The sequence below is a fragment of the Strigops habroptila genome, chromosome 5 (assembly GCF_004027225.2).
Source record: "Strigops habroptila isolate Jane chromosome 5, bStrHab1.2.pri, whole genome shotgun sequence".
NCBI classification, from domain to species: domain Eukaryota; kingdom Metazoa; phylum Chordata; class Aves; order Psittaciformes; family Psittacidae; genus Strigops; species Strigops habroptila.
In genome coordinates, this window is record NC_044281.2 from 76302084 (window position 1) to 76374172 (window position 72089).

General features: G+C 40.7%; 1 protein-coding gene across 2 annotated transcripts; it reads right to left on the bottom strand.

Moving 5' to 3' along the window:
- Positions 1-4258: 4258 nt before the first annotated feature.
- Positions 4259-56484, bottom strand: CACUL1 (CDK2 associated cullin domain 1). Of its 2 annotated transcripts, XM_030486581.1 has the most exons (9): positions 56024-56484; positions 48546-48672; positions 44001-44103; positions 33244-33339; positions 25627-25729; positions 14441-14530; positions 11398-11536; positions 7824-7867; positions 4259-7262 (listed from the first exon to the last, which is right to left on the bottom strand). In XM_030486581.1, the coding sequence occupies exons 1-9, from the start codon at positions 56319-56321 to the stop codon at positions 7222-7224; spliced, it is 1041 nt and encodes a 346-aa protein (XP_030342441.1). In that variant the 5' UTR covers positions 56322-56484; the 3' UTR covers positions 4259-7221. The 2 variants fall into 2 exon arrangements, with proteins under 2 accessions (XP_030342441.1, XP_030342442.1); XM_030486582.1 differs by lacking the exon at positions 33244-33339 and having other exon boundaries at positions 56024-56451.
- Positions 56485-72089: the final 15605 nt, after the last annotated feature.

The window sequence follows — 72089 nt, forward strand, 5'->3', positions numbered from 1 at the left end:
AGTAGCTGTGTTGGCAAGCAGACAAGACGACCTGACAACTTCCAAACTTGCTTTCTTGTCCTGTATCAGCAAATCATGAAGTGGACGATGACCATTAGTCTGAGTTGAGAGAATTTGCAGAAAAGGAGTTGCAGAAGCTCTTTACTAAATAAAATAAATATTATCATGATAAAAGTCTTTGTTTCCTTTTACCCAAGGAAATCACCTGGACAATTCCCAATTCATCAGCAGGATCAGAGCGTGACATCACAAATTCCCATTTGAACTCATCACCCATGATGTCAGCATTTGGACACTTGAGTCCATCCAGCAACACTCATGTGCTAAACGGAAAGCTATAAAACATAAGTGATGATGGCTTGTTTCAGCAGTTTATAGCATTGATACATGGCTTCAAATGACAAGAAATGTATCTGAGTTACAGTAGGGCAGATCATTCAACAAGCACGTGGTGAGTGAGATCCTTTGATACAGATTTCCATGGGGTGTTCAGTGAGCTCGCTCATCGAAAGCTCTTCACAAAGCTACCAGGAGATACCAGAGAAGCTTTTCCACATGTATAAATTGTCACTGGAAACCTACACAGCAGGAACTGACAGCGCTCACAGCAGAGAGAGGTCACCAGCAGAAGACCACAGCGCTGGGGTCATACTGATTGCTGTGTTCATAAAAAGCTAAGAACAGTGAAACACAGTTCATGGGCCATCATCCAAGGAGGGAAGAGGAGGATTGACTACAAAGAGCTACAGGACTTCATTTCACCAAGCAATGGGGCGAGAGAGCCAGATTACAAATGTTTACATTGACTGACAAAATGATGCATTGGGAAAACACAATCCTAATATTGCTTTCACAAGGAGGAGTTACTATTACCCACAAATGACATTTTGGGATTACAACACAGCTCTAAGAAGTGCTAGCTTGATATACAGCGGTTATTAAGAAAAGGCAAATTCAACACTGGGAATTATTAGCAAAGAAAGAATAAAACATTATGCCAAAACATAAATGAGGTGAAGGATTTGGTGTGCAGTTTTCCAATTCACGACATCCCTGGAGGGAAATGTAAAACAGAAGTATGCATGGAGAATTGCATTTTACTCTATGGGTAAAATCTCTCTCTCTCTCCTGCGTATCTGTACTCAGTAACTACAACATTCTCTGAAGTAGAAGATTGGAGCCATAACTGGAAAGCATATTATCTCTTGAGCACACATTCAGAAGTTGTAACTGAGGGAACAAATAGGATAATGAGATTATTTTGATTTCAAGCAGATAATCACCAGGTACGACGCATCTCTGTAATTTAAGGAAAAAAGTTCTATAGCTCGGATGAAATTCTGCCTACGATTCATTCCAACAGACTAAAACATCAAAACTGCATTCCTCGCACAACTCAGGCTATCCAAGCAAATGGGAACAGCAGGTGCCTGCTCAGTCAAGACTCAGTACCAAAGTCATTAAGAAAAGGAACTGAACAGGCCTGTTTTCCTTCTGCTCTTGCACAGGTAGGACAGGTCCTGTCTGGCAAGTTCTGCTTCCAGCTCCTTTGATGAGATGGTTCAAGTACCAGCAGGCTATGGCTGGTAACAGAGACCCAAAAATGGAAATCTTCAAAAGTATATCCATTTAGCGCTGTGTGGTTCTTGCTGCAGAAACATTTTGCTTCACGTGGCCCATACAGGGAATTTAAGTTAGGGAATTTAAGTTAGGCACCTTAACAAATAGGCAATTTTAAGACTTCATATCTTGACCTGTTTCACATGTGAGTTGTGTGTCATTGCTCAGCCATTCCTGCCATGGGAACAGGTTTCTATGAAGATAAGACATGAATTTATAGCCCACCAGCTAACCAACCCTACAGAATCGGCAGTGACTGCTGGGGTGTATGCTCACAGAGAAATTCACTTCAGCATGAACCTAACAAGATGGATCACCTCACCTCTTGGGCAGTACATTCAGACCTCTGCACATCTTGTACTTTGAACAGGGGCTCTTATCCCGACGATGCACCTCATCCACAGGGTAGCATCTACCAGCCATCCTAAAATACTCGTTTATGGATTGTCCTCTGTACAAAGTCATTCAATTTGCTGATAGATGGCAAATGGTGCTCACAAATAAATTACCTGCTGCCCTTTAATAGAAACCGGTGATGATCCAGGTCATCTAAGAAAAAATGTTACGGTTTCTGAAGGAATGATTAGTTGAAAAACAATACTAAAGACACAGTAGGTGTTATTACTAAATCCATTCTCTTGTCATCATTAGGGGAGTCAACTTTCCTGTTCTATGCTAATCAGATCAGTTTGCAGAAGCTCAGAAAGAGGAACATGAACCAGGTGTATCTGGAGCATCCCAGGGACAGAGAGAGACAGCCAGGAGGGATTTCTGAGTACTCATTGCCTGTGAAATTTTGGAATCCCCTTAAACCAGACATTCAAGTTAGGTCAAGATACATGGATTTAATCCTTCCATTCCTTCTGGCAAAGTACAAAGCACTTTGTCAAGGAGCTTTCAACTGAGGCCAAATCAGCAAGTTTGTCTTGCTCTGCTAATGCAGTAACGCTGATGATCTGTGCCTCCTGACACAAGGTAAGGCTTCCCCTCACACGTGATTCTGCTCCCCATTCAATGCCAGTGTATTTCAGTGCTGATAAAGATGAAATTTAGATTCTTGAACCTTGTTTTCTTAACAGGCTCTATGGGTATAAAAACATCTCACCAATTTATCACACCAACTTATGCCATAGTAAGTAATGTCCTCTGGGACAAAATAACTTCCTCTGACCTGTAATTACTAGAATGACACCTGCCAGAGTAAGTCCACTCCTGACTGACGCCTTCTGTGATTACCAGTACCTGCAGTTTGCAAGCTCACTGAAAAAAACATTGCTTACCCTAGATTAAATCCAGAATTAAAGTCTCGCCATGGTGTAAGCATAGTGCACTCATTATGACTGGCTGTCTTGCAACATGTTGTGGAGATCAGCAGGCAAAAATCAGACACATGTGACCCATATTGCTTTTCCTTGGAGGAAAGCTCCCTCTCCTCTACCAGCCATAGAATACTTCCCAAGAAAGCTCCAGAAGGAAAGATCAGACTCTACCTGCAAATTCTCCTCTATCTTACCTAGAAATAAAAGACTGAATAGGACCGAGACCTCAATTTCCTTTCAGAAGTCATAATAGTTATGGACCGAGATCAGACTCTGTGCTGAGGATGTGGATGACACGAGGCACATGTATCTGTTACCACAGACCCCCAGGAGAAAGAAAGATGGCCAGGCTTTGTGTGTGCCCCTATATTTTCCCTGCCCAGTGACAATGTTGGGAGCACAGTTTGCAGCTCAGTATTACACCACGCAAACACCTCCACAATGATGTGGAGATCTTTAATGTGCATTTAAAGGGTTCTAGTGGAGGTGCTCTAAGTGAAGGAAATTCAGAGCAGGAAAGCAAACACCACTGATGCAAGCAAATACTATCATTAAAAAACTTATTTAGAGCATTCAGCTTTGTACGCAAGTTTAAATGAGTTGTCAACAGAAGACATGCTTCAAAAAAGGAATTTTCAACTAGAGTGGCATCAGCACAGAGTCTATCCCCACATCATCACAGTCCCAGCAGACCAGAAAGGGCAGGACATTAACACAAGCAATGATCATTCCTCCCTAGCTGGACCTTTTGGTTGTGGTCAATTGATCCTAAGGGTCTGCAATGTGAGTTCAATTAAGTACCCTCTGGCCACCTGGTGCATGTCAAGGCATCAAAAAAAGTCATCTTTGTTTTCTCTCTGCTAGAGGTGGGTTGAAGACTGCAGTCAAATTCAAGCAGTTGGTTTTTATTCTGTAGATCTACAGAACAGTCCTTTCCCTAGGGTCATAGTGTACATGAAAAGCATTTCCCAGTCACTGAGAACATGGCCTTTGCAGGTTCTTTTCTTTTTTTAAACCTGTAGAAAGTAAACCATCATGTCAGGGAAAAATCAAAAGTGATGGATGTGGCTGATCATATTTCTATCAAACAATAGGAATCAAACACTTTTCCTTCAAAGTATTCATCCATAAACACTTCCTCAACAACTGCACAAAGGGACCAAGGAGATCCAACTGTGGAAGAGTTGAGTACTTATCTAGTTAGGACCCCCCCCCTTCATCATTTGTATCAAAGACCATCTTGACCAAATATTGACAATTGCCTACCATTACAGTAGGATGAATTCAAATATTTTGACTTCTCAAATCAAGAAATGAAATTAATCTAAAAATATTTTAATGTAGCAAGTTTGGCTATAGAACCAGTGCAACATGAAGACGACACCCATTGTATAACCAACTTTACTGCTTAATCTTAACAGAGTAAGCTACAGATGCAATGGATTTACCACAAGTTATTTGGTTAAATACTGCTGTTAGGATCATGCTGTTGGTAATTGTGGTTTTACAGTACCAATGCTCAAGTTGGCTGAGTTAATTTTACTGTAAGTAAAAGTTTACAGAGAAACAAAATGATTTAGTATCGTACGCTGTATTCTGTTCCACGCTCAGTCACAATGAGAACGTCTTCAACAGATAAAACAGTATTTCAGCATTATGTTAATAATGCCAAAACATACAGGATTTTTAATGCCAAATTTACAACATAATACAATGCTTAATAAACAGATTTCTCAGGTATGGTGGCCAAGTGAGAATGCTACACAGGACTGAGGAGTATCCGAGCACTACTCATGGCACACAAAGTGAGCTATGCCAACAGGAATGCTTTACCTTTACTGTTCAAGAAGTGCGTGTCCCAAACATAACACAACGTAAAATGAATGTTGAACCCTTGCCTCAGACATGAAGCAAAAGCACGTTATTTACAAACTTGAACCAGTAAAACCACTTTAAGAACAGAAAAAGACTGTGATCATTTGACAAAGACAACAGAGCTTGATTACTGTATTATATGAGCTAGAATGGTAATGAAGTTGTAAACAAACTTTAACCAAATCAGGTTAATGCATCTATTCTTTACTCAAGAATATCATGATTTCAGTAAACAGTGATTATTTTAAAGCTAAGGAGGCTATCAGAGCTTTTATTTTTGTTTAAAGCCAAAACTGATAGAAAATCTGGAAGCTGGCAAATCATTTTCGTTCCCTAAGAGCCTTTATTAATTTCTCCACTGCGTATTTCAGCAAATTTTCAAAACCCCTGTTTGTATCTAATTCTGCTTCAACTTAAGTAGCTGGTAGGAAGGTTGAAGCACTACCAACACTTGAAAAATCCCTACTGAGTGGTTTGATTTTCCACTACTGAGGATGAAATTAGATTGCTGGCATTGTTCTACATAGAAAACAAAACACCGAACATTCATTTTTAATTTTAAAAGAAAAGCTTCCTCAAAATTAAACAGTCCTTGCAAATACACAAAGAAACATACAGGTAAATCAGATTTGAATCTGTCAACCACAGCAGTGTCCTTCTCATTCTTCCTCCCCGCCACCCTCCACACTAGCGGCATAGCCAAAGTGGCTGGATGTGAACCTGATAGAATTAAATTCATTTACATGAAGCCTGGATACAAACCAAAAACAAAAAGAAACTTTGTCCCTGCCGCACCTATTTTTTGTCTTTTTCCTGCATTTTATAATGAACTCAGGCAAGCAGAGAGGGGGTTGTGTTGGGTGTCTGTGTGTTGTTTTTAAACAGGCGTAAGAGTTGTGCAAGACAAAACTGAACAAAGTTTTGTTTCACTTCAGAAAGATTTTATATTACCAACTCATTTCTCTTCAGAACTAAAGGTATTGAAAATAAATCCATAGTAATAACAAAAAAAAACCAACCCCAAACAACAACAAACCCTGTAGTCAAACTGCTTTTTCAAGTATATGTCTTCCCTCATGAAAGAATTGCATTAGCCATACCACTGATTAAAACCCATATCACAATCATTAGGATACAGACCATTGGTCCAGATCTCCTGGAATTGGGCTCAGCTGGATCTCCAGCAGAGTCTACACAAGGCTGGAAGCAGGAGGCTGCATTACACCACTCCTCAACTCCCTGATTCTGACTACACCCACCATCACACCCCCTTCACATCCCCAAAACAGGAGAAGTGGCATGGGAGCCACAAAGTGATCTTTGACAGGTACCATTGTTTGCAGATCGACCAGATGCACATCTGGTTTGTGCTGACAAAGATGCACATTGCAGATCTACTAGAGTGGAGAATTTTGTCCACAATGTCTCTACATAGCACAGCATAAAACATATCTTGGTATTTCATTCAATCTGGAATTCACATCTCGATCTATTGCAATTATGGAAGCCAATGAAAAGTCAATGAGAGGGGTTCTACAAGAGTTGGTCCCAGCATTAAACACAAATATATATTAAAAATAAAAGGGAACAAACTTTCAAGTCGCTATTAGTGATGGTGACAGGTTCAACTTTTCTCCCTTCCTCATTAAATACACCTCCCATTAATGCAAGAGAAAAGTGCAACTTTGCAGCATGTTTGTTCACATCAAGTTTTGACTCAAGAGCACATTTTGCAGTAACAAAATATGGCCTCTAAAGTTGCAAAGTGCACAAGCTGAAGGCACAGAGTACAAACACACAGGAAAATAGATTTCAAAATACAAAGTAACAAAAAAAAAAAGAAAAGAAAAGAAAAATCTGGAATTTTAAACTCCCTGACAGAAGATACATTTACATGGGACCAACTCTTAAACGGTGACCATTTTTAAACTAACAAACAAATACTGCAAAATAATGAAACTTTATTCTTATTAAGTAAAAGCTCCAGAAAATACCTTGAAGTTTAAAAACTAATACACTGACGTGTTAACTAGTTTTAAGAATGTCCTTAATATTAAGAAAAGAGTGCAAAAAAGATTCTTCCATTCTAATGCTTTTGGAAGCTGCTGATTTCGCTGCCCGTTTCCACTTTGAAAGGATCGTTTTTCAAGGTGCATTCCTCACAGAAAAATCACACAACATGAACTTGTCGATAGGCTAGACCAAGGAAACATGTCTTTCAAAGTCATCCCAATTGTAGCAGCAACTGACATTTTATTATATAAAGAAGAAAGTCCAAAACTCTTCTTTGAGGCATAGTTCGTGTCAGAGCTCGAGTATCAGCAGTTGCCAAAGGAGGCTCCGGATACCACCTGTGCTCCTCCAGTGTCTGTTCTGGCTAGGAATAGAAGCTGATCCAGTATATTCACTATCTGTACCCCCTGGAGCTTGCACAAGTTGATGAGCCATCTGAAATTATATAAACAGTTCAAGAAATTCTCTTGTATTAAAACTTCCACCTTCATGTCCTTTACCCCCCTTCTTCCAACAGCCCAAAACCCAGCACTGACTGTAAAACATCGACAGTGTAAACAGAAGCTGATATAACACATAAACATCCATTCATTCATTTCAGGTTGTAACAGCAGTTCACCATAAAACTGTATGACATTTTATGGTAGGAAATAAAGCAAACGGCTGAAGGCACAGGAGGAAACTTAGTGGAAAGAATGCAATAAAATCAACTGAAGGTAACTACAAATATTAATCCTCAGTCTCCAAGGCTATTTAATGACAATCAGGACCTTGCACTTCAATCCCAACCTGGAATGTACAGGACTTGATTCTCCCCTGGACAAGTATTTAGTCAGCACAAAAGATGGGACTTGCACTACACCCAGATAGCTACATGTGGAGATGCAGCCTCTGACACCTCACCACCCCTGAGAAGCCAGAAGTCCCCCACTACCTGTATGCCCAACCTGTCAGAGACTGCAGCACACTGGAGGGCAGGGTTAGATGTGTACTTACTGTAAGTTAACTCTTCTCCAGCTCTCTTGCGTGACTGGTCACCTCTAGGAAAGAAGGGGAAGAAAGGTATTTTCATGATAACATGAACTAATTGAAGATGTTCCTGCTTGTAGTGGGGGTGGGGGGTTGGATTAGACCTTTAAAGGTTCCTACCAACACAAAGCATTCTATGATTTTTAAAAAGGGAAATCAGTATGAAATACCTCAGCACAACCATCAAGTTTTACAGGCTTCAGAAACAAAATGCAAACATAGCAGCAATAACACATGACGTCAGGATTCTCAATTTACTAGAACACAAGCATAAGCTATATTTTTTGGATTTAATTAGCTCATCCTTCTGTTAAAGTATGTTTGATTCTATAGGATAATTTTGTACAAAATTAAGATGAAGAAAATTGCTCCTATGTAGTGTGCTCTTAAGTCATGCATAAAATTGTTTTCCTTACTTCAAACTCCTCAACTGAACTTTATAGAGCTATGTGAAAAACTCTGCATCTATCACTATAAAAAGGTAAGATGCTCCTGAAAACCCACAGACTCTTAAGATGCTCTGCCCAGTATATAAACTGGGGGGGAGTTACCTGGAAGGCCCAGATCGCTGCTTGGGTCGGGCTGGGTATCGGTCGGCGGGTGGTGAGCAATTGTATCCTCTCCCCTTGTTATTTCCCTTATCATTATTATTGGTGGCAGCAGTAGTGGGTTTGTATTATACCTTAGTTACTGGACTGTTCTTATCTCAACCCGTGGGAGTTACATTCTTCCGATTCTCCTCCCCATCCCTCCGGGAGCGGGGGGAGGAAGAAGGGAGGGGAGTGAGTGAGCGGCTGCGTGGTTCTGAGTTACCGGCTGGGCTTAAACCACGACACCATCTATTTGGAAAACATGGTTTATTTCCTTCTATTCTTATGCACACGAACTCTTAAAAGCTGGAAAATACCTATCACCCTTGTGATGACAGATATGCTATTGATACTGCTAAAGAAGAGAGATTCTAACATGTTTTCATCACAGTGGTTGTAATTTCACATTTACATGCTGGAAGTTGGTAGAAATTGTTGGGTTTTTTCCAATATGAAATGTTCTTTCCTGAAGCCACTCTTAAGGTGATTGACCTGCTGTGCATGCTTTGATTAAGGTCCTTCACAAGAGAAATACTGCCAAGCACCTGGCCTATTCTACAACAATAGTATTTCATAGTGTTTATAACCTATTTCAACTAGAACCTGACATGCCATTAATGTTGCAGAAGAGACCTCACTGTGCTGTGTTCCTCAAGGCTATTCCTTTATAGGGAAATGCAGCAGAGACATCACCATTTTTTGGTGCAATTAGAGAAGAACAGATGATATTTCATACTACTCCAGAAGAGAACAGACTTGGCACACTACTTGCTAAAAGAGAAAACAACCATTTTTATGTATAAATATATTCATCTATATGTGTAGGAATATAACCTCAGAACAATACTGAGTTGTAAATAAATATAACCTGTGTTAGGAAGAAGAAATTATTTCAAGATGTAATATGCAAGGCAAAATATTTCAAATGCCACTGCAAAATGCCATGTAGCAAATACATTACCTGTACTTCAGTTTTCTTTTATCTGTATTCTTCTAATGATGACAGACTCTAACATTTAACATAACCTCCACGTTTATCATACTGCACTGACCCCCTGACAGTACAACCATATAAATATGCTGTGCAAAACACATTCATCAGAGACTAAATGCCATCAATCAGTTACTCCACTGTTTAGTTTGCATTTTTATTTAATAAAATGGAAGTGGTTATGTAGAAACAGCAGTTGCACAAAAGCATGGGCTAGGGTGGGCCAGTTTCCTAAACCTACAAAGCATAACAAAACTCTTCCCACCTTCAACACTCAGAAGATCCCATACTGCAGCAAGCCTAAAGGAAGAGAACTTTCAGAAATTATACTTTGCCAACAATATGTGACACTGAAACCTTAACTAATACTTGGTTTGTCCTTGTATGACTATCCTCAAGCCCTAATCTCTTCTCTGTCCCCACTTACCACACAGGACAGAACTAGCATCCTATGGATTTGCAATAGTTCCAGTGCTAGAATTATTTTTCTGCCTAAACCAGGAGTTTCTAAAGTATATTCAGAGGATCCCCCCAAGTCTCTAACAAGAGAGCACCACAGAGGCATCTAGCCTTTGCAGTGGTCAGTATTCTTCCTACTACCTTTCCTAGCCTTTTGTACAGCATCATCCTCACAGCACCAGCCAAAGAACTTCACAGCCAAGCTGACAAACCTGTCTTATTTTCAGGTACCTAGGGAAAAATGTTTTTGAGATTGACTGGTTTTGTGGATATGGACTGTTACTACTTGAAACTTCACTTTTAATTCTCTATGAAGTGTGAAACTGGTGAAATGCAGTTGTAAGCAGAACATTATATGCCACCTACAGAATTAGTAATATTGAAAGTTAGACAAAACTAAAATGTTCCTTTTTTTGTTCTGTTCTGTGCATTGCATTCTTTTGTCAGCATTATAGGCCAACTCTGTTTCCAAGTCTCAAACTTCTACGTCTTGTGCCAAATGCACTGCTTTTCTCAGCCCAAGCTCTTGTTGGCTTTGTTTTCAGTGTCTTAACTCATGTGTACCTGCCAAAAAATCTTTTCCTCCACAGAAAGCCTTACAAGGAGTGAGCCTACAGTATCATTTGCATTTGGGTCAGCAGTAGAGTTTTGAAGCTCAATAATTTATCAGGCTTTTAAGAGGGAGATTACCTTTGAGGAAAACTACACGAGAGTATGAAATCCAGGAATACATCTAATACTAAATATACCCACATCCAGTGGGTGTTCAAGCTACAGGACCAGATTCTCAGCGTTGCACAGGTAACAGGAAAGATGAAATATTCTCTTCACGCAGAAATGATCCTCTTGGGAACAGAGCACGATGGTTTCCCCAGCCTGATCTCAGATTGCCAGACTATTGTGAAAGTGGTACACTGCTCTGTGCTTCTGCCTAGGCAGTTAAATAGAAGAGCACAAAGCAACAGGCACTGCCCAGAGTGAACAATACAGGTTAAGAACATTTTCTGCTGTCTCTTTTGCTGCTTGTTCTTTCCCCCCCCAATTCAATACTTACAAGAGAAATGACTATTTAAAATAAACGCTTTAACTATATAAATAGCTCTGTAAGTGGAATAAGGAGAAAGTCATCAACTGACATTTTCAGAAGCATCAAGAAAAGAAGTCAGTTTACAGAAAATAAACAGCTAAAATAAAGGCTGAACAAGAGCACGATCACGCATTAGAAACAATCAAAACACAGGGAATTGTGTTTTCAATTTGTGAACTATAAGCAATCTGTTTCGTGAAAATATTTCAAGACTTCTAATCATCTACTTTTTGGTAACAGCTGCAGGATTGGCAGTGCTCAAAAAGTGTGGAAAACAAGGCTGCATTTCAGATACTGAGTTGTGAAGGTTATTTATTAACTCTTTAATCATTTCTTCAATATTTTTAAGTGTATCTATTTTTACCATTTCAGCACAGTCCAGCACAATTACTACTGCAAACTAATAATTATTACCTAGTAAAACCATTCTGCATAAGCTCTCTCTGAAGTTTCTGGTCTTGAGCAGCATATTCCTGAAGTTCAGACTCCACAGCAGGTGGCAGAATATTTGGGATGAATTTAGAAAATAAAGCTGGTGCCATCTGTACCCATTCTGTAAGAAGAGAGGAAGCAACAAAACATGTGGAAGAGATCTTTTGTGAAAATTTTACTCTTGGACAAATGTAACTTTGCTCTATTTTAAACACGATTTAGTATCTTGGATTTAAACAAAGAAATAAAACCCACCCAAAAAACTCCAAACCATCCCCAAACTCCACAGAAACCGAGCCTTAAAGCAGAACAAACAATCAGACTTAAAATCAGATGTTTACATGTAGATACAGGAATTACTATGTGTCACCAACCTCATCATCAAATTGAAATTCAGTTCTTGATGCATTTCACAGGTCCTGCTGAGTCTCTGCACTCACCTTGATACAAGTTTGATTATCAGCTCACCTTGATAATCAGCTCACCTTGATAATCAGCTCACCTTGATAATCAGCTCACTTGTAACACTTTAGTCTGGGAAGTGTATTCACAAAGCTTACACCTGTCTTCCCTGAGCCTTACTTCTAGAAATCACACTAACATCACCATATAACCCTGCTTCTCCATCCCCCATTTCAAATGAATTAATGCAATTCTCTGCCCGATCTTCCAAGGCTTAGATGAACACTTTTCTAATGTTCATTATGTAATTTTAACCTCTACTAGTTCAGCTTCAGGATAGAAATGTGATTTAATTTCACTACACTGAACATTGCCTTACAAGAGCAAGATAGTTTACCTTAAAGTTGCTTCAAGGCTGATTATATGAAACACAGAATGAGTCAAGGATAAAAATTAGGTTTCTAGCAACTGTTCTGAGAAAAATGAATACTTCTTGAGTATTTCTGCAGCCAGGCTTCCCAGAGATTACAGCCGTTACCTTAAACTCCATCTTTACTTGGAAAAAAGGAATGCTTTTGAATACATTCACTAAGGCACATGACAAGTTTTTACCCAATTCCCACATGTTTACTTTGTCAATGCCAAGCTTCAGTCTTCATTCTAACTGGCAAACTCACTAAATAATCATTATTAGTGTACAGGAGGTTTAAACAAAAACCAATGCACTAAACCCCCTCATCAGAATCGTTTAGGTTGGAAAAGACCTTTAAGATCACCAAGTCCAACCATTAATCCAGAACTGCCAAGTCCACCACTAAACCATGTCCTTAAGTGCCACGTCTACACATCTTTTAAACACCTCCAGAGATGGTGACTCAACCACTTCCCCAGGCAGCCTGTTCCAATGCTCGACACCCCTTTCGGCAAAGAAATTTTTCCTAATACCCAATCATTGGGTTCAGCCACCCAGAGTTTTACCCAGCAAAAACTACACCCATCCAAACCATGAGCAGCCAGTTTCTCCAGGAGAATGCTGTGGGAAACAGTGTCAAAGGCTTTACTGAAGTCTAGGTAGACAACATCCACAGCCTTTCCCCCATCCAGTAAGCGGGTCACCTTGTCACAGAAGGAGATCAGGTTAGTCAAGCAGGACCCGCCTTTCATAAACTCATGCTGACTGGGCCTGATTGCTGGTTGTCCTGTATATGCTGTGTGATGGTACTTGAGATCATCTGCTCCATGACCTTCCCCAGCACACAGGTCAGGCGGTTAGGCCTGTACCTCCCCAGATAAAAAAACAAAAGCAAAACCAAACCAACAAACCCCCCAAATTCTACAGACATGAAACAGCATTCTTCAGCTTATGAAATACAGGAAAAAGGTATCATGTAGAATGTGTTACCTACTAAAGACCTACTGCTACTGAATAATACAGCCAAGCTAATAAACTGACTTGGAATTCACAACATGAAATACTGTGGTAGGATATTTTATGCCACTGCTAGATCATTATAGGTGAGGTGAAAAGAGTATTTCAGACTAAATCCAAGTGGGCCAACTAGCAGCCTAAGCATGCCCAGACTCCAGTGTTTTCTATTGCAGCCACCACGTGCTGGAGCTAGAATTAGAAGATAGTCTTTTCTGGCAACATTTGAAATCTAACAGCTGTCAAGTACTTTCTGCCTGAAGAGAAAATCAGAGAAGAGAAAGCCCATCACCAGCCACATCAGCATTACTTCTCCTTTTGCTTTCTGCACTGCCTGAGCAGACACTTCCCAGTGCTGCTCTACTCCCACAGCAAATCCCACTAGCCATGTTTTCTGCTGTACTTCTCCAATTATCTGCTCACCAGACCAACAATACATCCAATGGAGCAAGTCCCACAGAATAAGTAGAAAACCACGGCCTCAGAGAAACTGTTGCTCTGATTGTTTCAGAATTCATCCTCGAAAACCAGCACCACTAAAGAACAACTTTTTACATTGAGAAGTCTACCCTGTGCTCTTCTGGTTGGAATGAGGCTGAGAAGTTTGAGAAGCAAGTAATTAGAGCAAATATATATCTGTTTAAATAATAGCTTAAAAGTCAATAACTTGAGTCTTCCTACCAGCTGTGGAAAGCAGGTATCACAAACTGTAGGAAAAATTTTTATATTCAAATATATTACAGACATGAGACAACTATTCAAAACCTGAGTAGGCCCATGGTACCAACTCAAACCAATATCTGTTATGTTATGAAGTAGATAACACAACAGTGATCATCTGAAATGGAAAACTGGGAAATCACAGGTCCATCACCTACAATATTAAGGGCAGTATAAGAAAACCACACTGAGCTGCTTTCAAAAGGATTATACTTTTATACTTATGCATACACCCCTCCTTTATTTGGTACCAAACAGTTCAAAAAATGAAATCAGTATTCTCTTAAAAATGATGGTACAATATTAATTTTGCTGTAAAAACAATCCTTGCTTACTGAAAGTGCTTTATCCATGCAGTTTGTAAATGAAGGGTCCACCCCATTCATACAAGCACTAGAGCTTTTCGTAAAGCTTTCCCGTCCTCATTTCTCTATCGACCAAAAGTACAACAGACTTGTGGAAGCATTTCTTTTTTACCTGGTCGTAGTGTATACAGGCCTTTCACAATATTTGCCATGGTTGAAGGAGTTATTTGAAACGGCGTTGACTGAGCTTCCAAAAGTAAAGCTGAAATAAAATTAAGAGAATTAGCAGTTATTCTAATCAAGAAATAGAGGTTCTTACACAGAAGTTTTTGAATCAAAGAAAAACAGTAGTTGTGTTGGTTTTGCTCTCTTATGTTCTCACAAAGGAATCGGGTACATAACTGACAACTTAATTCTCAAAAGTAATAAAACATCACCTTTCATAGAAGTAGTCTGCTCAAATTATGTATGATGAAAATGGGAAATAACTTATTTTTCATCCATTTTCAGACAGGCAGCAGGAGTTGTGAGAGAAAACCAAGCAAGTGATGGCTCTAAGTATTCAGATGCAGAACTGAAGTAAACAATTTATTTTTAGAAGCACTCTCATACTGAGTGTGCCAAACACCTGGAGATTCACAAATCGTTGCTTCACAGTACTTAGAATCTTGTACAGAGAACTAAGGATGATTGGAAGTCTATAAACAAAGTACAAGTAGTGTAAAAATATATGTAAAAAATAAGAAAAGTGATTCTTTTAAACACAAGTGAACATTTTTATTTCATTCCTGGTATCTTCTGTAGTAAACATTGCAATTATTGCATTTTCCTCTCATGGGAAAACCTGGCAATAGCACAGTTACTGTTTATATTACAATATACAGGCCTTTACCCTGCCTTGTAGTTATTTAAGGTTTATATTTATATCTGAATTATAGAAACACCAAGGAGAAAATAAATAAGTAAGGTTTAAACCAACTGCTGCCTCTCAGTTTTTATTCCTCTACAAAGGAGTTAAGCAATATATACACCTTTCTGTACGCATTACATAGAGGAGAAATTACTCTTACACTCTACCTAAAGGGCTTACATCGTACAGACTCTGCTTTTTAAGCTTCAGAGCATCTCCAGATCTAGCTTCAGCATCTGCCACTATAGTATTTGCCATGAAATGAAAAATCTTCAGTAGCATGTTCTTTTCTTTCTGACACTGTTTAAGTGGCTCATGTAATAGGGAGATTAAAAAACAAAGTATTTTTTCTAACCTCCAAGTAATCAGAGTTGTTATATTTAACTGTTGCAGATGAATTTATTTTATAAAGAACCATCTTACAAGCACTTGCTCATTTCAGCTGAAGCCTTGAGGGGGTAAGAGCCTCTGATTTGTTTTGTAATGACTTATTCACAGCCTATTTCCTAAAGATTTTTTCAAAGAGCCTCTTGGCAACCAAGAAAGTTGCAAATCATAAAATTAAAAAGGGTATAATGCTTTATAAGGAAGACAGGCGACAGTAACAGACAATCCAAACAACGTGTGTGTATATATATATTTAATTACACTGTAGCTACTTCAGCCTAAGCTTTACCAACAGATTTGCAGTGTCCAGAGAATTGTAAATTTGTTCTTCAGATATAGACATCAAATTATATTCCTAAAATATGTATAACCAATTATTTAAAACAAAATAAGCCTAGGAATCAACACTGACATACAAAGCACAAAGTCCAGAGACAGAAGTCACTTGAACATTTGGTAAGAAAATTAAAGTAACATAGCTTTTTGAATTTAATCCTCATAAACAGAAAATTGTGCTCTCACTAGTGTCCAAGTTACGACTAGCAAAAGCAATTAAAAAGTATTTCAGAAGTTATTTTATGTAACTGTGTATGCAAAGGACATACTGTGAGAGAAAAATAATGCTATTCAGAGTTTTCTTCCCTTCCAGCTAATAGAACACCCCACCAGTGGTCCCTTAACACAATCAAGGTATTGACAAATTATTTCTACAAGCAATAGTTTAAAAGGATAGTCCACAACTTCAGTATAGTTCACTATTACAAACATGCAATATTACTTGTCACTTTGGGTAAGGTAAAATTCACCCATGAAGCTCATTTCAACTGTGATCCTTTGAGGTAATGTAAACAGATGTATTTGCAATATAAAGCACCTACAATAAGCAGACACTTGTTTCTGTCCCAGATTATTGATCCCATTACAAAGGGATTTCATGATTAAAATCATTGGAAGGATTCACTTGGAGATCACCACATGCTACAATGCAAATTTTAAATCACTCCCTGACTACAGCCAAATACAAGCATGATGGCATTATATTCAACAACAATGTAACAAAGTAATGGTCTATATTTCCTGTTTCTCAATAAAGAAAATTGAAAGAATATACTAATCATTAAACCGTAATCCAGCCTACACATTTTCCAAAAGCGAGATATCAATACCTGACACAAATAGCACTTCTGTAGGATATGTCTTTTCAGAATGATTTCTATAAGAACGAAAAGGCTCCTCTCTTTGGATAGATCCAAAAATCTCAATTCAGGTTTATAGACAAAGATGTAAATAGACAGAAGATGTAAAACTTCACCTTCAATTTTGCAATGAAACCTACCTAAAGATTCATTCCTGGATTGCTTCTTAAGAGAGGGTCACTTAAAATAGAAACGACTGTGCCAGACATGCTGAAGCTATCTCCGTTGTTATTCTACCATCTCACAAAAGACCTAAAAATATTATGGCTTTGGCTCTTGCTTTATTGGAATAATTAAGACAAGACAGAAGTTGCACAGACTCCTTCTACCTACTCCCAAGAGCTCCAATAAAACTAAGCCTCAGATGACTGATACCAGTACCGACGCTATGATACTATCTGACCACCTCCCCAGTGTTTGTGAACTAATACTGCATTTTACAGACTAAGTAACCAATATGCAAAGAAGTCAATTAACCTGAAAATAGTCTTGAAAACAACTCATGGCAGAATCAAAGAAAAGCGTGGGTTCCCAAGCCGAAATGTTTTAATTCAGAAAGATACAAGAGGCTTTGAAATATTGTTGAACCAAGGTAAGACAACACCCAGACCAACCTCAGGAATTTTCTGAGTTACGGTGGATGAACTACATTGGAGTAAGTGAGGTATGAACCTGCAGCACTTCAGCTACTCTGCAGTAACTGAGTTACCCCATTATTACACAGTGACACTGGAGAAGCTTATCCCTCAACGAAGCTTTAAGCTATCTCCTAATTACAGTGGGGTATGTGGGGCAAGATCTGGGACCTCAATAATTCCAGAAGTAGCAGATGATATCTCAAGTTCAAAATCACTAGTTCGTAACTCAAAGTTCACTTGCAAAAACTAAGAGTTATCCATCCTAAAGATCCTTTTCTTTCCTTCAGTGTTCCTTTAAACCAGGTTTACTTTGCTTGGCAGAAGACTGAAACTTTTGCATGTTAGCACACAAGATTTTTTCCTCCCTTTCCAGTAATCCAATAGAACTTCAACGTAAGATATTTTAACAAATCATACATAAGTAGTATGGCTTAGGCAGATGTATTCAAAGTTGTAATTATTCAAGGACGCACTTAAACATAAAGTGTATTCCCATTAAAAGCAACTCCAACAGCTCCCACAACTAAGGCGTTAGTCAGCTGCTGCGCTCCAGTCAACTGAAGCAGAACTGATTGCTTAATGAAGCTGCAAAGCAGAACGAATGTATTCTGCAGATCTTTATCCCATTGTATGAACTGTGCTCTTTAGTACTTATTTCTAGTATGCAATATTTACATTATTTTGCAGAACAATAACATTTCCACACAACCTGAACCCTTACACAACTGTATGTGAGCCACACCTGAGCCTTCCAGGTTGGTTGGGTTTGTTCTAGGCTTTTTTTTGGGGGGGCTGGGCTTTTTTTGGGGTATGTCATTCTTTGGAGTTTGGGGTTTGTTGGCTTTTTTTTTTTTAACCTGCTGCCTACTTTATTATTAAATGGACTGATCATTTTCATTACTTTAACTGAGATACAATTTGTACGTGTTAACTTCAACAGCCTTTTACATGAAAGCTAAGCTTCCCTCTGGCTTAACCCTCACATTTGCACTAACATCAAACTGCTCATGATTCTGTATTTTTATTTTCCTTTAAACAGAACTAAAACCAGATTTTTAGCAACTTAAGTTCTTCAAAAGTTTGTAATGAATTAAAATGTGGATTAGAAAAAAAGACTTAAAATGTTGTATTTATTACTAAGCATTTGCCAGTAGGAATTTCATAGAGCCACAGCTTACGTTTAAAATATTCATTGCATAGCTCAAAAGCTTTATTAAGTATCAAATGAAAATGCTACAAAATAAAAATTCCAAAGTTTTAATCACATGGAATATCCTGTGTCATTAGAAGAATAAATATGAAAAACAAAGCTATAAATGTAGAAATATATACTTTTGGATTTCTCTAATTGGAAAATAAGGTGATATTTTTCTGTTTGCAATTTTATGTTAAGGCTTATTGAAATGGGAATATTATTTCTATTTCTTTACCAAGGAACCAGATTAAAAATGACATTCATTACTTCAGACTGTATTTTCCAATGAGAAAATTCCCTTACTTTGAAGGTGCTGCAACTTAATTAACATGAAACACAGGAAAATAAGAAATGCAACTTCAACTTTTTAAAATAGCCTAGTACTTTGATGAAAAGTTTAGTTTAGTGGTAAAATTTGTGTGTAGATTAAGTGTTATTTAAAGAATTTAAGCATATTCTGTTATACTTGGTAACAATACATACCGTTTCCAACACGGCTACAATACAATTACTTAGCCCTTAGCTGACAAATTACAACTAGCACTTCAATATTAGTGATACCACCCTGGTCAGCTTGTTATTCTTGATTATTCCATCAGGTCTGCAGAGCACAGAGGGTTTAAGAAAGATTAATAGCTACACAAGGTATATCCCACATAGCCCTTGAGAGTGTGTGTGGGACCTGCTGAGGTCTAAGAATAGACTGACATTAACATGACAATTCAGCGTTTCAAAGAAAGAGAAATGGTCGATGCAGCACCCCAGCAGAGACCCCATATGTTGGAAAAGAATTGGAACATGCTGCAGTTGATTTTCACTATCAGTTATCTGTGTCTACCAATATTTGGAAAGAAGACAGGAAGGAAGGAGAGGAAGGAAAACATGTTTTAGGGTTAAAATTGGGAACTTGAAGTGGAGGCGGTAACATTAACCTATTTGCCTACACAGAATCAGCCAGAAATTAAACACTGAACAAATTCACAGTCCTGTAGATGCATAAAAATCTTTTAAATGTAATTTTAACAAAGAACTCTACAATAAATGCATCCCTTCTCTGCATCTAAAAAAGGACAAAACCCTCTTTTTTCCCCTTCCCAACATTTAATGTCTAAAGTTGGTATTTCAATAGCTTTATAACTGTGAAAAGGAGTAAAATAGCTTTTTGTTGTAGAGAAATTCTAACAGAAGTCACCCCAGTTTAGTCTGGTACAAATACACTGCAATGAATCAGGATTTCCTAGTGCTCTGCTACCTTGCTTCATTTTTAAGGCCCTCAGGAAGCAATCTTCTAATATCATTTTACGTATCCAGACACATAAGCTGATTCTAAAGACAGAGAGCAAGGCTCTCTACTGGCAAGTAATTCTGCCTTTTAAAATTATTTTATTATTTTAAAAGAAATCTACAATTTTATTCTTCTGTATCATTCTTAAAAAGCACGAAACAGCTTTATGAAGGTGGCAGAGTTAAGATTATGCAGATTTTTCTTCTCGTACTGATTTTGCACACTTGAAGGAAGAAAAGCAGGCAAAGCAGTGTCTAGGGGCTGAGTAACACCCAATGTATTACACAAGGAAAGAGCGCCAGCAATCAAATGGAACTTTTTATTAACAACATACTGCTTTTGCCATCACAGCAGTCACCCTGTGTCTCAAAGAAAAAAAAGAATAGTGATTTCAAATGCTTAAGGGCAGATTCTCTATTAATGCTTCAGTTCAGATTAGAAATGTGCTTTTGAAGCAAATTCACTGATCATCCCCATTTACAGCTCCTTGGTTCGTATGACAGAGCTGCCTTGGAGCACATTAACTTCATTCCTTTTGGGCAAGATTAAACCAGATGTGCTCAAACTCCTAACTGGCATTCTGTCCACAGGACCAGACATTAGCAAGTGTGAAATAAAACTCTCTCAAACGCATGTAAAGGTGAACACTGGGTCCTCAACAACACATAGGTGTTTCTTACTCTATTCCCTTTATACCACACCACTTATTAACGTGGATGTAGCCTAAACCATGCAAGGAAACCTTCAGCTCTTCCCACAGGACAAATACCTTCCATGATATAAACCCATGGTCATCAAACTTCTGCTGCGCCAAACCTATAATGATGCTCTACGCATTTTTGTCAATACCAAGACACTGGGCTACACTGACATTGGATCCAATTCAGTAAAGCCATTCAAGAACAAGTTAATTTATGAAGCTACTGCTATTTCCTTATGAAACATAAGCATTAGATCTGATAAGGTAAGAAGAAGAACAAAGAACAACTTCTTGAATGTAAAACCAGAAAAACAGCATACAGAAAGGTTAATGGCAAATGCTTTCTGTAAGCAGCTGAAAAATAATGAATGTTTTCTCTCTTGGCAGAGGATTTTCTCTGCAGTTTGTGCATCAGGACAATAACAGGTTGCTTCTCGTACATGGATTATTTGAGACAGCTGTCAAAATAGAGGGGAGGAAAAAGAAATGCCAGCTCAAGCAAGGAAGAAGTCAATCCAATCCATCTTTTTCTTGTCTATCTCTGCCAAAAGGTGAGGCATGGCAAGTGAATAAAAAACCCAACACATCAAAATAAACCCTGTGTTCTCTGTTGTAGCTGTACAACCAGGCCATGAACCTGGCATCAATCACAGCCTTTTGCATTGCTGCTCGTCTCCTGAGGTAGCCACAGGAGCTAGATAATGAATTTATTAACAAACGGCATTATGTCATAGCAGTACAAAGCCAAAGAGATGAGGGTCCTTCGCTGACATCAATTCTAGAGGTCAACACAGCAAAACACATCATCTAAATACGTAGCTCTCCTGCTTACCCACTGCACAAGCAACAGGAAACATGCTCCCTGCTACATTTATCAACTCTAACAGCTATAACTAGATTCGTTCTCTATAATTTTGTATTAGATTTGTATCTGCTGCAACCAAAAAGGACAGCTGGACAATTTCATCTGTAGAAAGCTGTTAGCAGCCTTTTCCAGCTTTCAAGTTAACTTTTCTAGTCCTTTTCAGAAAGCACTGACACAGTGGAAATTCCTCTCCCAACGTCTGTCTTAAGTAAGAATCCTTATAGAAAAGTTTTTCTCAGTAAGCTATTAGAAACTGCTCATGTAATGAAACAGGCTGTGAGTCCTCCCTCTCCTCCAGGCTTTTTACAATGAAATTTTTCTTGGAAAACCATGAGAATTGGTATTTTGGGTGCATATAAATGATACATTTTTACACTGGGTTTTATAGCTCCTAACTCACACAAGCACTAACATGGAAAACTACATTCAGCAGTCACCTACATGCTATTGAGAATCTACAGACAGATAATCAATCACTCTGTACGCTCAGGTTTCAGTAGCTAATTCTGTACTTATCTTAATATACATCATAAACAAAGATCTGAGACATCCAGAAGCCGAAATCTAGTGTTTTGATTCTCAATGATCGTTCTGTCTACACTTCCTATTTTCAAGCCCATGCTCTAGTTCTGAATCAGTAAATTTCAGGGAATTGCATCATTCACAGGCCATGTTCTCACCATGGATCCTGATAACAATTTTAAGAGTCGTGAAGTCTTGGTCCCTCTTTATAGCATAGCATTTTCACCATGGCCCAAAAGGTTTCCTTTCCTCTGGGGAAAAAGGACGTGTTTTATGATCTGTTCCTGACACAGCAGATCAACAATGGGAACACAGGAAACACAGGTAACACAGGTCTAACCTACCAGAAGAGACAGCGGCTGCATAAGAAAAAATCCCACATATCTCTGGATTTTCCTGCTTATAAATCATCTCATGCAGGACTCAAGCAGGAACAAAGACAACATTCACCACCACCCCTTCCCTAGTGACTGGGGATATTATCTGCACCTTCCCCCCTTCCACTTCTGAATCTTCTTGTAAATAAGATGCTATATCTTTGCTTGTTACAGTCAGTTAAGTAGTTCTGCACACAGCAACTTCTCCCAAGCCATTTAGTACAACAGCCTTATCTGCAACAGCCAGCTTTGGCTTTGTAAGGAACATAATCAGGTTATATTCACTTAGTTCAAAAGTATCCACTTTAATTTGAAGAGCATTGACTCAATATGTGTGAATGTAAAAGTGTTTCACAAACACAACTGTGTTCATGGATCTGTGTATTTTTTTAATGTATTGACTTTAACTGTTCATAAGTGCACTAGATAGTAGAGCACTGTGGGGTTTTTTTAATAAACATTTCCTCTATCAAATAAATGGAACCAAATCGGTGTTTGTGCAGGCAAAATTTGTCCAAGTAAAGCTCACTTGAGCTATATTTCTTCTGTAAGTAATGAATTCACCTTTATCACTCTATTTCTGCAACTAAGTGCTCAGATAAGTGCTCCCACCACAAGAGACCATTGTACCAGGAGTTCATTTTGGATCTTCCTGTCTTCAAGAACACAGCACGGGGACTTGGGCCGTCTCAACCAGTAGGAGTTTGAGCAAGATCAAACACTAAGGAAGAGGTCTGTGCTGCACTGCTGCTCTGACTTTATTTTCCCCCATCTTTTGAAGTGGAGCAGGAACTTTTTCTTTGAGCAAAAAGAACCTGAAATGTACTTAGAGTCCTTCCTGAACACAACTTCAAATACCAATACCAGCTTCCAGGCTCTGATAGAAAGACAAGATACTACAAACAAACCCCCCTTTGTACAAAAAACATAGCAACAAATTTCAAGAGCAAAAGCAGATGCTATTCTTGTCCTCCAAGGCTAGTCCACAAACAGATTAAACCTATTTTGTTGTCTGCTTTTCAAAATAGAGGGAAGGCATGCTGCTTCTCACTCAAGTGGCAGCTGCAGCACCTCTTTATACAACAGCCCCTTTCTCTATATAGATCACAATTTCACTGACTTTCATTTCCTAAGCATGCCCACTCTAAACCTTATTCCCCCCCTCCCCATAATACAAAACCGCTTTTCTGTTGAACCAAATCTATATAAAATGTCACGAAACAGCACTACACACTGACAATGTGGCAGTAATTAACAAACACTGACTTACATGCTGTTTTCACAGAGCCCTTACACTCCCAAAAATGGAGGTAATATTCTTATCTATTATGGCCTGAATTTCAGCAAGCTAGAAAGAACAGCCAAGAATGGCAGAAAATAATACAACACTACACCTTTTTCAGCACCTCTACAGTACTATAATAATAAAGAGGGACCAAATGCTACGTGTCTTTAATTATTTCCCAGGGAACTGGTAGCAAGCTTAGAATTTTCTTTGGGCATGCTTTAACTCAATTTAAAGATCCTGTTATCCAAGATTTAAACAAGTCTGGTCATGGTCAGGAGTTTATACACATCAGTATATATTATCTTACTTAGGAGTATGATAAAAAACCTAAATAACTTAGTTTTAATAAGCTGATGGTAAGACTGAAATGAAATCCAAGGAAGTTGCTCATTAAACAACAGACCCAATACACAGCAACCCCATCAGTGACAGCTTAATTTTTCAATGATTTACTTTAATTTTACTTCTGCAACTACCACAGAGCTGGGGAGAAGTACTTCAGATTTCACACACACACAACCACAGGTTTTTTCTCTCAATAGTTCAATCTACAATTACTATTTGATTCTCATACTTATGTTCTAAAGATCAGACCAGCTTAATCTTTGCTTTGTCATTGTAGAAAACCCAAATCACATTAATGTTTTCATTGCCTGAAAAATGCACACACTTAAATTAAATGTACTTAATTTTAAGGCAGCATCAGCTGAATTTTCAATGATCCTGTCGCAGCAATCATCTTACCAGATTTCATGATACCTTTAAACCTCTTCGGCACACAATAAAAGATCAGGCCCATGGGTGGGCATTCCTCATTGTCCTGCTATTTCCAAGGTGATCTGATCTGCTACATGGCTAACAGCTCTTCTTAGGGAGACTTTTCCAAATGGGAAGAACAAGATGGCATCAGAGGTGATCATCTCCCATCATTCTAGACTACTAGGCTCCTTGAACTGAGGTTAGGCACCTTGGTTCACCCACACTTCTCCAAGAATACCAACTCACAGTGACCCCTAAAAAGTTTAGCAAAGCTTTGCCTCAGTTCTCCTCTGGAGAGGAAGGGCATTAATACCCAAGTAAAGACAAAAGAAGGAGTATACTTGACTAATTGTCCACTCTTTGGTCTCCATTTAGCATACAGATAGCAATTGCTTCAGAGCAAAGGGGAGAGGAGCAGCTAGATGAGAACAGAGACACTGCAGAATGGGTGGGTTACAAAAGGGTGTACACCAGGCTAGGTACTGAACTCAGCCCAGGGCATAGGAACTATCCAGTTGCACAAAGCATCTATAATCGCAATTCTCTCAGCCCTGTTGGTCAACTGCTCACCACTTTCTGAACTCCAACTCTGATTATCTCCACCTTTGCTAACTGCCCTTTCAAGGGACTAACCAGGCCAGTACCCAGGTCCCTAAGCTCACACAACCACACACAGATAGTGGCAGGCTGTAGGCAAACTCAGCGGTTCACCGCAGGAGTTACCCACAGGAGCACTTAACGGGAAGTTTTATCACTTGAAGCATATTTTATTTGCATTTACCCATTAGCTTAACAGAGCAACTGCTGCCAGCATTATGCAGTTCACTAACTAGCAGGAAGTACTAGAGTACATCATGACAGTAACCCCAGTGGTGTCGCAATTCTTTGACCACGCCACATTCTTAATGATACCTGTCAATATTTTGACAATGAAATTAAAGAGTAACAGCATAAGCAACAGGACAGTAAAACATTTGTTGTCATGATCAGAAATCCTAAGGGAAAATATAGATTGGTTCCCCCAGATACACAACAAAACCCTTACTTCATACAAGGTCATATTCTTTGAACAAGTGTGCCACATTTCTTCATGCAGATGCCTTCAAAAGGAATTTGTATTTAAGTTCACTAATCATTTGCCATTTTCTCCCTATTGGCTGTGGATTTCTGCAATACCTGAAAGCACTGTGGTTTTCCAGACTCCCATTTTAAGAAAAAATCAATAGGTTTACTTACGCATTAGGTTGTAAATGTGCTTTTCTGCAACATGTTCCGTAAACAGCTTTATAAGGTCATCTTTTAAGTCTCTGTTAAGCTTGGTTTCTATGTAAAATTTATTCTGGAAAATAAGACAGAAGTTTTCAAGTTTGTTTTTCATAATAGCAAATAAAGTACAGTTACTTATCCCTAAATAAAAATAGTTCAATTTAAAGCTGCAGAATATTTGATCTGTAAAGCACTTCCTTGGTGACTGTATTTATACTAAATAGAACATTCCTGTACAATAAAAAACCCCCAGGTATTTAAAATTAAGAATGCAAGTGGTATGATAGGTATGATAACAAAATTACTTATAGATAGGGTGCTTTTCCCCCACTCCCTGTATCTACTGATGTATCTCCATACTGATACAGACTGGGGAGTTTGAGGAAAAAACACTTCATTTTAGAACTTCATAAATGCTCTAACTCCAAAATAGGGCTGGACATAATGTTCGCAACAAAACAAAGCATTTTTACCTATGCCTAAAAGCAATTAAGCCAATAAAATAGGTATGTTACAATAATAAATCATCAGTACAACCATCTACTTCTGTGGTTCATTGCTAATCCCAGAGGATGGCTGGTCAGAATTAATCCACTGTGGCAATAAGCGATATATACAGATCTTTACAAAACTGAGCTACATTGGAATTTTTAGGATTTAGTTATCTCAACCCACTCAGTATTAATCATAAGTTCACCTCTTCAACCTTCAAAGGAAATTCTATTCACGAGTTCCTTGAGGACCTCTAAACCTAATGTAATATTTGGTGTTACTCCTCAGTTCCCAGTCTGCAATTAAGAGTAAGATTTCTTGTCTGTTATTTTATTCATAAGTGGGTTTTAAATGCTGGAAAAAGTAATTGTTTCAAGATAAATCTCCTGTTGTTACAACACTAACGTGGAAGTAGAACAACCGAATTCATCTGGACAACTTGTGTAAATAGAGTTAAATAGATACTGTAATAGAAAATCAACTTAACAAAAAATAATGTACTGAAACACTTAACTGAGAGATTTACTAGAGGAAGGGAACTCTTAAGGGAGAAAGGTTTTTCCACGCTTTAAATCAAGTTGTTTTCCTGTTCACTAAAGCATTTAGCATAATTGGAACAAGCCCTTGGAACACTATTAGAGCAATCTATTTTTTTTGTGAAACCCATTTTCTTGGCCATTACCAAAACTATACACATACCATAATAAACTGACCATGCAGAAATCACATTTTCAAGGCAAGTATTCAGCAGCATTTACCTTTAATGAAACCTGAACCTATTGGAACAAAAGCAATCTGAGGGCTGAAAACCTGCCCCTATTGAAGTTTAGGTTTGTTGCAGTAATAGACAACAATTTTCTTATGATTTTTTCTAAATATAGTAACTTCCTATTGACAGTTCCCTCCCTACCTGCAGAGGTGTTATCAAGGGCTATTACTCAGTTGTTTCTCACCTCACCTTGACCTGTTCTTTGAACAGAGGTTAAGAGAGAGGCTCTGCAGAATAACCTCACTTGTAAGAAGAGACTAACTTAATCTGTAATATTTTTGGACAGTGGTGAATTGCCATTGCAAGAGAAATTCACAGCAACTGAAGATACACATCATAGAATCATAGAATAGTTTGGGTTGGAAAGCACCTTAAGATCTTCTAGTTCCAACCCTCTGCCACAGGCAGGGATGCCTCACACTAGACCATGTCGCCAAGGCTCTGTCCAACCTGGCCTTCATCTCAGAAGCACTAAGCTACGCACCATACTGAGGTCTTCCATCAGACCTAACTTCCTAAACCATTTCCACCTTAAGCTTCCTGACTATATGCTACCATGTACCTACTGGTGCCACACACAGGAGTGACCAGAGCATCTCAGCACAAGTCTACTGACCCAAATCAAACCTGACAATGCCAAACTACTGATTCTTAGTTGACAGATGAGATGCACCCAGCTAAGGAAATAACTTATACTGGTCCTTTCCCTCCCTTCTTACATGAAAAGCAGCTGGCAACAACATGTGCAAACTGCGATGCTTCCTTTTGTTCAAGTTGGAAAGCCTATGCCTTAAGTTTTATAACTAGAAAAGCAACAAAAATGCCCAGCAGTTTCAAGCAGAAGAGTTACAACAGATTACTTAACATGGAACAACTGTAAAATATTCTTCACGTTTGCTCTCCTGGAAGCACCTTTCCAAAAGGATGTTACACTTGCATGAATGAAAAATCATCTAACGTAAGTACTTCACTTCCAATACACAGGGCTGAAAGCAGATAGCAGAGGAGTTGTCACCTTCCCTGTTCTCATTACTGGAGATGTCACTACCTAGGCTGTACCAGTATTTCTTTAAGTGTGTTAAGTCACCTACAGGTCTAACTGACAGGAAAAGGTAAGCAGATATCAGTAACTGAGAAAGTCAGAGACAATATAAGCCTTTCTTCCACAAAACACCGTATCACATAAGGCAAACGTTAAAATACACAGTTGTGTTAATATTATTAAGAGATCAATAAATACTTGAAAGAGAAAAAAACAATACAAGAATGCTTATCATCTCATCCACATGTATATATACACACACACTCATATATATGTGTATACAGACACACGCAAAATGCCCTCTAGATAATAAGCAACGAAGTGTGATACCACCCAGTAAGAACAGTAGCATTTTAGAGGCAACGAAAGCATTCTTAACTATCCTAAAACCACAGTGCTCACAAGCATTAGGCTCATTTAAAACCACAAGATAACAGTTTTTCAGCTATATCTCCAAGTATAATTAACAACTGAGAACCCATTAGAAAAAAAAGCATATAATCTAAATGCTGATTTTAATTTTTCCTGAAGTGGAAATATGATTTTTATTCATTCATGCGTGCAGCATACTGTGATATGCACAATCTGTGAGCATCCAGAATAAGCTCATTTAGATTTACAAAGCAAACACTTATCCACTAGGAATTATTCTTAGGAATAAAGCACCTTGTGCTAAACTGCTTCTAGTTTTTTTTATCTGCAGTTACATCCTGGGGCTTCTGAAGGACCCACAGAATTTTGGAGGGACAAAATTGCTCTGTGTCTCCACGCTTTCTTGAGAAGTTCACTGTAGCAGCATAAGACTAGGAAAAAATCCATCACCACGTGAAAAAATAAAGCCATTAGTGTGCCTAGCAACAGGAAACGGAAAACTCCCTCAACTGCAAAGTCACCTCTCTCAACTCAGAATTTGAAACACATCTTGGTCACCTTATACAACCAGGTTAACAAAACACCTTTCCTGTATTCCCACCATTCACACACACATGGTTTGGTACCTATCAGAACAAGGAACAGTGAGCTGTTGACATCGAAACACAGAAATACGCCAAAGGAAATATTCAATGTCTTTTTTGGCCACCGAGGGACAAAAACACGTTTTGGTTGTACAAAAAACATTCAGCTTTTCCTCAGCTTCATTGATTTTAAATATTTAAATGCATATTAAAAGTTTTCCTAAGCAGCAATATAATCATCCTTTCAGAATAAAGTTTATCAGTGTGGTTCGGTTGATACGCTGGAGGGAAGGGATGCCATCCAGAGGGACCTTGACACGCTTGTGAGGTGGGCTGATGCCAACCTTATGAAGTTTAACCAAGCCAAGTGCAAGGTCCTACACCTGGGTCGGGGCAATCCCAGGCACTGCTACAGGCTGGGCAGAGAAGAGATTCAGAGCAGCCCTGCAGAAAAGGACTTGGGGGTGTTGGTTGACGAGAAGCTTAACATGAGCCGGCAGTGTGCACTTGAGCCCAGAAAGCCAACCGTATCCTGGGCTGCATCAAAAGCAGCGTGACCAGCAGGTCAAAGGAGGTGATCCTGCCCCTCTACTCTGCTCTTGTGAGACCCCACTTGGAGTACTGCGTACAGTTCTGGTGTCCTCAACATAAAAAGGACATGGAGCTGTTGGAGTGAGTCCAGAGGAGGGCCACGAGGATGATAAGAGGGCTGGAGCACCTCCCATATGAAGACAGGCTGAGAGAGTTGGGGCTGTTCAGCCTGGAGAAGAGAAGGCTGCGTGGAGACCTCATAGCAGCCTTCCAGTATCCGAAGGGGGTCTACAAGGATGCTGGGGAGGGACTCTTCATCAGGGACTGTAGTGGTAGGACAAGGGGTAATGGGTTCAAACTTAAACAGAGGAAGTTTAGATTAGATATAAGGAAGAAGTTCTTTACAGTGAGGGTGGTGAAGCACTGGAATGGGTTGCCCAGGGAGGTTGTGGATGCTCCATCCCTGGCGGTGTTCAAGGCCAGGTTGGACAGAGCCTTGAGCCACGTGGTTTAGGGCAAGGTGTCCCTGCCCATGGCAGGGGGGTTGGAACTAGATGATCTTAAGGTCCTTTCCAACCCTTACGATTCTATGATTCTATGATTCTAACTCAACAGCCTTGGAAACTCCTGATTAAAGTACTCATATCACTACTGAAAAAGGAAATCCCTGTATCTCCTATAAAAAGGACAAGTTCAACAACTTAGTCCTCTTCACTTAAAAAGACAGTGAAAATAACTATTAAATAACTGCAAAGCTGTAATTTATACTGTAGGATAATCAGGTTTTCACCTCTTGCAATTTTTTTTTATTATATTGTCTTGTCTAAATACAGGAAACTGCTGAAAGAAAACTTGATTAGACCCTAAAATATAAAATTGCAAGAGTAGCTGTACATAAAAGTACTTCCAAACACATACAGAAAAAACCTGAGGTGAACGTTTTTCATCCTGACTTCCCTAAGTATATTTTCCACATCGTGCACAACACTGATCAATAAATAATTTCAGAGAAAAAGTATGACACTTAATATGACATCAGCCTTCAAAACCAGCTACATAGCTGAGCTAGATCAGCACTGTGTTCGGCAGCAAGAGGGACTAACATGTGAGTCACTAACTTCACTTAAAAGGGGCTTGTAAGAAATATGGGGACAGAATTTCCTGCAGCACCAGTTCTGGTAGGACAAGGGGTAATGGTTTTAAACTGAAAAAGCATAGTTTTAAACTAGATCTAAGGAAGAAATTCTTTACAATGAGGGTGGTGAGACACTGGCACAGGTTGCCAGAATGGTGGCAGATGCCCCATCCCTGAAAACATCTAAAGCCAGGTTGGACGGGGCTCTGGACAACCTGATCTAGTTGAAGATGTGTCTCCTCATTGCAGGGGAGGTTGGACTATATGACTTTTAAAGGTCCTTTCCCACCCAAACCATTTATGATGATTCTCAGGCCTAACTTGAATTAAGCCAGGCCAGGTTGGACACAGGGGCTTGGAGCAACCTGCTCTAGTGGAAGGTGTCCCTGCCCATGGCAGGGGTTGGAAATGGATGAGCTTTAAGGTCTCTTTCAACCCAAACCATTCATTCATTCTATAAGATGGAAAAGCATTTGGAGAAACAGAATTCTACTGCCTGAACAAATCACTAGTCATGCTTTAAAGAAGCTTCTCCTTTAAGCCAAGAGAGTACTTTCACTTTTCTTCACTCTGAAATAAAATATAAAACCCCTATTCATTTTACAGGTCTATTTATTACTCATTAACCATTTCTACAATGTTTAGATATTAGTTAGACTCAAACTCTAAACACGAAAGGAAGAGATAGAGACCAGTCCTCGTTTGAAAATATAAACACCACATATCACAACTGTGTAGAAAGAAAGATACAGAAATCTATTTAGCAATTATACCTTGTCTGGTCATAAAGACAGAGCTTATAATGATAAAACCTGTATGCTTACATCTACCATGAACATTTTTTGATGTTAGTTATGCGGTCTTAATTGTTAAAGATAGATTTTTGACCTCTGTGATGGAACTAAGTATTCAATAAAAGCACACACCTGAACAGCTTATCTCCATTTGTAAATGGATATTAAATTATGAGACCTCTTAAACACCTGCCTGCAATAAACACACATAAGTGAATAAACGGCTAGCATATAAAGATATCTGAATGCAACAGGGGGAAAAAGTCTCTTCTTAGTTTTTCTCCAGGATTTTACAGCAGGAACAAGGAGAAAAATACAAAATCAGCACCAGGAACACACCCCTTAGGTTACAAGTAAAGCTGTAGCAACTGGATTTCATTCTGTATTAACTAGATAAAAAAGGAGATCAGAAGACATACATTTCAAGACAGGCAAATTCCCCTTTTAAACCAACAAATGGTGTCCTCAACATAAAAAGGACATGGAACTGTTGGAGCGAGTCCAGAGGAGGGCCACGAAATTGATAAGAGGGCTGGAGCACCTTCCGTATGAAGACAGGCTGAGAAAGTTGGGGCTGTTCAGCCTGGAGAAGAGAAGCTGCGTGGAGACCTCAGAGCAGCTTCCAGTATTTGAAGGGGGCCACAAGGATGCTGGGGAGGGACTCTTCCTTAGGGACTGTAGTGGTAGGACAAGGGGTAATGGCTTCAAACTTAAACAGGAGAAGTTTAGATTAGATATAAGGAAGAAGTTCTTTACAGTGAGGGTGCTGAAGCACTGGAATGGGCTGCCCAATGAAGTTGTGAATGCTCCATCCCTGGCAGTGTTCAAGGCCAGGCGGGACAGAGCCTTGGGTGACATGGTTTAGTGTGAGGTGTCCCTGCCCATGGCAGGGGGTTGGAACTAGATGATCTTAAGGTCCTTTCCAACCCTTACTATTCTAAATCTGTATGGCTGCTCTATGCTGAAAGACTGTAGCAAGTTACCTGGTTTCAGATACATTCACTGAAACAGGATATCCTTCTAAAAGATAATGCTTCCCAAACTCTGGGAAGCTGCCAGTGAGAATAATTTTGAAGAGTCTGCAATTTATTTAATCAGTTTAAATATTTTTTTTCTTTTAAAAAAGCTTCTTTCCTAACAAATACTTCCTTTCTTTTTTTACTTCTAAGTGATTGCCAATGCAAGGATGGTTTCTAGGAGGACAAATTTCAAGCTTAAGTTATTCACTACCATTAAAAAAAAAGGGAATAAAACTTCTGGCACTTTGACAAAAATGATGCAAATTATAAAGTTCTTGAGAGCTGCAGAAGACACTGAATTACAAAATCAGCATGACAAATGCTTATAGCCAATGGTTTCTGAACCTCTGCAAGTATGCCTGACAGTGCTACAAACCTAAGTTTGTCTTCATCCACTCAATGCTCTAAATTGCTTTATCAAGTGACACACATGTCCAAGAGACATTTCTTTCTGTCTTGTCTGAATCTATGCAATTTAAAAGCAAGAAACAATCATCTCTGTAATCTGGCCAAAGTACTAAGCCAACATATAACAAGCCAACAAACTACATCTGATAAATAATGACTTAACTATTTAGGACAGCTTTTTTCCCAACAAAATAAAAACCATTCCCCCCACTTTCCTAGGAAAGAAATATTAGGGCAGAAACCAACTGCAAAATGCTACATTTAAAAGCACAGCTCCCCCTTCTCCCCACGATCAGTACTGTTATGCAGGCAGCAAAAGCAGGCATGAATTGTAAGTGCTACAAGTTAAAAATCATTATAGCTGCATTTTACTCTTTTCGCTTTCAGCCAGTATCTTGTGTATGGACATATTTTATTTGAAAAGAATTTTCTAAAACTTACCATATATATGAAAAGAGGCACAATGCTCTGCAATGCTCCCATATACTGTCCAAGAGCTACGTTAAATCTTTCAATATAGAGATCTGGAGGGCTGGCCTGCAAGAAACCGTAAAAGTCAGGTTGTAATGTGAACAAGAGAAAGATCTGGAACAGCATGGGCTATGCTTTCATAGCAAACTCAAAAAAACTACAAAGAATTTGATACGCTAAGTCCACACAAAGCAAGCCACACATCATTCCAGAGTTTCTGCTAGAACTCCCTGCAGCAAAACAGGTTTCTTCAGTAACTGGTTTTTGCCTAGGACTATATGTCAGTGCCCAGCAAAAGGTCCATACAATAGGAAATACAGTATGCCTGTAACGAACTAGCAGTTAGCATATGCAAATAAAAGCACTTATTAAAGACCAGATCTTAGTTTTGACAGATCTATCACTCCTAGAACCCATAACCAAGTGCTGCAGTGTTTGCTCCCACCCCCCTGCAGGCTTCTACCCCAAGACAGCAGGGTAGCATTACACTGCTGCTTTGCATCTGAAGTGGCAAGTGGCACATCCTCCAGCTGCAGGGAGCACTGCTCCTCATAGAAAACATGTCTATTTTTCAGCTGGATCACTTAAGGCAAGGCAAATACTCAGGGAGTTGACTTGGAGGGACTATGAAGCGATGTCTTCAGACAGAGCCCTGCAACTGGCGTCCTGCACTCCAGATGAGCCTCACTAACATCTACTGCAGCCTGCAAAACACAGCATTACCGTGTGGCCCCAAGCAAAACTCTGCTACACAAAACCTGAATGTGCCAACTTTATGATAGGCCTTGTAAAGCCCACAGTGACAGCACTGCTGTTTTCTGTGTACAGTACCATCTTTTCCAAAGAGCAAGCTAAGGAAGCTAAAAGGATCTGTTCTGCAGCAAACTAAGTTAAAGTGAAAAGGGAACCAGACAAATGGCAAGCACAAACCACTGTTTCTTCTGCAAATACTTATTTGGAGGGATGCAGGGGAGCTGTGTTAGAGCATTCTGGAGTGCACTTACATACCCAGGGATGGAAGTGGAGCTGGGGTAACGTGTTCCTCCGCCACCCCCCTCTCCATCCCAAACCCCACACACACCATGCTCTGCCTCTGGCCGAACTCCTGCTTTCCCTGTTATGGTCTTTTCAGAGGAGTGTGGGCAGCTGCCTACATTTCTACTGTTCATAGACATACACATACCTACACACACCCAAGGACAAAGCACTGCTTGCTAATGAGAAGCAAAACCTCTCTTCCCTCACACCATTTTCTTCTCTGACAGTGCCAAGCCAGTGCAGGATGGAGAACGCAGCAGCGACTGGGACCTTGCAATGCAAGAAAACAAGCTCAAAGATCTCCTAAAGCCAAAGTGTCTGTGGTGTGAGAAACACCCAAGGCCAGCTGCACCTCAACAACCGTATCGGAATTTAAAGATCTTATCCTTATGAAGCTGATTTTTCATCCTTTAACTATGCACATTCACTGGGGCCCCAAGAGAACAGTTAAAATTTATGTTGACTTTTTGCTCTGTAACTATTCTAAATTGATCAAAGTTTTCTTTCCTTTAAACTAGTTTCTTTTGCCTCCCTCCTTAATATGCTTAATGAACACGTGGGTAACTTTTCACAACAAACATCGATACAGAGCAGACGTTTCAGAAAGGAAAGCAAAACTGGCAAAGGAATAAAGAGTGTTATTCCATATGCGGTTGCCAAAGGTTATATATGGCTATTCCTCATTTTGATCAGAAGTTTTTAATCTTACTGCAGATGCAGTTCTCAGGGGTGGCCAAACAAATTTTAGTTCAAAATGCCAACAATGTATAAAAGTGGCTGTGAACTCCAAGGACTCCCTTTCATATACAGTTACATACATAATTTGTTGCAAATAACATGCTCTGAAATCTGCATTTCTAAGCAGTACGTATCCCTGCTTCACTCCTTTTTAACCCCAACTTTAAATATGGTTATAGCCTCTGATGTCTAAAGACTTGGTATACAGCTTCTAAGATCAAAGAAAAAGGCAAATTCTACTTCAAAGAATATGTGAGACAAAAGGAGACCATAACCTGACATAGGGCACCACTCTTCTCAGTGACACTTTGCACTTTTCCTTAACAAAATAAAGAGACAGAAGTTGTCTGGACAGTGCACGATTTAATCCCATGAACTGACTCTAGGCAATGATATAGAGCAAGGCTGCCACTCTTTTTATTTCCCTGACACAGGGGACATTAAGGATTGACATCTTTTTCCTGCACTGAAGATGAAACTTGCTAGCTCATCTCACAAAGCCTATGTCACATAGAGAGACACTTTAAGGGGAACAACAACTGCACACCTCGCTGTCTCCTCAGAACAACCTCAGGAGTCTTTTAATGGAAGGATACCTGGAAGCTGTTCACCACCACACTGCAACCAAATGGAAAACAACTGCTCTAGAGAAAGACAAAAAAGCATAAAAAAAGTCCTCATGGCTTCAGGGGAAGCACCTACTGGTGTCAGGTAAGTATCAGGCCTGGGTCTTAACCTCTGGAATGCAAAATCACACTGTTAACTGCTTTATCAGCCTGAGATGATACTTTTCAGCTTGATTCTCCTGACAACGTTTCATGTTAAGCCTCAACAGACAAGACATTAACAGGAAAGCATGAACTACTTAACTCTACTTGTTTCAAAAAGCAGCTTGACAATCAAACTCTCCTCAGCTATCACATGGCTTGTAAACTAACAAAAACCCCAAGCCAAAGAGAAATCAATATTAGTATTTTCACAGCTCCCCTATGAATGATCATAGCCTGTTTTCTGTTCATTACAATGTTACTGTATGGCTGTTCAAATTGACAGACCAAAATCAATTACTTGTTTGAGCACAGGAACTTTCTCCACATCTCTACATTCACATTAATAAGACAATAACTGCAGTGGGAGTAGCTTTATATAAGCTACACGAATTTTATAAGCTAAAATGCAGTGCCTGGCACCAAATTCATGAGTAAATAGATGTTGCTAAGATTTTTCTATTAACTGGCCATCGTAAGATTAGAACTTGCATTTAAAAACTGTATTTATTCAGCTACAGCTATAAAAAAAAAAAAAAAAAGAAACTGCTTAGGCTGACATTTTTCACTCTTGGTCTCAGCCCAGAAAATAGAACACACACATTCAGCTTACAGGGGTGGGATAGGAAGAATTAAGCATAACATTTAAGTCTTGCAACCCTCTGGAAAATACTAAATCTTTAAATCCACTCCTATCTTACCTAAGGGATATAATACAGAAGGTATTCAAAGAAAGGAAAATATACTGCTAGCTTAAGGTTTTCCAGGAAGGAAGAGGACCCTTGGTTCCTCCACTCCCATCCTGAATCCTATTAAACTGTCTATTCAGTTGCTTTGGTTTTTTAAGACACTCTATACAGGCAGACAGCTTAAATCCTCTTCTACATCTGCTCTTACCTACCACTCCTAGGCTTAAGAACAGTTTTCCAGTAGTGTGTCTGTCCATGGGAGCACTGAACATGTGGTCAGGTTTCTCAAACTGCGATGCAGTTGCATTTGCTTAACATCTTCAGCCTGGTTTTGAGTGAAATACTTCTTAGCATAAAATACTACGGCTGCTATTAAACACTGATGTTAAAGACATCATTTAATCTCCTTACACACCGCAGCATACATCTCAGTACCAAGAGAAACGAGAAGTAACAAGAAAACACACTTGAGGAAGGACAACATGCAAGACAGACATCTTCAAACAGAACAAGCAATTAGAGACCCAGTATACTAAATTACCCTTCCCTTATTTGAAATCTAACATCTAGGCATTTCAATGAACTTGTGGGCAAGAAACATGAAAAAGATGTGGGTTTTTCAGTTTGAATATCATTAGCTGAACATACAAATGAAACCAAAAGACATGGTGCTGGCTCAAGACAACTCAGAAATGGCTCACGAGAAAGAAACAGTGACGACAGCTCTTTGCTTGAGGAGCACAAAGTTAATCTGTTTATGAATAGTCGTCTGGCACAATCAGCAATATATTCAGTAAAGCTTACATTCCTACACTGAATGGGCAGTTCCATTTTCCTGGGAACATGCTCACTGCCAAGATGCCAGCATACATGCTGCAGCATCTCTCCCACGCCTGCCAAGTGAAAAGGGAGAATGGCTATGACTACAGAAATTTACCTGCTATTCATGTAAGTGGTCTGAATCTTTTAAACCACTTTCTGTTCTTTCTCAAGAAAATGTAATTTGTTCACTTTGCCTTGCAGACAATTTATGTGATGCCCGCGTTTACCTCACAAGACAAGGCTACTATTAAAACTTTTTACAAAGACCAGACATGAAGCCAAAGTGCAAGACATTCAGAGACTGACTGTGTCTTCCTATTCACGTCTGCACTCAAAGCTGTTCAAAGCCCTATAGCACCATGACATACTCTGGTGTAATTGTCTTTGAGCAGAGGGGGCAGATATACGGCATGTTTTCATTTCCATTCTACATGTTTATAAACCAAGAAGACATAGTATCTAAGGACCATCAAAAATCTGTTTAATAGTAAGAAAACTTCAGAAGCTTTTCTACCTAGTAGATACATACTAGTTTGTGCTATATTTACTTGTACCTTTCTATAATTGTATCAGGGTCTGCAGGGCCCAGTGTAATGTGGCAAGGAACTCAAAATGACTGCAGGAATACAAGCCTTTTCAAAAAGCAAGAGGCAAGGAGGCTTTTCTCAGGTTAGCTTGCTCATGACAATGTCATTTTTAATAGCAATTCTGGCAATACAGTGACCTCTACCTCAAGTCAAAAAACATCGTTTTGATGTCCACACATGAACAAGCACACATTTCTGACACTTCTGGCTTTTACAGTCTGAGTATTAATACTGATCATTCATTTGATCTGATTCAATTCAGTGTGATTCACAGCAGTAAAAGCTTGTTTCACACACGATTAAGCAATTTTCCCCCAGCAAAGCAGATAGATAAACGCCTACAGCACTTGATGTTTGATGAGGCTTTTTTTCCCTTTAAATATTATGGACCTAAAAAATGGCCAGTCTGAGTCTCCTCTTTAAAAAAAGGACTGTTGATACTAACAGATCATAAAGTTGACCCCAATGGACTTTAAGAAACACTAGCAATTTAACATATTTAGTAAGAAAGGAGTTAGGAAATGCAAGTTCTCAATTTTCCTCTTCTACCTCTATTTCTGATCTTTTCTACAGGCAGAACATAGGGGAGGCAGTTTTGTTTTCTACATAAGTGTTTTGAGAAGCTACTGCAACTATCGAAATTATTTCAGGGAATCAACTAAACTCAAATTAAGGTGAATTTGAGTGTCATTTCTATGCTACAAGAGATGAGACATGAATCATGAAGAAGGCTCACTAGTCCTCATTGAGCTAGCAAGTCAGATGATGCCCATACAGTGTAGTATAAGAATGGGCTTCTTCATGTTCATGGAGTATATCACCTGGGCTCCCATAAGTAGGTTACTAAAGTCTAATCATAACTTCATTAGCAATCTGATTTACCAAGGTCACACAAAAAACAGCCACAGATGATGTTGTCAGAAGTTCCATCTTACAGACTGGCTTAACTGTTCCATTACAATACAGCACTATGTAAATGTAATGCAATCATCAGTGTACCTTGGAAGGGAAAGCAAAATACACCTACAACACAATCTCGGGTAAAATTGCCTTAAAGTATAAATACCAAGAACTGCTATGAGGTGGTACCCAGTAGATAACTCTGCCCACAGTCAGAAGTTCAGTTTTACAGTCCCTCAAAGCAATACTTGGATGCATTTTTATATCACCTTGACTACACGCAAAGCTCTCAAAGTAAATGTGACAAGCGACTTAAGCTTCATGCTTTTACTCCTGTAACCAGGACAAATACTGGAAGTTACACAACTGCTTCTAAAAGACAAATAAGGAAGTTCAGAACCTCATCTGAAGTTCGGAGTAAGGCATCTGTATTTATCAGATTAGCGTTTAAGAAAGAGTTGGGGCAGGAAATTATAAGACTCCTCACCACTGGATGGCAAAACTCCATATAATCATAGGGAACAAACGGAAGGAAATGTGAGACAGAAAAGAAGAAAAAGGCAAGGAAGGAACAGATTGTCTACAACAGATAATACTGACATTCTTTAAGAAGAGATGGCAACAGTAACGTGATACAAGGCACCAGTTCACACAGATTTGGGCAGACCCCAAAACAGTGGAATGGCTTTTTTACAGGAACCTGACTCCAAGGCATATTCTCCCAAGGAAACAATAGGTGAGAAGATATTTTCATACACTGCAATGACTGGTCTGAGAGCTGACAAGACAGAAGGCTGAGAAGTTGTGAGGATTAATGAGGCAGGAAAGATTTCTGGCATTGCACAGCGAAGAGCCTAAATCTGCAGGTCCTTGGGGCCACACAGCAACTATGCAAATAACCTACCAACACCAGTGACTGCTCAGTTCAGTCATGTTCCTTATAAAAAAATAATAGTAACAAATAAACAAATAAAAAAAATAGTAACAAAAAACCCCTCCAAAACACATAAATAGAAAACAATAGATCCCTTTTTCTCTTTCCTCTAACCAAAAGCAGGGTGCAACATGACAAAGAACTGCTTTTCAGCTCTCAGTTCTTTACTAAAGGAATTACTGAGATTATTCTAACTAAAATGAAAATATTCACTGCACTTGCACAAAAAAGCTCTGCCATGGGCCAGCTCAATGCCTCAGTGCTGACTGTCAATGCTTAAAGTACCTTCCAGTGTCTTTTGCTGAGGAAATATGTAATGGGCAGAGTACTTGATTTTAAATTACTTTTATCAGAGTGCATAAGAATAAGTATAGCCAGAAACACAAGTGCCTAATGCAAATATAGTTTTATTCATTTTAGAGAGAGATCTATTTAATTTGAAAGCATATGCCTGTGTATCCAACCTACCTCATACATCTCAATGACTCAGCACTTAGCCACAAAACCAGCTGTCGTTATTTTAAACCACAATATAATGGGCTATGGCCGTTACCAATAAAATGTTCCCAAATAAAGCATCCTGGAAAAATCATCTGTATACTACAGACTTCACAGGCCTCAAGACAACAGGAAACAGGTGTATTTGTTTTCTGCAGCCACCTTTTGTTTTAAGCACACAAAATCCAAAATTCTGATCAACTCAAAAATTAGGGAAATCTCATTCTCAATTACCGGAAGCTCCACATGACAAACCTCAGTCTTACTAATGCAGAGAAGCTCATCTGGACATCGACTGCAAGAAAGGAAAGCAATCCTGGCTCAGTTTCTCCAGAACTGAAACAGCCTGAAGACAGGATCATTTCCTTATACGCATAGTAAGGAGGGAGCTAGGAATGTCTTGGGATATAGGAGGCCCCATATCAAAGAGCTGATGGCCTGATGACAAGCAATTAATCTCTATTTCTCAGCAGGCAACATTCACTGCTTTTCACCCCATGTCTAATACGCAGAGAATACATTGGCCCACCCATATTTTCATAATGCCTCTGCCACCACTGAAAATTACATTTTTGAAGGTGGAAATCTGTGAAGCAGACCTTCAGGAATGCAGGTGGCAACAAACACCATACATAGGGAGTTTCTGCAATGAATGCCATGCAGAAAGATTAACTCCAGTAAAGCTAGAACCCTGCTAGGGCAAGTCTGACCACTCCCCTGAGATGCTCCCACTTTTACTATTTGGTATCTGACAGTTTTACTGCTTTTGCTGTTGATGAGTGGTTCCTGTAGGACACAGCCTGCTGTGGCATCTTAGTTACATGCTGATATTCTGCCACCCACCTTCCATTAAACTGTTGCACTTCTATTCAAAGAAGTTGCTTGGCTTGTCCAGAATCAGACATCGCATCTGCCTGCCACTTCAGTTTTTATAATCATCTGCTTTCTAACAAAAACCAACACTCCTGCTTGTCCTGGGCTACATTTGCATCTCTGCATGTAAAACAAAATGAAAAATAAAAGTTATCTTGCATCAAGTAACACCTTGCCAATTAAATGGAACTCTGCAATTAAATATTGCTGGCAGGTGGAATGAGTTTGGGTCAGAGAAAGCAAAATACCACACATAGTGCACTAAAAGGATTCACGTATATAGGGGTTTTTTCATTGTTTGCCTGTATGAACCTGAAACTTCTAAGGGACCAGCATTTACAAAGCAATTCGTTGATGTTGCTAGAGTAAAGATCTCTTACTGCATTTTCAATTTAAAACCCAAGTGGCTGAGCATCACCAGAACGTATTAAGATCAAAGAAGTATCAGAATAATAAAATACATTGTAGTCATTTCTTAAGAGTAAATTTCACAACCCATTGCTAAAACAGTTCCTTTATAGGACAATTTTCTAAGCCACAGGAGTTTGACTTCAAGCAGCTCAAAAAGATGGATTTACCATCCAAAACCAAAGTCATGCTCTCGTCAGACAAAACTGATCTTACACACTCAAAGATGGTATCATGTTATATTACAATCCTCTTGCCACCTGCTACAAGGTGTGTCTCACCTACATAAGGAAACTTTTGCACAACAAAGATTGCATTGGACAGTTCTCAATCATTCTTTCAGAGGCTGATGGCCAGAAGGCAGCCTTGTTTTTAGGCATGGAATGGATGGGAACCTAGCTGAGAGTTGATTCCCTCTCATGATTGAGAGACATAACAAAGCATGGCTTTTGTCAAAGTGTATTGATAGAGTATATATGTTTATGTTTATCGTGACTATTTGTCCAAAGAGGCAGGAAAACATGAGGGTGCAGCTGTTCCATGACCTTCTTACTTGGCCACACCGGGGCCAATGCTTTCGGCGTGGACAACAGTGAGATCATGAGAAACTGCACAGCCCCATGAGTAAACAGTTACAGATGTGGCATAAAGCCGGTTGTTCTTCTAAGAGCATAAGAGCAGGACCCTCTTGTGGCTGAATCCAGAGCCTCACTTATGCATGGATGCACCATGTAGGAATTTCCCCAGTTACCTGAGGCTTCTGGCATCGGCTGCAACAGGGCTTCCCAGCTTGAAGTGTGGGCCTGGATGATGATTCGGTGGTATTTGGCCATGTATTTCTTCTCAATCTCTCTCAATGCAGAAATAATTTGATGCATTGCTAATTTTCCTCTGTACTTTACTCTCAATATATAGATCTCCGATTTGCTTCATTGTACTTATTTACTGTATATAGAGAGATATATACCTGGTTCACTTTAGTGTGCTTATTCACTTTAGTGTGCTTGTTTATTAAACTATGCATATGATACAGCTAGCATGTGGTCATTTTGTGGCATATCCTGCCTGCCAGCAGAACAAGGCAGAATCATTTAGTGCATGTATGTGTTAAATCAAACACTAAAAGCAGCTGCCTCAGTCAGCTTTGGAACTTCAGAGGAAACAATCGAGGACTACCACAAAGTAAAGCCATGGGATGTATCAGAAGAACTGGCCAAACCTGTACAGCTGCAATGATTTGTAGTTCTCAGAAGCTGAAGAAAAACGTACAGGTTGCAACAGCTCAGCAGAAGCAAGGGAAGGCTTTGTTTTAAATACCACATCCATCTACTCTAACAATTTTTTACAGAACAGTGAGGTTGTCATTCCACAAGGAATAAAGAAATCGTAGAAGAGAGAAGCAGCAAAGAACCTAGCTCAAGATGACCTACATAATTTATAGTCAAAGACTGCTCCCAAAATTAAATGCAAGGTGGTTATTTTTCTTTATAAGGAAAGCAACAAGGGGAAAAGAGTGAAATGAGAAGTAAATCAGAACAACCACAGTGCTATATATTTTCATGGGAATGCATGTTTAGCCAGAAGTACCTGATGCAGTTAAAAGTAGTGAGACTGTTTCTGACTAACAGAAATTAGTTATCAGTTGTTAGAAGCAGTGAAGGAGCTGCTGCAGTTTAGGGTTCCTTTAAATGTGCATCTCTACTTGATGCACTGCAAGTCAGTACAGAACTCAAACATCAGTTATGGAAGTAACAAGAGGTGTAGGGTAATAAAACAGTGTTGCTGTTACAGCAGTGGCAATTTCAATAATATGTTTGGAGATTCTAGCCTAAAAAGAATTCTCAACAAGGAACACACACGAAAACAAACATGGATGCACAAATAAGATGCAGAGAAGGATAGGGATATACAAACTGCATTAGGACTGCTGTAAACCACTGACATCTAGAGATAGGCAAGAAAAATGCAGAATAAACTGTAGCACAAAACTTTCATATGCAATAACTCCTAATTCAAGCTTCACAATTTGTATCTAATTCACTTCAAATTTTTTCCTTTAGATTTTCCCTTTTGTGCTGCTTGTGATGCACAAGGACCATAAACAGTTTAGACAGATTAACACAGCAATGGCAGACGTCCATGTCATGTGCTCAGATCATGTTTGACTAAAGCATTTACACCCTTGATTATACTGCAGATTTCACATTCTCTAGCCTTTGATTCTCTATGATATATTCATGTTTGGCCACTGCTCTCCTTGTGGTTCAGATCTCTAAGGCTAGTCAGTGCTATGAAATTGGATCTAACAGCTGGTATTCTGTCTGACAGCCAGTTAGTGAATGAAGCAGCCCGCAATTTAGTAAGCTAGTGTAAATCAGTCTTAATGGCAATCCCCTCCATGGGCCACCTCCATGCTGCTTGGATATAATCACAGATCCCAGGAAAGACATAATTAGATTGTGCAGCTTCTTACCTGCAGCTCCTTTGAGACTCTCTCTAAGTGGTTAGTTATCTTTTTTATTAGGTCACTATACATCTGTTCCGAATGCTGCTGGCATACACACTTATACACACAACTGCAGAAACAAATATAGGAACAAACAATGAACTTACAACAGTTTGCAATGAAGGGAAACAGACTTCAAAATATTTTGTTCAAGTCTCAATTTAGAGGATAATAAAGTTAACTGAACAAGTGGTGAACTTTTAAATACAGCCCTAACCTTGGAATGAGCTCCGGAAGACTCTTAAGTCTGACCTGGAGGCCCCAGTGTGTCCACCCCATTCCCCCTCCCCAACCTCACTTTAACTTACAGTGAGTTCTCTTAACAGTGCACTTCAAAACAGCCAGGATAATTCTGTCAACAGCAGACTCCTAATTCTGGCTTTTGTCTCTTCTATGTAAATGAAGTCTCGATTAAAATAAGCAGGTTTAATGATTATATGCATATTCTAGGGTAAAACCCTTCTTAAAAGAAGGGCAACAATGACAAGTAGTCAGTTGCACCAAAAGTGTGCTAGTGGTTTAAAAAGAAATGGCAAAAGTTCTAAAATTACAGACCCAAGCATGTTACTCCATCTTTTGATACTTAAATTCTAAGAAACCCCCACATTTTCATAATAAACAAAGATGCAGAGAAAGAGCAACAGCACTTGAATTCTACATTCCGTGGCTTGGCTGTGTTAACTCTGGTCTTCAGTATCACTTTTGTTTTCTAAGAACATTTTATTGCTGTCACACTTCAATATAACATATCTACAAAATGAGGCTATGTATTGAAAATATATTTACAACAGTTGTAAAACAAATACATATATTGCTTTCAGCAAGAAGTTACATTAAAGTAGTCATCATCATCAGGACTAACACCAACATCACCTATACCAAGCAGCTTCTACTTCTCTCGAGTGCTTTCATTCTTTGAAGCCAGCATTTTAAAGCTAGCTGCCAAAATTCAACAGGCATAAGGAAGACTTGACCTTGGCACGTGATCTTGGGCCAAATCACCTCCCGATGCCTCTGTCCTGCTCCCCTCTCCCTTCATCCCTTTGTATGTTATAGAATGACAGTGAGCAACTTAAATCAGAGGCTGCTCCTTGGGACATGCACAAACAATTTCCAGCAAGGTCCAAATCCCAGACTTGGATTCTGTAGGTTTTGAATAGCGCTAAAAGCCTAAAGCTGCACTACAGCCACACCATGTCTCTGCAGGGGAATAATGACATTCCAATTCTCTACTGAGAAGGACAATGACAAACAAACTGCAAGGATAGGATTAAAACAGCTGTAGACTATAGGCTATTGGAGTTTTCTAATGCAAGTGAGAGATTAGGCACCAACTCCAAGCCTTCAGGAGCCAAGACAGCACTCTCATTCAGTAACTCCCACTCTCAAAGTCTTCTGGAGGAAGGTTTTAACAAGTGAATTATCAGTAACTCTTACAAATGTGTATTTGTTTCCTTTGACAACTTCAAAATGCCTCCAAAATACAGCATTCATCTCTATACAAAGTCTGCTTATTTGGCAAACCATGCTATTTCTTACAAAACAAAAGACACCCCCCGCCTCTCCTACTATTATACATTAAAAATAATTGAGTAGCTGTAGTTTGATGTTATTTAAATAATAAAGTTGACCTGTTTCTTTCACATGAAGTCTACCAACAGCAGATCATAGTATGGAACAAGCAAGTGCAAGACATTTGGATATGATGCAGTAACAGCAAAAATATCAATTTCATTTGGATCAAAGAGAGGAACACTGATAAGAAAAGCCAGACTGATTTTTGTGATTTCTTACAAACCAGCCAGCTAAGTAACAACAGCAAATGGCTATATGTTTGCTCCATAACTAACCAGTATATATATATATATCCACTTCCACAAGTTCACCATACATCTGCTTAGTGTTACATACACTATTGCTATAACCTACTTCTGCAACGCTTTCTATAGTCAAACACCAGTCTTCACATGAATGTGCAGAGTGTGTTTACATTTTATTTGAACACTTCTATTTAGAGGTTCCTTCCCCATTTGAAGATCCTGTTTTCAGTTCCTGATTGTGGGCTGATTCTGTGAATCATCCTTGCCCTGTTATTGCCCAAAAGAAGTCACCAGCTTGTGACATGAGAAGGTAAATATTTAGAGAGGGATGAGATCTGCAAGTTGCCTTGAAGAACAGAGATCTAATTGCATTGTACCTGGGAGGCAGTAACAGTTGCCAGAAGTACAACTTAGCTGTTCACATCTTCCTCACCTCAAAGTTTCCTTCATCTCTCTCTGTCAATATATTTAGCACTTCTAATAGGAAGTGACTATGCACAGGCAGGCTTTGGACTCAAAGATAAAAGCAGTCACTAATCACACTTTGCTGCCTTAGGGATAAACTGATCCATAGTAAATATCTGCATACACACCTTTGAAGTTACCTCCTAGCTTTCACTGCGTGGAGTAGACACCTACAGTTATCACTGATAATGGCAAATATAGGAGTTTGGGTATCTAATAATGTATTTTGAGTCTGCCTTATGGAAACCTTGATTCCTTTAGTCAGCACAAAGACGACCAGAAAGAGCGCTGTATTTTCAGCTCAGTCTCACTGTAAAACAAATATAAGAGAGATGTAGCTGTTTGAACCACTTCAAAACCACCCCATTTTTCAGACTACAAACTAGCCTAAAGAAACAGAGAGGACTGAAACCCTAACTCTGCTACAGACTCTCCATAACACTCCAAGCAAGCATCCTCATTAAATTCAGTAAAAAACAGTTTTCCTTCCCTTCTCAATCTATTTTGTCTAGATTGTCAGTCAAGGAAAGAAACAGTCTAAAAATAATTAGAAACCAAAATAATCAATCTCCTGGTTGGAAGAGGCTGTGTCAGTGTAATTACAACCACAGACATCATTTGTAATAGAAAACTGACACAGTAGCTTTATCAGCAACACTAAACTACAGAAAATCTTTTGTTTTGGTAAAATACATGCAACAGACATCTGTGCATCATTACAATACTGCATCAAGTGTCACCCTGATGTATAAGGCTTATCTAGGAGAAATCTAAAACCCATTATTCCTTCAATAAATAAAACTTCTGACAAGTAAAAAGGTGAGAAGGATGAACTCCAGTTATCTTAAACCATAACCAGTTATAGATCTACTCGAGGTATTAAAACCATTAATTCTGTACACCTGCTCTTTATCAGAGATGACTGTCAAGATGGCTTATTTCTTACTGATAGCTGTTTGCACATTGGGGAAAGGACTTTGATCACTTTACACTAAAGCTGCAAAATGTCTCTCAATTCAAATGATAATCTCAATTATTTATACACATGATGATGTCTGAGTCCTGATAACAGCAGTTCCAAAAGTTTGGAGAGGAAAGAAGTTTATTAAAGATTTTAACTGGAATTAAAAGGAAGACTGAACACCTGCCATTTTTATATCTGGTTCCCTAATCCGAAGTTTCAACCTGGAGAGCCAAAGTGGCTAAGAGCAAGTGGGCAGGAGATGATAGAGCTGAAAGCCTCTTAAAACAGCATCAGTGACTGTTATTTCCCAGACTGTAACACTGGATTAAAGAAAACCAAAGATAGCAATGCTATTAGTTGTGCTGCTGGCAAGGGCCAGTAGTTTTAAGGGCATCTTGGCCAGTAAATGCAGCAGCAGCTACCCAGTTTCCATCCTATTTACCAACACACTGGATACCTGTCACCTACAGAACAAAAATCTCTATTTTAGTCCATCTCTTAAGTAAATGCCAAGTCTCTAAAGCATTTAGCAGTTTGGTTTGAAGCAGTAGTGTGGTTTTGAAGGAAATCTCCTACCATCCCCACTACTTGTGCACTAGCTTAGTCTGCAGGGCAGCTCTAGTGTGTGACTGGATCCCTTTAAAAACAAAGTAAACTGTAGCTCCAGGCCAGGTACAACTCAAACGGTCTCCAGACAGGAATGGAGATATGAAGGACTGAAGCTTGTGTCAGTCCTTCAGACAGCCTCTAACGCACACGCAGCCAGATGGCTGGGCAAGGGGGAAATCAGACCAAAACCACAAATGACAGTTTGTGTAGATGGACCTTGACACTAGTTGCTTCTATTTACCTCTGCACCTTTACTGCACCAAATTGGTTCCTATTAGACATGACAGAGAAGCCTTTTGAAACATGAAGTCAAACCCCTACCATGCCAGTCTCTTCTTCCCCTTTGAGGAAAGGGATGTTGAGACTTTAATACATTTTTTTAATATATTACACGAAGCAACTCTGGTGGAGATTTCTTTAATGTTAATGTTTTCAGCACTTCTACATTTTAATTGTTTAGCATTTATTCCTGTTAACATTGAATGTCAAGATATGCATCTTTTATTCACTCATTCCAACCATTTAAATGATGTTGTGATTCACAAAGCCTTCCAACTTTCCTTCTCGTTAATACAAATATGACATATGCACAGGCTGCAAAATAAACCACTTAATCTTTAGTTAAAGAGCAACAAAGCACTTGAATTTCCTTACCTGTATATTTGTTCATAGGAGATAGGGATGTAGTCACCAGGACTCTGAGTTAGAAGTTGATCTATGGCACTGTCCAACTTTGGCCAATATGTGCTCTTATAATCTTCAATTGTTATAACATTCATTACTACAAGAAAAAGACAAAACTACATTTAGTAACTTTAGCTAAAAGAAGTAAATACTCTGCAATTTCAGATCACACCAGTAAGTTGGTCAAATAAACTGGGAACCATTCACTTCCACTAAGATAACCTCATCTAAAACTGAAGCCCAGACTTGAAGTTGTACATTTTTATTTAGAGAGAATAAAGTAAAATGAGAAAACCTGCCAAATCAGTGCTTGGGTATTTCTTAAGGGCTCAAACAGCAGGGAAAAACAAACTTCTTGGGAGCTCTAACATGACAAATATAATACTATAAAAAAAAAAAAAAAATAGTAGTTAGTTCAAATTAATAAATTCTGCAAGTTTGTAGGAGTCCAGAATCAACAATTCCAAGCACTGGATCCTCACATGCAAGAGAACAAGCTTGGGCCAAGTCTGGTAGTTTTTGGAATACTCCTTCCCAGCAGACATACGAATTTTACAAGTCTCAGGTGGGACAAGCAGTTTCCTTGGCCTAAAATCTGATGCAATTCCCTCTGCCTTCAATCGCAGTTAGGCTCTAGGGCAAATTTTTTGGATCTGTATTACAGTTCCCCCTCTAGCACGCACAATTACACTCCTTTTTCAGATTAGAATCAACACAGTGAAGAATAGGAGGCATTTAAATTAGCGTTCCCCAGCCCTCCCTGATTTTCCTCCTGAGCTTCCCAACTGCACCCTCTTGCCAAGCCACTCCATGTGCCTTCACAGTCAGAGTTTTAACTTCTCTCTTTTTGGGGAGGATTTCTGAACTAACCACACATAGTTCAGTTCCAAATGCAGCCATAGTAGAAGAGTTAACACCTTCCCTTCAGAGACTACTTGCAGGACTACCTTGCTGGCTTGTCACAGCACCATAACTTCACAGCACCCACTCAAAACAGAGCCCTCCATAACTAACAGCACAGGGTATCCTTCATATCAGAACTATCCAGGCCAGGGAATCCGAAGTCATTTCTTCATTGGAACTCCACACATGGGTCTGGGCTGTATGGAACAGAGAATACAGTTCCCATCCCAAACAATCCAGTTTAGACACCACACTGAAAATAAAATGTTTTAACAGATCTGCATTTTAAATACATGTGTAGACATAGAATCACTGCTCAGTTTGAGGACCAAGATTTCTGAGCAGTTGTTTTCCCAAGGGGTTGAAAAGAGCAGAGTGAGTCACTTTTAGCAGCATTATGAAGAACAATTCTAGGGAAATACAGGCAACAGTATCATGAGAAAAAGAATATAAAGGGAACGTAGAATAAAGATAGGCATGAGACAAGGAATTGTATGAATGCTATCCGTAAGAGCAGGTATTACAGATTCCTGTTGTGTCTTCTTAGTGTATTTCATCCAGAAACCTGGCCTAGTGAAGAATGTTAGTGTGGCACTCCTAACCCACTCTTCACGCAGCTAGCCACTGGTTCACTCTTGCTTCATATCTGTTACAGAAACAGCTCTAGTTAACCTAATTGTCTGAGCAGTGAACTGATCACCATTACCAAGTGCCGCAGGACGCTGTCACAACGCTCCAGCCTGTGATCTGAAAGTACAACCCCATTTCCTAACAAGCTGACAAAGGTTACAGGTGTGTGTGTACACAACCACCAGGACATAAGTTAACATGTGCAGCAAGTCAGCTCCACAATGTAAAAGCATCCATGCGGTCAGAACAGCACAGCACCTGCCTGATAGTGAATTCACTCCTCATTCATCCGTTTCACAACAACCTGCTTGAGTTCTTATCTTTTACAGAGCCCAGGCTCCAAGCAGCTTCACATAAAGCCATAGCTTTACTATTCATGCCTAGACTCAGCAGCAAATCTGAAAAGGTGGGTTTCCACCGAAGTGCTCTGTTCCACAGAAAACACTGAAGTCAGCAAACATATTAGGCAAAGTCTTGGTTTAAGATTTCAATGTATAATCACACCCACATCTGGCTTAACATGTGAAATGAGCTCCATTCATTTGAAAGAAAGTAGTCAAGTAAGAATTGAGAACACGGCAAAATAATTTTTAACAAGCTGTTGAGATAGCAATTTGGTTTTTTTACAGCATGGAAAAAGAAAGCAGCAGCAGAAAGGAATGTCTGCCCATCTGAAGTGCTGCACAGGTAAAGAACAAAATGCTTTTACAAACAGCCCCAGGAGACTTGAACAGGAAACACTGATGAGTTCAAAGTAACATTCTAGAAAAGCTTTATTTTTATTCAGAAGACTCTTACAAGCAATATTTCATTTTATTTCCACACTTCAGTTATGAAACTAAGCCAACCATAATATTTATATAGTTAAGCATCCAAGACTACATACTGAACAATCACTATTTGGCTCTGGGTAATCCCAAGGACAAATACAGGCTGGGGGAGACCGTATTGGGAGCAGCCCTGAGGAGAAGTACCTGTGGGTGCTGCTCGATGAGAAGCTCACCATGACCTGTCAGCGCATGCTTGCAGCCCAGAACCCCGCCGTGTGCTGGGCTGCACCCCCAGAGCGTGAGCAGCAGGTCAAGGGAGGGGATTCTCCCCCTCTGCTCTGCTCTGGGGAGACCCCCCCTGCAGTCCTGATCCAGCTCTGGGGCAACAGCACAAGAGGGACGTGGAGCTGCTGGAGCGAGGCCAGAGGAGGCCACGGAGCTGCTGCGAGGGCTGGAGCAGCTCTGCTCTGGAGCCAGGCTGAGAGAGCTGGGCTGGGGCAGCCTGGAGAAGAGAAGGCTCCTGAAGGGGAGACCTTAGAGCAGCTCCAGGGCCTAAAGGGGCTACAGGAAACCTGGAGAGGGGCTTTGGACAAGGGCTGTAGGGACAGGACAAGGGGAATGGCTTTAACCTGCCAGAGGGGAGATTGAAATGAGCTCTTAGGCACGAGTTCTTCCCTGTGAGGGTGCTGAGGCGCTGGCACAGGGTGCCCAGAGAAGCTGTGGCTGCCCCATCCCTGGCAGTGTTCAAGACCAGGTTGGACACAGGGGCTTGGAGCAACCTGCTCTAGGGGAAGGTGTCCGTGCCCATGGCAGGGTTTTGGGACTGGATGAGCTTTAAGGTGCCTTCTAACACAAACCATTCTATTTCTACTCTTCTAATTCAAAGAAAAAAAACAAAACAAAACAGAACTTAAAATTTTAGAAACTTGTCCTTTTTCTCTGGCAGTGCTTACACACACACACACACACACAGACAGAGCAAAAGATGACTTAAAGCAGAACCTCCAATTGCAAACTCTGCAAGAACAACCTCAAGAGCAGGAAGGAAAGGAATCACACGAATCCTTACAAAGCAAAGACAGGCTGCCCTTGTAGAAGCTTGTTTAATTTTCTACTTTTCCATCTTTTTAGGATGTCATTCTTCAATGTTTATCCCCACATTAGGTATTCAAGACTTAATAGGATTTGTCCAATAGCCTCTTTCCAGATCTCAAGGAAAGGGTGATACTAAAGGATGATTTTCATGTCATTGAGATGTATTATGTTTCTGGGAAGTGACACAGACATTTTGTAACAAAGCATGCTAGAATGCATGATTTTATCCAACTACAGCAAGTTTGGGGTGGGGCTGGGAGAGAAATCAGTCTGATCGAATGGAAAGGAACCCAGTGTTTGCCAGGGAATTATAATAGACTTCACAAGTAAAGCTTGAGAAGCAACTGCTGCTTTTCCATACACAGGAAAGTTCAAAAGAAAACTGTTGAAGTCAAATGCGGCAGTGAAACCATTTAAGTGAAAAAGAATATGCATGAGCTTCATATCATAACCTAGATATTTCAGTATCATAGCCATAATGGAAACACAGCCTGCTGCGAGCTACAGAATTCTTTGATATCAACTTCAATCAGAAGAATGGCAAAACCCACTACGATTTTATTAAAAACAAAACCAGAAAGTCCAAGAATAGGTATAGAGCACCCTTGAAATTAATGACAAAAACTTACAAACACACATATGCTGGAACAGCAACAGGCACAGGACATGAAGAATAAGAATAAAACCAAAAATCATCGATACTGTTGGTTTTGTTATTTATAGATGAGAAAGCTGCCTGAAAAGCCACTCAAACCACCTACTACCCTTACATATAAAATACATTTTCCTTTTAAAACTGTAGCTAAAAAGGCAGGGGACAGAATAGGATGGGTAACCCAACCTACTGTCCAGCAAGCAGACATCAGTCTGACAATTACCTGTCACGTACTCTGAAAATAGAACTCAAAGAAAGCCGCTGGGCATCTTCCAGAAGCTTAATTTCACCTCACCAAGTGACACACATGAAGCTTTACTGCTTAACTAGCATTGCACCCACAGCCCTAAAATATTTAGCCAAAGTGTACAAACTCTTCAAGCAGGCATCAGAGACAATCTACAGACTCACAGCTATTGCTGTGGCTCTTCACTTGCCTTTTTCTCAGCCACTGATTGTGATATACCCCCTGCCCAACACCTCCCAGCACACAGGAGCAAGTTCAAGTCTGCTCTGCAGTTGCTTTCAATTCTATTTTTAATACATTGTTCCTCAGTCTGCGTTAGGATTGCTTAGTAAAAGCAATGTTAAAGGTTTTCTTCATCACACAGCGATGAATATGCACATAAACTGCACTGAACCATGTTATGCAACAGGGTAGTCAATAGATTTAATGGATGTGTCAATGCTCGCAGCCACACAGTGCCCATCCTAAACGGGCTGGCAGCAAATACCTTTAGAACCACCCCTGCTTGACAAGGATGAAAAAAAAGGAAGAAAAAAACAAGAAGGAAAACTCTTCATTTTTCACCACAATTGAGTTAAGCTGCAGTCACTACTATGGAAGGGTTTTGCTTAAAGTATTAAAAGTTCTTACTCTTATTTTCTCCCTTACGGCCTTTGAAAAGTATTTTTTATAACACTATGGCATTATAAATCCCTGACTATGACTGTAGCTGACCAAGTGTAATTAAATATTTAGTTACAAGTTTACTATGACATGGAAAATTGTCTTCAGTTGCTTTAACTAGAAGAAAAGCTACTGAACAAACTCTGCATTTTTATCTCTGATTATAGTCCTCAGTCTCCCCAAAATCTTAAGGAAGAAGAATTGGTTTGGGCCCCTTAGAAAGATATTAAAGGGTTTCCACTTAACCTTCTGCCTCCATCACTCTGCCACCTAAATCAGACCAAAAAAGGCCCACCAGATGCTTTAGTCTGCAACTAAGAACATGAACAAAATTAACACACTGCAAGCAATTACATACTGGAACACAGGCATTGCTGGAGGAAAGAATCAGGATGAGGAGACCTAGCTGAATATCAGAGGGGCTCGAACTGACCATAGTATTGTTGGAAATCACACACCACCCCCATTTTCGAAGGTCACCTGTAGGATAACCTAGGACTAAGCCTCTGCATCATGAAGCAAGAAAGGCACAAGTACTTGCTCGTTTAACTGCAAGAAGTTCTTCATGCAGCAGAGAACAGCCAACTTCTCTATGAAGCTCAAGACTGACAATCAGCTTCTCTATGCATGTTCTGCCATTGTTAAGACAAAGCAGGCAGGAGGGGATCCAGAACACGCTTGTCTCCCTTTCCATTGAATATTTACAATAAAAGTGACCTTCCTCCCTTTTTCTATTCATAAAAAACAAACAGGGGAGATTAAGGGATCCCCTGTCAGAGCCAGGATTAGAAGAGTCAGGATGCCCCACTCCTGGCAGTGTTCAAGGCCAGGTTGGACCCAGGGGCTTGGAGCAACCTGCTCTAGTGGAAAGTGTCCCTGCCCGTGGCAGGGGGTTGGAACTGGGTGAGCTTTAAGGTCCTTCCAACACAAACCAGTCTGGGATTCTATGCTGATCCCAACTCAGCATCTGTACTTTCTCAGACCAAACTACTTCACTGGACTTGTTCTGTTCATATACACATATCATCCAAACTATCCACAACACAAAGGTGTAAAGTTCTAATGGACTTAACTCAGAGAGTTTTGTATTTTACAGGAATTTTAATCGTCCTTAAAACAATACTTAACATCAGTAAGACAGATACTGTGTTGGGATATGAATGTTGGAGAAGTGAAAACAAGAACTCAAAACCCACACCCTAAGCAAAATCACACACAGCCGCTTCTCCTCCTGCTCTGACATAAACTGCAGATCAGCTGGAAAGTCACCTTCCCATTTGGTGACGATCCAACTTGAAAACATTCTCATCCTGAAAAAGAAGGAAAAACTAAGACTCTCAATTTCTGGATTGGGAATTCAAGAGCTTAGTTCAGCAAGGCCAAACCATTTCAATTGTCTCAATTGTTTCTGAGCCACCCCAAGGTACCTGGAGCCCTGACAAGGCAGGCAGAGAGCCAGAGAGCTCGTGGAGTCTGGAGCCTCCACTTCAAAGCAGCCAGCCTTGGCAATGTGTCCAGAGCCAGAAAACCCAGGCTACCAGGGAAGCAGGGACCCAGAGGCCTGAACTTTGTGCTTCTGACCAGCAATGAAGCCGAGCTGCCAGATAGAATAGCTGGCACTGGGGAAAGAGAGGTGAAACAAGGTGAAAAGGGAAACAAGGTGTTTCCCATCCAAATTTCATCACAGTAGTTACATGGTTACACTTCCAGGAATACTTTTAACTAATTAAATCCAAGTTTTCCAGCAGCCATTAGAGGAAAGGGCATATTTTGCCCTGAGGGGTGACTTCTGGAAATGAAAGTCAAATTGAAAAGAACAGCAAAAAATCTTCTCCTCCCTCAACCTCGGCTCAGCAAAACAGGGGGAAAAAATGCCATTTCTCTGAAAAGCTGCATGCACAAGATGTTTTGGAACTATTTCTTACGGAGGTAAATTCATCTCCAAGTTGTTCTCACCAGGCCTTTGCAGACATACATCCCCTCCAGGCCAGATCACCCCATCCCGGGGCTCTGCACACATTGCCATCTGCCGTCAGCAACCACAAACAGGTTCCAGACCCACTTTTGGGGGTTTTCAGGTGGAAAGAAAAAGTCTTTAGGAAAACACGGCCCAAACCAAAAGCTTCAGGAAAAGCAACCGTGCCTCGTGAACACCTGCCTGCACTCGCTCTCCCAGTTCTACAGCCAGACCTACCACGTCACCTCGCCATGACAGCAAAGAACTTGGGGTGTGTGCGAGAAAGGTTATTTTCTCCTTTCAAGGCGACTTAACCCGTTCGATTTCGCTTCCAGAAGCCTCTGAGGCCAAAACCCACGCCAGGACCCGCCGCAGGACAGACCCGAGCAGAGCCACATGGCAGAAGCGAGCAGGGGACAGCGGGGCCAAGCGCAGGCCGGGAGCGGGTGAAGCGCCGCGGCACCGCCCGAGGCGAGGCCCCGCCGTGCGACCCAGCGCCCCGGGGCGATGGGCAGGGCGGTCACTCACGGAACTTGGAGGTCGAGGCGTTGATGTTGATGGCAGCGGCGATGGCTCCGGCTCCCCCCTTGCCCGCGGCGCCACCCGGCTCGCAGCCCTGCAGCACGCCGTTGGCCTCGGAGAGCTCGGTCCCGGCCGGGGTCCCGGCGGCGGCCTCGCGTAGGAAGCGGTCACCGAGCGGCGCGGCCGCGGCAGGGCCCAGCAGGTGCCGCCCGTAGCCGCCGGCACCCCAGTTGTTGTGGTTCTGGTCGTCCATCATGGGCTCGCCGCCGCCGCCGCCCTCCTCCTCCATGCTCTCCTCCTCCATGGCGCTGCCGGCGCGGCGGGAGCGGGGCGGGGAAAGGCTGGGATCACCGCCCGCCGCCCATGGGGCCGCGCTCCGCCCGGCGGGGCTCACCGCGGCACGGCTCCGGGCACGGCCCGCGGCCCTCACCACATCCTCCGGCCGCCCTGCGCGACACTTTGCGGCAGCCGGAACACGGCGGGAGGAGAAGGCGGTCCCGTCGCGGGGGATGCTGGGGAGTGTAGTCCGGCTGGGGTGAGCCGCGATTGGCTGGAGCGCGGGAGGAGGTGGGAGGGGATGCATGTACCGGGGACGGGAGTGGGGATGAGACTGGGAATGGGACTAGGAATGGGACGGGGCTGCCCTTCCCAATCCCTCCCAAACCGCATGTTTAAACATCTAAAGGGGGTGCTCCGGCAGCTCCCGCATGCCGGTTCCCTTTGCCGGTGCGGGGACCGCCCCCTGCACTGGCTGCAGGTCCTGGGCTGCATCCCCCTCTAGCGGGAAGCGCTCCGCGGGCTGCGGGCGGGCAAAGAGCCGCTGGCACGGCAAAAACCGCGTTAGAAAACACCCAAACGCGGGTGTGGATGTCACAGCAGCCCTCCTGCTCTTGCTCTGTCATCTCCTGCTGTGAGGGTGCTGAGGCACTGGCACAGGGTGCCCAGAGAAGCTGTGGCTGCCCCATCCCTGGCAGTGTTCAGGGCCAGGTTGAACACAGGGGCTTGGAGCAACCTGCTCTAGTGGAAGGTGTCCCTGCCCGTGGCAGGGGTTGGAACTGGGTGAGCTTTAAGTTGCCTTCCAACACAAACCAGTCTGTGATTCTATGATCTGTAAAGTGCCTGCACAACGCTGCTGTTTTATAGTGCTCCCTTCTGTCAACAGAGGAAAAGCCTGCACAAACAATACATAAAACCTTTAACATTGTCAGTGAACAATGTAACAGTTATGAACAATTCTTTACTATTGTCTAGTTGCCTTCAAGAATACTTACTTTATGTTTTACTTTCATTTGCAACTGGCTATTGCGGTGGAAGAACAGAAATGAGCAGTGGGGGTTTACTGAAATTGCCATTGTGTTGGGTTTTGTGCTTCTTGGCAAACAAAAAAGTGACAATGTAGATAAAAGCAGAGGTGCCGAACCTGCTTTCCAAAACATCTCATAGAAAGCTAGAAGCGTGTCATTTGTTTTCCAAATAGAAGCACCAATTTCTATCTTAGCGTGAGGCAAAGCTGTCCTGTTTTATAAAAGCAGAAGACAGCACTGACCTCACTGCACTGTGGAACGGCTCAGCCTTGAGGTGCTTTGATAAAAGCCAGTGATGGAAAGAATTTGTGCCTATTGTGGTTTTTTTTTTTCTTCGATATTTGAACTAACAATGTTTTCCCAGCTGCAAAGATCACACTGTGAACACTGATGGTCTGTCCAAACTGATACCCAACCCTCTTCATCTTCTCTCTTGGTGAACATCAGGAGAAACCAACAGCTAATCTGGCACACCATGCATAGACCTGAGATCATGGACTCAGCACATTCACACACCTGCTTTGGCTGCCAATTTATTTCTATCTATCTACACCTTAACCATGACTGGAAACAGAACAGAAAGGTCCTTTTTGTTCACTTCTGCTGCACCTCTGCATTGACTGAGTGGGATGTGTAATACAATGCAAATATCCGTAGAGACATATTAGATATTAAACATGGAAAGCCAAAGCGGCAAACCATTTTTAGCTTAAGGAAGTGTTGCAATTTTCTGGTAATCACAAAGAAAGCTAAATGAAGTGTGCATATCTTCACTGCTTCGAGAAAGGCATGTTTGTGTTCTCAACCTGCAGAGCAACTCCCTCGTACCCTCCTACTCAGACACTTCCACTGATCCCAGGAGGGGGTCTCGGGTTCTTCACCAGTATTAAAAAACACTGTGACCTGAGGAGAAATCAGGAACTTACCCTTATCCACATAGCTTTATCTTGGTCTTATTAATTTAGAAAGAGCTTATGTTAACATCTAAGGAAAGGAAGACAAACCCAGCATTTTTCATTCTCTAGGAGTTCTCATTCTCTGATACTCCTGTTGCACACACCTATTCTTGTTACCATCTCTGTAACTTACAGACCAGGTGGAGTTTTGTTTGGGGCTGGTTTTTTTGCCCTCATCTTTAAAGGTTTTCTTTCTAATCCCTTTCACAATGGTCCTTGCACTCTGACTGCACTTGCTGCACTTCCTTGTGGCGGGAATCCAAAAAAGCTTAGGAAATACTTCACTATGGAGTTCTCTACAGAGCCTCCTCTGTTGCCTTGTGCAACAAGCTAGCTCATCTTACAAATCAAACAAGAAGCTCTTTCTTGTCTCCCATAAGGCAAACGACAAGCTGCAACAGTCATCTATGGCTCATGCTATTTAAACACATGACTGCATGCTGATAAAGGCGCTATCAAACGCCTCATCATTAAAGCAGCGCTTGTTTTTGCATGCACTTCAGAGGCTTCCCTGCATCGTTTCCTTTTTTCCTCGTCAGCATGTGAAAATTTGATTCAGGCTTCAAACACCGTCTTAGCAAAATCCCATTTTGCAATACCACAGCTATAATTATTTTCAATATTAGCTGAGAATACCACATACAAATGCAATTCTGACAAGACCTGCGTATCCACACGTCTCCATAAGATCCCTGGAGACTTGAGACTTGTCTTTGCTGTGACCAGCTCATGAGTAAGCTCTAATACTTTCACCAACAAGGTAACATGCAGATGTCACATTTTCATTGTAGACTCCTGGATCCATATTTGATTACCTAGACAAGTATGAGAAGCATTCATTGCTCATTACATCTTCATAATATTTACCCTTTTTTTTGGCTCAGCACTTTTGATAACCAGGTCACAGCCACAAGCTTTACTCCAAATTAAAAGGGAAGATCAAGGTTTTTTAACACAGAAACTGTGAGCCGTCAAAGAAGTATTTTCTACACAGAAATCTAGAAATGAGGCAACAAGGGAGCTTTTCCTTCCAGGCTCTCCAACGCAGGCTGTGACACTTCTGCTGGGTGTTTCTCTCTTGTCTGATCTTCATTTTATGTCAACATTTGTATCAATCAGAAAAGGGTATTTTCTTTTTCCTCAGCTATTTGTGTTTCTAAGCAGAATGATTAGGTACTCCACCACTGCTGTTGCTGTGCTCTGTGCCACAGCTGGGTGTTATGTATGGAGCAGTTAAATGATAGATGAGACCTGTTGGGAAAAGACATGCATAATATGTTATGGTTTATTTCCTGCTATTGGTAATAAACATTATGACATGGATACAATTCTTCTTATTTTAAAACAGACCATTTTTCCTTATTTCCCAAGTGCCCGGTCTACTGCAGTCAGTAGGAAAGCTTCCATTGGTTTCAATGGGATTTTAATCAAGCCCTAACACAGCATGTAAAAAGCTTCCCAGATTTATAGCTCTGGTTCTAAAAGCCAAATGAAAAAAGAAAATAATTCTGACAAGAAAGAAATATGAATGCTAAGCAGAGCCTTAAACAGCGGTCTGTCAGGGGGAGCAGGAAACACCATTGCTCTTTCAATGGCAAGTAGGACAGCCCCTTGCAGAATACTGCTGGTGAGCAGATAAACCGAAAGGGAGGTTCAAGTACTTGTTATTTTTGAGACAAATTTTGACAAATCTCTGAGAGATGACTTGCTTGAGCTCAGAGAACCGATAGCCCCTCTGTCGTCTGGCAATCTGTGGCATATCCCATATCCCTTTCAACAGCAGCTACCACGTAGGGCAAGCAGATTAGTGTCAAGTTTTCATGAAAATATGCCAGTTATGGTATGGAGAGACCACCCTTAGTGTTCCTCCACTATATCTGTGAACACAGACTCTGTACACTCTGCCTCATTATATTGCAATCTCTTAGTTGGTCTCTCCGTGATAAAAAAACAAAACCCAGCTTATGTACTAAGTCCTTGAGAACTAAAGGCTGTTGACACGTTTTATCAGCAGTATCGATTTCTGAGTTCAGAAGAAGGAAGCGCAGCGCAAGCAGAAATCAGCTGCCTGAAGAGGAGCAGTTCCTGACACCTTCCCTGTGAGGGTGGTGAGACACAGGGTGCCCAGAGAAACTGTGGCTGCCCCATCCCTGGCAGTGTTCAAGGCCAGGTTGGACACAGGGGCTTGGAGCAACCTGCTCTAGTGGAAGGTGTCCCTGCCCGTGGCAGGGGGTTGGGACTGGATGAGCTTTAAGCTCCCTTCAAACCCAAATCATTCCAGGATTCTATGATTCTATGAAATAGTGTATTGTGAACATAGAAATTCCAACTACCCCCCAGCAAGGAACATGCTCTTGCCAGGTTCCTTTGGGGGAGCAGAGAAGCACACGCTCACCACACAGCCAGGGAACAGTGCCAGAAATGTAAGCTGCTGATCAAAACCAAAGACAAGCACTCCAGAAATGTTTGTCCATTCTGCTGCTCTGTGCGGACATACAGGTATGCTCCTGCTGTGCAGGGCACAACAGAAATACATGGTCAAATCAGATCATATTCTCCTGGAACTAACAAAAGAGTCGTAGGAGACATGCCACAGGCTGCTCTCTGTTACCCCTGGGTGCATATGCAAAAACTCAGCTGGATAATTTGCATTTAGGGTAAATGGGGAAGTTTTACATCAGGTTCAAGTAGACACCCACTTCCATCCTTTAGCAAGGATAAGTAATGTAAGGCTGTGCTCCTCCTCTCCAGCCTCACAAAGAGAGTAGGACCCAGAACTATGCGCTGTTTATAATGAAAATATGTTTTCAAACCAGTTCCCTTTTCTCTGCCTGAATGCCACCATCAGCAAGACATTAAGAGCACAGTGACTGCAGTAGTATATCCACTGACATTCTTCCAACTTCCCCAATAGTGGTCACATTCCCTGCACCATCTCTGCCTGATGTGAGGGCCTTGAGTGCACTAATTGGCCATAATTAATATGACCAGCCTCGCCTAGGACCCCCATCCATAAATGTTCTGTCCAGGAGCTCCACTGAAGCTCAGAGCTTGAGGTTCACTCCTTGCCTGTGCTATGTCCTGTTACCTCTCTCCACCAGGTCCCTGCATATTACTCTCCTTCATAAATTATTAAACAGGATTATTTCAAGGTCTGTGTCACTCAGTTCCTGGCTATGAGGATAACTCAGTATTTGCCCAAGGGAACAGGCAGAATAGACACCCCTGTGCAGCCGCGTTCTCTGGGTCAGAGCCTCAGCTGAACATACACTGAACGCTATTATATCTGCCAGGCACATTGCCCTAACCCAAGCACTGAGGTAGTGCAGGATGGGTGTCATGTGTCATTTTACAGCACCTATATTTTGCTCATATGAGTTTGCCTTTGGTTTTACAGCACCAATACAAAACATAGTTCTTCTATTATAATTACACTACAAGCATTTTTGTGGCACTTGATACAGGTTAATCCTTTTAACTACAGGCATGACCAGACTATTCCATCTCATAAGCCAATATCAAAAGGAACTCACATTTAAATAATAAAATAGATTGGGTGGTATTCATTAATAACCTCATTTTGGTTGTTTCTTGGGCCTTTGGTCGGCCAGTCCAATATGTCTGGATGACACCAGGTCAGTGCAGTTTCAGTCTCTGAAACTGCGTTCAGCACTTTACAAAGCCAGCCTCCTGCCTCCAGCACACATGAAGAATCTGGAGTACAATCTGTCAGTGCCCATGCACCACAAAACATGAACACAAGACAATTCCTTACCACCAGGGAAAGCTTCAAGCGCCTGCAAGTCCAGGATGCACACAAGCAGCCAGCTACAGCGCTTACCTGGAACATGTTACACAAAAGATGAGGTTCTGGATGTATCTGAACTACCCATGGCAGTTAATACCATGCCAGAAGGTCACATATGTTTGGCCATTGTATGACACCACCGAAGGCAGTGCTCTATCAGCCAGGCTGAACCACCACCGTGGGTCTGGCTTTCTCCATACTGCTCCTGGCAAAGGGCCCTGGCACCACATAGTCCAAACAGGGGATGTGATACCACTTCCACACAGCTTTATTCAAACCTGTGGCCACCAGCCCTCATGCTGAGTATTGCTCATGCAGGTTCTCCGCTGAGGGTCCCCGCCAGGACTGACTCCATCCTCGCACCACCTGCACTCAGCAGCTCAGCCAGGAACAGTGTGGTCTCACTGGGAACAAAGTGAATCCATCTCACTTCCCGATGGATTTAGGCTCTTCAGGAGATGCCTGATGCATTTAATGCAGTAAAAAGCTGTGGAGGCTGTTTCACTGATGCTGTTTTTACAGCTCATCATTAGATGTCAGCCCACTCCCCTGGGACCATGGGGCTGGGCAGGTCATCAGCCGCACGGGTGCATCCAGCGACACGTGCTTATAGGGCGGCATTTGGAAATAAACACAAAAGCCCTGGTTTTATTAATGCAAAAGGAAGAAGCAAAACAGCATGTAAATTTTCTGCTGTTTCATCATGTTTTCTCATTTGACTTGCTCCATTATCTCCTGGTAATCTTCCGCTGAGCCCCCGCCTCCGCTCGGGTGTGCAGCTATTGTAAGCTCACTAAAAGCGCCCCATTTATCAAACAAGTGCTTCTTGACTAAAAGCAAAAAGGAAACTCTAGACTCCTCAGAGCAGATTTTGTTTGTGGTGTCATTAAGTATTTCATTTCTTCCTCACAATGTATTCAGAGGATATGTGGGAGCCCGTGAAAACTTTGGTTCCAGTGAAAGAAGGGTACATAATAGAATACATTAAGTTACATTTTCAGAGGATCTGCCAAAGCCTTTGTGCTTTAATTTTTGATTCAGGTTCCTTCTTTCCACTTCTTGAGCTGAGAATGCAAATGCCAAGATGTGTTTGGTATAAAACCACAACAATTTTAGTCATTAAAAAATAAAAGTGAAAAGGATTTTGATATTAACTGATGCCAATAGAATATTCTCAGTAGTGAGGAACTTTTTTAAAAGGGACATTATCAATATACTTGGATATAAAATTTAGGAAATATTTGGGAGTTTTTCATAACAGAGTGACTAGAGTGAAAACTTTCATTCCTCCTGGACTTTCCACAGGGAAGTGTAACAGCAGCATCGTGGTGGTTACTGAGAGCTACCGATGTAATAAAACACTCTGGTTTGTTTCTTCCAAAATGAAAGTATAAACCCCAGCATGAACAGTGGTAGTCAGATCACCCTGTGAAGCCAACTGTCGTTCGCCTAGAGGTGGAGCCAGTCATCTGCAGGGCTGAACACAGAGCCACGGCATTTTCTGAGCAAGAATGCCGGAAAACTGAACAAAAAATATCATGTAAGCCATGTATTTGCTTGAATAATGGCTCTGTGCGTGTGGTATGTCCTCACCAGTAGTGAGCAGTAGGTGACTGGAAGGTTTAGAATACATTTGTGATAGCCACAAGAGAATTTTTCAGGGCAAAATCTGGGAAGGGATACTGGGGAGGGGAGAAAGAATCATTGCACAAGCAAAAACAATATATAAAGGGGAGGAGAACAAGTAGCACCTCCCTTACTGAGTAATGCTTTGCTGCCCTACCACATAGAGCCCTACTACTGATGACTGTCTTGCACCTAGCAGGTGTTAGGCAGCACTTCTCTTGCTGTTTCAAAAATAGGCCTTTCTAGGACAGTTTAATCAGATGGTAGGGAAGCTTTCTCTGTCACGTCTTTCATTTGCTTTCACAGATAAGGCATTCTGGAAAATAATTTGCACAGCACATATCTGGCTGGCGTGAACCACCAGCATGCAGCAACTGAAGAACTGGCGCCCAGTCTTTGTTTTGTGTTAGATACTGGCTATCAACTTCCTCATCCTTGGTATTTTCTCAGAAAATGAAAAAATAGCATCCATAGTTCCTCCCGCAGGAAGATAATGCATGAATTCATCAGGCCTTGAGTTTTAAACTGGAGCACTATCTTTCCATAGAGAGGAAATACTGGTCCATTAAAACATTTCTTTCCAATAAGCTGTCATGGTGGGAAGGCTTTGATGACAGTCTATCGCTTGGTTTCTTGGTCTGCTTTCAATTCCATACTTAAAGGAAGGTCGACCCATATACTCTGTGGGAACCAGTGCCGCTTCCCATTTTCCATTCTGCATTGTCCAGCTGTCCAGAAGTTGACACCTGCTTTGATCCACTCCAAAATCTCAACTGGTCAAACTAATGTCCCCTCTAATGTCCCCTAACCCTAACCCTTTTACCCTCAGGGTAAAAGGATTTACAAAAATGCAAGAAGTTTTGCAGGCAAACTTAAACACAGAAATAACAAATGCGAGAGATTTCAAAGTGTTGGTAGCCAAGGACCAAAGACACACAGTTCATTATTGTTCTTCCCAGCACAGCAAGTGGCCTTATCTTAATCAAACTTCACAATCAGCACTCCAGCCTCATCCTCCTCAATCTGCCCAGAGCCTTGGCATTACTCACCACCCACAATCTTGTCTTGCCTGGCTTCTTTGCTCAGTACTCTCTAATTTTACTCCTACTTCTTCAAATTATTTCTTCCCTTCAGCCCCTATTTCCCCACCCAGGTTGTGTTTTTGTCCCTGGCTTAACATTCTCTTCTCCTCCCTTCCTTTCTGGCAGTAATACAACCTCAACATATCAAAAACTATAAGCTCAACTTCAAAGAGAGCTTTTAATTTCCCTCCAGACTCTCTACCTTATCTTCTTCCTTTACCTCTTCTCTTGGGCACCTTCCCATCATTCCACCTGGGTGCTGCTCTGGCTTGGGCCTTAATGTCCCACATTCTGCCGTTCTTGGAACCTGGTTCAAGTAACACCCTCCCTTATGCACTCAAAGATGCGAGTCTCCTGAGCAGATTTTCTCTTTCCTCAGTTACAGTGACCTTTTTTTTCACTTCCCTTCAACAAATGCAGTCATGTCCCCCCCTTATCCATCAAACCAACCATGTTACTAAACCATCTCAGACCCCTCTTGTGTTTCTGGACCCCCTTCTCCATCACATCAAACAGAAGCTTCACTTTCAAGGTTCTTTATGATCCAGTTCTTGTCTTTCATTAAGTATCAGGAAACCCACTCTGTCCTTCAACTCATTCAGGATAAAAGCCCTTATCTCCCACTTGTTAAAGCACTCGCTCAGGCACCTTTGTGCTTTTTCCCAGGCAGCTGTAAGTATCTGTGAAACTATCCTCATTATCCTTAAGATTCTCCTTTGACATTACGTCAATAAAATCCTTAAGCGTTCGGCTGCCGGTGTGCCGAAACCCTCTGACTAACAGCGGCTCATGTGTCCTTCTGCCTCCCCCCCTGTCTGTACCCATTCATTACTTCTTGTCTGATAGTGAGATCTCCGGCTTTGAAGGACAGACACTGCCTTTCTCCTTCACAGCCCCCACCACAATGGGGTCTTGATCTCTGACAAGCTGCTGCATTACAACAGTAGGGGAGTAAATCAATCCATAGTATTATCCCATCAAAATTATGCTTCAAGCTTTTTCTAATTCATAGCATACATTCACCACGGACTGCAGGAATTTAGGTGCAAATGACACATATAACATTGCAAAATGCAAGGAAGCAATGAACCAGTGAGAACATTGATGAATGTTATTGAAGACTAATTCTGACTTTATATCAGAATAAAGGAAAAAATAAATATGGAACTTTCTGATGGCACATCAGCAGAAAAGCAGTAAGAACATGCAAAAGCATTCCTGAGAGGTGTTTAAATGTACAATGTTTTAAATTCACACCTTTGCCTCTGTCAACTATTTATATATAATGGCTGGTAGACCTTATCAGGAAATGAGAATAGAAGGGAAGGCTTTTAAAGGATTCTAAAACTCTAGCACCCTTTAAATGCCATCTTCAGACATTGCAAAAATATCAGATCCCATCCTGTTTTGTGGTTTTTCCATAGTAACGAGTAACATGAACAGATTATGCTTCAGGACAATTGTGTTCTCTGCTCTTTCCACTCCTTCTTGTTCCTTCCCTGCTTCAAGACTGATGCATCAGGACAGATTTTATTCCTAAGTAAGTCAGATTTACCCACTTGACTTCATAGATGTGTCTCTTGAAGTCAAAGCAGAATTCAAACAAAGTACACTTTCATATTCATATTTTGCTTTCCTGTTAGACAATTTCTAAGCCATAAATCTTTTCTAGGGCAACTTTTGCTGGCAAAATTATAATAGCAGCAGAGCTAGTGTAGCATTCCTGATGCTTACACTGCAAACACTACCAGTTTGACATATGTCTAAGACTAGAACAGAGGAATTAAGCTTTTAAATAGCTTAATTCATTGGTGCAATTTCTTTGATATATATTCTCTGAAAATGTCACCCAGGATCAAAATCATAATGGAGATGCTACAAAACAACAAAGTGAGTAGAAAACAACACAGGTGGAAATATAAACAAAATAAACTTTATTTACAGTGAATTAAGGGACATGGGACAATAACAAACAAATCACTTCTCTTTATGTGCATTCATTAGTGTGGCTTAAGGCACTTTACTCCAAAACTCACTGCTGCAATGTGTAATTAAGAAAAGCACAGGGACTACTTACCGATACAGCAAGAAATCTCAGCTGAATCTAACCACTTTTCATGTAGTTTTCTTCAAGCATTCTCTGTTGAGCTGCAATGAGAATTACCATATTGTCAGTGAGCTTTTATGTGCTGCTTTATAAAAGAAGTTAACTTCTGTGCAAAAAAACCCCACAAACCACAAATAAATATATCACTATGGAGGAACTGGTTACATTAGAAAAAAATCAAATTAAATACTAAGTAATCTGTTACTTAAATAAAAATAAATAAAAAAGATAGCAAGTAGCCTGTCACGTGTGTTACCTTTACAGACAGGAAATTACTTAAGTTCTCTTTAAATGTTTCCTCTGCAAGTGAAATAGGTACAGAAAAGCCCCTATGACAAAAATAAAGGGAATTAGGTCAGCTTCTGGACTCATCCATCAGTGTAAATGCAGCACATCTCCAGCTCATACAATTCCAAGATCATTTAAAGTGATTGTTTTCAAGTCAATCTTCCATTGCCCACCTTTCTTTTTGCCAGAGGCCAGAAATAGCACCTCATGATTTATCCTCTATGTCAAGCTTTGCGGCAGCTGCCCGCTTCTGAGCCACTGAACTCAGTTTACTGCATCTGCTTTCAATATACACACTGGAAACACATTTTCTCTATTGCACTCACCTGTCAAATATGGTTTAAGAGAACACGCTTCAGATAATGCTAAGAAATGCTACATACACAAGACTACTCCTGTGCTTATAATTCAGTCTGTTTGTGAACTGTCTTGAAGAGCTTACAGAACTTCATTGACCTTCAACACAATGCAGTGAACTAATGAGCTGCTAATTTGTGGGTTGGAAGCCAGAGGAAAGCTGGCTGATATTTTTTAAATTGGACCCAAGCATTCCAAATTTCCACCCCAAAAAATGCTGAGACCTTTCATGTTCTTTTTCCAGTCTGAGACACTTAATTGAGTTCCCGGAGCTTTTCCCAGTTTTCAGGTCAGGGTGTGAATACCCAACACGTGCTGGCTCTGTGAAGACAAATCGCAGCATGAAAAGCCCTTGTTCCTCTCCATCTTGACCTTTGCTCTAACCAGAATTAAAACTTGAGTACATGGGTCAAAAGCAAATTTCCTTTGGGCAGACTCCTGTTCTGGGCAATCAGGAGGTGGATTGTACCATGGTTTGTGCTGGCAATTCAGCATAGATGTAGCATCCTTCCTTTTATAAAAGGTAATGATAAGATCCCAGTGTACCCAGGCTGCCATGTACAAGTTCTTCCTTCTTTGCAACTTGCCAGAAAGTCTCTCTGGCTTTTCACATTGCCCTGATGAAATTTAGCCCAATCCGATCTAAACAACACTGGTGAAAGGGACCACAATGCTCTTACCATATATTATCTGTTGTAGCAGTCTACCTAGAAACACATGCCAAGTCCCAGGGTCCTGCTGTACCAGGCCCTAGAGAAGAGAGTAATCTAGCAACAAATCTCTGCTCTGCACAATTTACTGAGCAGATGTTGGACAGGATAAAAAGAACAATTCAGACGATGGGAGAAGTCTCCTGAAGCTGAACCTCACCAAGCCAGGTTATTTATCCATTTCCAAATCCTCAGTGCTCTGAAGCCACAGATTCACAATTCCTGTATGAATGTGCACGGTAGGATTCAAGTAAATGGCAATTGGCACATGGCAGTTTGGATGCTTTTATGTCGGTATTTGCTTCTTCATCTTTCAAAAAGTAGAAGCAGCAGCTGGTCTGAGCTGGAATGCAACCAGCCTGATGTTGAAAAGAAGAATTCCCTTTAAGAGGTTAGTATCCAACCTCAGCTTTGTTCAGCACCACCTTCTGAATAGCAAGAATTATGTTTAAAAGGTATGTTCTTTTGAGCAGCTTCTGAATAGGAAAAAAACTATAGGAGACTGCACCTTTTTACAAAGAAAGGATGTGCTCTTCTCCATTTGCTGATCCAATGCTCAAAGAGCACAGAAATCACCTCCTGCGTGTGCCAGGCTTTGAGAACAACGCACAAAAAGAAAAATGGATATTCTGGTAACTATGGAGAGGCAAAAAAAACCCCAACATTTTTCTAGGTCACTGGAAGGAGGCACAACACAGCAAATGTTTTCTGTTGCCACTCCACTCTCCCCTCTGCTCTCCCTAAAACATAAACAGTTTTGTAATTCACTGAAAGCTTCTCTTTCTTTCTTGATTCTTGAAAGAGAATATAATTGCTTTTTCCATATACCAGTAATGATAAGAGAGACCAAGATGCATTTTTACATAAAGCAGTATGTCATTCATTAAAATTACTACTGCCTGAGTTGGGGATTTTCTAGCAGAAGTGCCATATTCTCAGAGCATGCATTGAAAGGAAGTCAGATAAATACAAGTTGTCTCCTCTTACATCAAATTCTAGTTTGCAGCTTAACAAAACCTGCCTTTCATGTTCTCAAAGGAGTTGTGGGTTTGTTAAAATACCAGCCCAAACCTGGTATGTACATATATTTGTGTGTATATAATATTAAAAAAATTAATTCTCCATTATTCGAAGTGTGATAAAATCAGTTCCTAGTGAAATATTTCATCTTTTCTATCTCTTTTCATTCTAACTATATAGGTTTAAATAATATTGGACTGAATATGTACCATTTGTTACACCCCTGCAATCAACAAATGTTAAGATACATTAGGCTTAAGGGATTTGTTTTCAATGCTGAAGGTAAGAAATCACGAGGCCAGTGAAGGAGGCGGCAAACTCTCTGCTACAAGCATCATCACCCATTAAATCAGTGATGCATTCTGGCTTATGATGTGATGGTTCTTTCTAAGCTTTAAAAACTTCTAGAACTTCTCTCTTCTGATCATGCTATCTCCATACCACTGATAGAGTATTAGCAACAGACCTGCTAGACCCCAACAGCATCCATTCCAAGAAACCTCGTATCACATGAAATCCCAGGGCTCTCATGCAACAAAAATAATGGTGTGCCCTTGGTCAACATCAATTTGTTCAATGTCAGTTCATTCCCTGCGAGGGCAGCATCGCCCGGCAGCAGAACCCAGGGCTGATCACACAGGGGTGCAGAGCGGGGAGATAAAAGCAAAACGTGCCCTTGTTTTTCACAGCAGAGTGACATCCCTTTGCCTAGGACGCACCTAGCCATACAGCAAATGCACGACATCAATTGCTGATGTTATCAAAGGAAATAGCATTTCTAGCCACATGGGAAATATGTCAGCAAAACAAATGGATTCAAATAAACAGCGGCAGAAGGCGCATAGAAATATTGATTCATGGCTTTTTATCCTCTGTCCTTTTCAAATGGTCCCTTTCCAGCACTCAAGCTGCTGTGATAAATAGCCCCTCCCCTTTCTGTATTCTTGACTACTGAGAATACACTTTGTGTGATTTTCTGAGCAGGGAGGGAGAAAAAAACACATGTGAAAAAGAAAAAGACACCTACACCTTTGAGTGATTCTGGTTTCGAGCCACTTAGTTGCCCTGCGTATCAGGCTTTGCTTTGAACATCTCCCTAATACAACAATGGCTGATTTGTATCAAGGTGCTTCTCAGTAAACGCAAGGTATTTGAGAGAAACACTGACTTTAGTGTCATTAACAAAAGATGAGCAGTAGAAATGCATCAAAGGAAGTAAGATCAAAATCACTATAAAGGGAGCAACTGAAGCAACTGGGAAAGTCCTTCCCATTCAGACAGGTCACCTATTCAAGTCCAACCTAAATCAAAAGTGAAAATGAGTCTTCTGTAGCTTTGGAGAAATGAGACAAGAGGTCTCTTTACTGGGTTTACATTTGATAGATCACAGAAACAGTTGCTGTCAATTTTAACAAAGGACAATGCAAAGTTGTAGGTTTGGCTAATTCAATCAAAATATCTGTAAAACAATTACTCTGCTCATTTTCTGAATAAACACCACTACCAGAAGGACATTTTTGCCACCTAACCATAAAAGCTCAGAAAAGATGTGCAGGTGGTTTTTGTTAGCTCCGGGTTTGTGAATGTGTGAGAGAGGCAACAAAGCACAGGCAGCCGCCGAGGGCTGTGAGGGTTTCAACTGCAAAGGATTGTCAGCTGCCAACAGAAGGACCATCTCCTGTTTTCCTGTCCCTGCTGCCTCCAGGGAAGCACAGTTTTCTTCAGTGCTTGCAGACAAACAGGGTTGTATCAGAATCACCAATGCCAACTCTTCTCAATCTACCTAATGCCTAAATTAAGTTAGCATTTGCAGAACACCAATTAAACTTTAACTCCTATCCTTCAGCATACCTGATACCCTGGGTTCTCAAAACAGAGCAGTGCTGCCAATTCAAGTCTTGCCCGTCCCCCAGACAAGACAATTCATCTTGGAGAAGAGAAGGCTCAGGGGAGATCTTATAACAGTTTTCCGATATCTAAAGGGGGACTACAAGAATCCTAGAGAAGGGCTTTGGACAAGTGCCTGTAGGAACAGGACAAGGGGAATGGCTTTAACCTGCCAGAGGGGAGATTGAGATGAGCTCTTAAGCAGAAGTTCTTCCCTGGGAGGGTGCTGAGGCGCTGGCACAGGGTGCCCAGAGAAGCTGTGGCTGCCCCATCCCTGGCAGTGTTCAAGGCCAGGTTGGACACAGGGGCTTGGAGCAACCTGCTCTAGTGGAAGGTGTCCCTGCCCGTGGCAGGGGGTTGGAACTGGATGAGCTTCAAGGTCCCTTCCAACCCAAACCATTCTAGGATTCTATGATCTTTTAAGTGGAGGCAGCAAAGAGACATTGCTGACCCAATCCCGGGCCCTGAGTGTACTGCTCAAAGACTTTATAGGTACAGGAAGGGAAAAAAAAGCCTTGTAAACCTAAGGAATTGTTTGTGCTGACCCTGGCCCATTGTACTGGTTACCCTAGCTGGCACAAATATTGAGATAAGACAACCCTTCCTGCTCTGGGTGAAGGCAGAGGCTAAAATCCCTTATTTCGCTCTAGGGTTCATGGCCCATAGCACAGTTCTTGGGGAGGAATGTGGGGGTTTTAGTGAGTTGGTGCTGTTCTGCTAGGTGATCTGCAAGTGCTTACTCCCCTGCTGCTATGCTGTTTATCCTTTTTTACTGCTATAAAACTGTTAGTATGACTGCATGAATAACATGAGTATGTGTTTAAACATTAGTTTCAACACATACTTTACAAGCAGAAGTCATTAGCAAGTATCTATTTGACCACTGACAGCTGAAACAGTGAGAAGAGCAATCATTTAATAATAGTT

Coding starts and splice junctions, on each gene's coding strand:
- CACUL1 (XM_030486581.1), bottom strand. CDS start 56,321: ATGGAGGAGGAGAGCATGGAGGAGGAGGGCGGCGGCGGCGGCGAGCCC. Junction 25,730..33,243: donor TGCCTCTTTTCATATATATG/GTAAGTTTTAGA, acceptor CTTATTTTCCAG/AATAAATTTTACATAGAAAC. Junction 7,263..7,823: donor TGGAGAAGAGTTAACTTACA/GTAAGTACACAT, acceptor ATATAATTTCAG/ATGGCTCATCAACTTGTGCA.